This window comes from Canis aureus, chromosome 6 (genome assembly GCF_053574225.1).
Source record: "Canis aureus isolate CA01 chromosome 6, VMU_Caureus_v.1.0, whole genome shotgun sequence".
Lineage (NCBI taxonomy): Eukaryota > Metazoa > Chordata > Mammalia > Carnivora > Canidae > Canis > Canis aureus.
This window is the reverse complement of record NC_135616.1, coordinates 69,563,153-69,635,241: the sequence shown is the minus strand read 5'-3', so window position 1 is coordinate 69,635,241 and position 72,089 is coordinate 69,563,153. Positions and strand designations below refer to the sequence as shown.

General features: G+C 40.4%; 1 long non-coding RNA gene across 1 annotated transcript; it reads left to right on the top strand.

The window, feature by feature from the left end:
• Positions 1-24,244: 24,244 nt before the first annotated feature.
• Positions 24,245-69,132, top strand: LOC144315255 (uncharacterized). The gene is made up of 4 exons (XR_013381001.1): positions 24,245-24,267; positions 25,158-25,206; positions 67,748-67,927; positions 68,999-69,132. It is a non-coding gene; the product is annotated as an uncharacterized LOC144315255 (long non-coding RNA).
• The last annotated feature ends 2,957 nt before the right edge of the window (positions 69,133-72,089 follow it).

Here is a 72,089-nt window from a genome sequence, read left to right as displayed (position 1 = left end):
CAAGAAGAGTTAGTTTGTTCAGTGATGGTACAACTTTTTAAAACTGTGACCCATAGTGGAAATTACTTTTTTTATCACATTATTTCTTTCCTTCTCTGTGTCTCACACACACACACAAACACGCACACACACACACACACACTTCCACGAACCAATGTCTAGCCTTATTAAATGCAGTGCACTTGATTTCCCACCATGCCACCTGCTCCATTCCATTCTATTCACAACAAAACTTAAGAAAAATAGATGAGTTGAGAGTTCCTAATTTCATGACCTAAAAACAGGTCTCACCACAAAGTCCAAGATGCACTGGACAACATAATTTCTCACATATAATCTGTATGTGTACTATTTGCTACTTGATGGTACAATCCCTTCACAATGGGTCCCTTACAACTGCTACCCCCTGCTTCAGCCCCACCAAGCATCTGTGATCAGCAAATCCACAGCCAGTGAGACCCAAGTCTGAACATGGAATAGGTGCCCCATTCTTACCAGCACATGGTATTTGGAATTTCTGTTTTGCTCACAACTTGGCATGTAGTGAACCTCCCTGACAGGAGGTCTTCTTTTTGGCCTTCTGCCTCCCTCCCTTTGATCTGGAGGCCTGGTTCCCTCTTAGGTTGTAGAGGTTGGAATCTGCCTCCTGTGTGGCCGCTGGCTGTGTCCTGATTTATTCTGGATAAAGCTTCCAGGAAGCATAGTGATGACACCTGTTTTTGATTCTGATGTCTGGCCTGAACATATCTTCGTTCATGACCTTTCTTTAAGTATCCTGATTCCAATTCCTGGCCTCCCCAAGTAGACTCACTATTCCCTCTCCTATCTGCCACATGAAGTTGTCAGTAAGCCTCCTGGTCCAGCTGAGTGGATTGGGGTGTGCCTAAACCTATGAATTTACCGTTTTTTTGTGACTTACAGATACACAGTGAGCAATGGGTAGTTTCAATTTATCTACTAAAAATTCCTACGAAGCAGTTGCTATTCTGTGATAAAGAATCACTTAAATATACCATGATAACTCATGTTAAAGAATCATTAAATAATTCCATTTTGAAAACAACCCCTCTTTGTAACATATCTTCCCTTCTCTACTTATACCTTGTCCCACAACTTACCTGTTTTGTAACAGGTGCGTTTCTTTTTCACCCAAGGAAGTTTTTCAATATATTTTTTGGGCCTTGTTCCCCAGGGAGAATCTGGCTAGCATTCAGGGAGAATTTCCTGACAGAGGGAGGCTGTAAAATGTTTCCTTTAAAATAATAGTAATAATAAATTAAGGAGGATGAGGTGGGGAGGTTGTTCTAATCTGAGAAGTCTACAGGGGGCATTCGATGACTTCCCAAGGTCTGATCCTGCCCTAAGATTCTTTTTTTTTTTTTTTGTATACTTTTTTATTGGAGTTTGATTTGCCAACATATAGCATAACACCCAGTGCTCATCCCGTCAAGTGCCCCTCTCAGTGCCCATCACCCAGTCACCCCAACCCCCCGCCCACCTCCCTTTTTATCACCCCTTGTTCATTTCCCAGAGTTAGGAGTCTCTCATGTTCTGTGACCCTCTCTGATATTTCCCTCTTGTTTTCTCTCCTTTCTCCTATAATCCCTTTCACTATTTTTATATTCCTCGAATGAATGAGACCATATAATGTTTGTCCTTCTCCGATTGACTTACTTCACTCAGCACAATACCCTCCAGTTCCATCCACGTTGAAGCAAATGGTGGGTATTTGTCGTTTCTGATTGGCTGAGTAATATTCCATTGTTATATAGACCACATCCTCTTTATCCATTCATCTTTTGATGGACACCAAGGCTCCTTCCACAGTTTGGCTATTGTGGCCATTGCTGCTATAAACATTGGGATGCAGGTGTCCCAGCGTTTCACTGCATCTGTATCTTTGGGGTAAATCCCCAGCTGTGCAATTGCTAGGTCGTAGGGCAGTTCTATTTTTAACTCTTTGAGGAACCTCCACACAGTTTTCCAGAGTGGCTGCACCAGTTCACATTCCCACCAACAGTGCAAGAGGGCTCCCCTTTCTCCACATCCTCTCCAACATTTGTTGTTTCCTATCTTGTTAATGTTCACCATTCTCATTGGTGTGAAGTGGTATCTCATTGTGGTTTTGATTTGTATTTCCCTGATCTGCCCTAAGGTTCTTGAAGGTGGTTGCCCTGTCCTTCCCAGCTCTCTGTTCCTGATCCAAGGCATTGTCTGCTGGAGCCCTGAGCTCTGAATGAGAAATTCTGGGTTCTAGACCACCCTCAGTACCCCAGGACCTTGTGCCAGTTGGCTGACCTGTGATTTCTGGGAATTCCAGACCAAGACCGATGGGCTCCTCTGATTTGCTTTGACTGTCCACCTTCCAGGGAGGACCCACAGCGTGTGAAGTTAATGAACCCCTTCCAGGGATCTTCTGCCTCCATTAGTCAACTCATTAGGGGCTTCCTGGGCATTCTCTCACACTGAGAGTGTTCTTTTCACCTTGTTCAGTTTATACTTCACTGGTTATGCATGGTTGACTGGACAGCTCAGTTCTGCAACCAACCATCTCATCAGAGTTCAGCTAAATTACTGAGTCCCTAGGTATACTTCAGGCTACGTTGGAGCCCATTCAACACCTTTTTGAGTACAAAGTGAAACAGCAAGTGGAGCAATAGAAATAAAAGGTTTGGGGATAGGATGATTTTAATTTAATGTCTGTATGACCATTGCAAAGAACAATTGGGTCAAGAACTTATTTCCTGGGTTTGTGTATACTTTAATGCAATCAACTCTTGAATAGTCTCAGACCCACTCCAAAGCCATAAATATGAAAATATTTGGAAGACTCTTGGCTTTCTCCTGCACCACACTTCTATCTTGTGACTTTTCAACCTTTGTGGACATTTTACCTCTTACTTCTACAAATTACTTTTATTTGCATGTACATAGTCACATATCTCTATGTAGAGAACTTATTATTTTTTATAGAAATTAATTAATTAATTAATTAATTAATTTATTTATTTGAGAGAAAGAGTGATTGAAAGAAGGAGAGAGAGGGGGAGACAGAGCAGGGGGAGGAGCAGAGGGAGAGGCACAAGCAGACTCTTCGCTGAGCAGGGAGCCCAATATGGGGCTCAATTCCATGACCCTGAGACCATGACCTAAGCTGAAATCAAGAGTCGGACACTCAACCAACTGAGCCACCCAGGTGCCTGATAACTTATTCTTAGTATAGGACTGAGCCACCACGGAACTAAATTTATACTCTTTAATGCATTCCAAACTTTTCTTTTCTCCTATGATTCACAGCTTCCCTTTTAAATTTTAGTTGTTATTTAAAAATTCCTGAACAGTACATCAGTTTATTCTTGTTAAGCATTCAAATAGATCAGATAAAGCTGAAGCTCCCCTGGACTACCAGCCCAAACCCATTTTTCTGGCCAGAGGTGGCCACTGTTAAAAATTGAGATGCATCTTTTTTTAATGTTAAGTTTTTATTTTAATTCCAGTTAGTTACCCTACAGTGTCATGTTAGTTTCAGGTGTACAATATAGTAATTCAACATTTCCATCCATCACCATGTTCTCATCATGAAAAGTGAGAATGCATTTTTTGATCACTTTCCCCCAGGCTAGGGTACAGACTCTGGACTCCATCTACTTGGGTTTGAATTCTAGTGCTGTTATCAACTGAATGATTTGGGCAAATTGCTTACTTCCATCTATTTTCCTGCAAAAATGGAGACAATAATTGTAATTGTTTCATAGAGTTTTCTTGAGGATTAAAGGAGTTAATTTGTGCAAATGCCTGACATATAGTAAGCACTCAAAAGTGCTTCATATATGTATATATACTCTAGAAAATTATTTTTCTCATATGTGGTGTCATACTGTACATATATTTCTATGACTTGCTTTTAAAAAATGCTTTCCATGTTAGCACAATTAGATGTAATCCCATTTTAAAAAATTGCTACATAGTTTTTCATTCTACATACATGACATAATTTACTTAGTCATCCCCTATTTATGGATATTCATATTTCTTTCAAATTGTTGCTGCTGTTAGAGCTGCAAGGGGTGGCCTTACAAATGCATGTAAATTCATGATGAAGTCATTGCTTCCTTTTGCTTATACACATGAGTGTTTCTCCAGGGTAGATACTGAGATGTGGAATTACCTGGTTCTAGGCTATATGTATTGTGGTTGTTGTTGGTGGTAGTATCTGTGTTTACGAGTTTGGACATTATTAATGTTCTAGCTTTAAAATGCCTTTTCTGGAGCTTTCTTCCCTCTTGTCCTGCTGTGCTTCCTTTGGGATCATCTTTAGCCTGAAGAATTTCCTTTGGTGTATCTTGTAATCCAGAAGTGCTGATAATATATTTGCTCAGCTTTGGATTCTCAGAGAACATTTCTTTTTGTTTTAATTTTTTTAAATTAAATTTTTTACGTTGAGATCATTGTAGATTCACATGCAGTTGTAAGAAATGGTACAGAGGGATCCTGTGTAGCCTTTACTCAGTTTACTTCACTGTAAAATTCTATAAAGCTCTGGTACTGAATGCCCAAGATTTTCATCAGGATCCATCCACTTTGGCTGGACCTGTGCTTCAGCATTTCCCTAGGACCTCTGAAAATTCTTTTCAGCTCTGTACCTCCCAGTGGTTCTCTGAGATCCTTGAGGTCTGCCCTCAAGGGTTGGGCAAGAGCTCCAGGTGTATTTTATGCAGATTTTTTGGACCCCCTCCCCCTTTTTTTAGCTTCCTCCTCTCTTACCCTCTAGATTTTGGTCACTGTGGCAACCATTAATGCTATTCTCTGTTTCCTTTATCCAGTGAACTAGAAAAAGATGCAGTCACAGATAACAGGAGGCTAGATTGTGTTGGCCTCCATGAGCCGTTTAAACTGCTGTAGGTCGGGATCCCTGGGTGGCGCAGCGGTTTGGCGCCTGCCTTTGGCCCAGGGCGCGATCCTGGAGACCCGGGATCGAATCCCACATCGGGCTCCCTGCATGGAGCCTGCTTCTCCCTCTGCCTATGTCTCTGCCTCTCTCTCTCTCTCTGTGTGACTATCATGAATAAATAAATAAAATCTTAAAAAAAAAAAATTAAACTGCTGTAGGTCATTGTGATAGTTGATATCATAAATAATCAACATTATAAATGGGTGTTGATTTTGGGGGGCACCTATTGAGATAATTATATTGATTTTTCCCTTCAATATATTAATGAGATGGCTTATCTTAATAGATATTTAGAGTTTGAGTCATCCTACATTTGTAGGATAAAACTATCTTGATTATGATTCATCAGTATCTTCAGTATGCTATCAATAAATTGCTAGTATTGTAGTTAGGATTTTTGCACATCTGTTCACAGGGGATATTGGCTTATAGTTTTATTTGCTTATGTTATACTTGTCCAGTTTTGGTGTAGAGTTATGCTAGCTTCATAAAATGAGTGTACTAGCTTTCTATCTTTTTCTATGCTATGCAGCATTTGGTGTGATTGGGTATTCTTTGTTCTTTGAATATTTGGGAGAATTTTTCCAAAGGCTATTGTCCCAATGATATTTATGGGTTTTTTTAAAGACTGTCATCACTTAGGATTTATAATTTCCTATAAAATCATTTTAAATCTAGGGCTTAAATTGATTGACATAACATTGTACATATTATTCTTTGATAATTAAAAAATTGTATCAGTGTTTAGATACTCTTTCCGTTCATTTGTAGCTTTCTTTTTTTTTTTTTTTCTTGATTAGACTCAGCCAGTTATTTTTTTCAAAGTCTTAGTTCTTAGTTTATTGATTAATGCTTTTGGAAAAATATTATCTTTCAATGATTTTTGGGTTTAACTTTATTGATTCTTCTTTATTTGGTTTATTTATTTTTACTTTTCTAGATTTTTAATTAGTTCAATTATCTACAATCCAGTCTTCTATCAAATGTATTAGGCCATAAATTTTCTTTGGATTCATTTAGGATATATGCCATTGATTTTGGTATGCTATGTTCCATTTGTTGTTCATTTCTAAATAGTTTGTTATTTATACATTTATTTTTTCTTTTATCTTAGATTTTTTTTCCTGAAATGTATTTAAATTACTGGCTACATAGTTTTGAGGGTAAAGGGGTGCTATAGTGGATGCCATGATGTACCATCCAATTCTTTTTATAGGATCAGGACAGTCATTCTCCCCGACACAGGGAATATTGGCTGCTAATTGATCACAGCAGATTCTGTCTTTAATTATTGACCTCAGGCAGAGGAAGCTGTTTATCCAAAGTCACACTTCTTTCCAGGTCAGCTCACATCCATACTGGTCGGTGAGGGGTACAAAGGCTTGAACTTCTTGCCTCAATTTGGTACAGTCTGGAGAGGCAGTCACAGGTGCAGGGTTCTCTGTAGGGTTGGCTGAGACCTCTGTTACTACTGTGATATGCTTCAACTTCTCTCTCTGGTAGTCTGGCTTCTCTCACTTGCACAGGTGTTGCCCCCAAGAGTACTACCTAAAATCCTCCTGCACAAATACCCATCTCAAGTCTGTTTCCTGGGGAACCAGACCTCTGACAGAATTATCTTTGGTTGTTGTTTCTTTCTTTCTTTCTTTCTTTCTTTCTTTCTTTCTTTCTTTCTTTCTTTCTTTCTTTTCTTCTTTCTTCTTCTTCTTTCTCTTTTTCTTTTTCAATAGGCTCCATGCTCACCGTGGAGCTCAACACAGGGCTTGAACTCACGACACTGAGACTGAGATCTGAGCCAAGATCAAGAGTTGGAGACTTAACGAACTGAGCCACCCAGGCCCCTCTTGGTTGTTATTTCTGATGTAATTTTCATTAATTAACATTTTTTCTCATGCACGTTTTTCTATACCTAGTTTTTCTATACCTAGTTTTTCTATACCTAGTTTTTCTATCTAGTTTTTCTATACCTAGAAGTGGAATCACCAGATTAAAGGAAATATGCATCTTCAACTTTATTGGATATTGCTAACTAGTTCTCTTAAGAGTCTGCTCCAACTGCTCCTCCCCCCATCAGCCATGCATTTGACATCCTTGTTAACACTGTACTTTCCCATCACTTTTCTAGGTTACTTCTATTTGTATTGTTTATAGATAGGTTACAGGTAGGTTTTAAAAAAAACTCACTCCTTGAGTCTCCAGCTTTTAATAGATTAATTTGAAGTGGTCACTTCAATTTTTGATGTCATTTTTATTAAAGAAGTATAGTTAAATGACCTAGATAGTTCAAAATCTGGAACAAGGGATCAGAAACCTGGGCTCCATCCCCATTTTGCCCATGATCCACTCTACGTTCTAAAGAATCATTTATTCTCTCTGAACTTCATTGTTCTCATTTGTTCTGTATGGAATTGGACTAAGAGAATCTCCTAGACCCCATCTACTATAACAGCAGATGATTCCCAGGGTTTGATCCCAACCCCTCCTTTAGCTACAATCCTCACCTACCACTGCCCACCCTGAAGTCAAACCTTAGGGACAGAGGGAGATGAAAAGACAAAGATGAAGACAAAGATGAAGACAAAGACGAAGAAGAAGACGAAGAAGAAGACGAAGAAGAAGAAGAAGAAGAGGAGGAGGAGGAGGAAGAAATCTATTGCTTTTCATGGTGATCAGGGGCTTGGGGCCATCTTAGGATAGGAGAATGGACTGGAAGGGGAGCCGGATAGACTGGGATGGATTTCTTCACTTGTTTTGCTATTGTTTTCCCCACCCCCACTAATATCTGTTTAATTCAAATTCTGAGTGACTTCCGCTAACTGGTTTAGAGACAGTGTTCGCTAATTCTTATTTAATAGTTTTTATTTAGTTCTACTTAGAGATTACCTCTCATAGTAGGTAATAAAGATTTGGTTCTTTAGAAGCTAAAGTTTTAAGTGGATCAAAACGTATTGAATAAAAATTTGTTGGTACTATTTTGGTAACTGTGGGAATAAAAGCTGACTGGAACTCATTCTATCCCCTCAAAGCACACCGTCTGGTGGCGAGATCTGTTATACTAGGTGCATGCTCCAGACAGAGTGCTCCAGGTATAGCCAGAAATAAAATTACCAGTCCTGGGGTGCTCAAGGAGCCTATCTCCTGGGGAGACGGAGTTCAAGATGGCAACAGAAGAATAGCAAAGAGAAAGAAGGATGATCTGTTATTACCTATTTACTTTGGTTGTATATTTCATGTTTCTTCATGTGGAGTTACGAACAGAAGCTTCAATCACAGCTTTTCTAAATTTCAAAATCAGTCTACTGTCACTCTTATGTATCTTTATTACCCTTATGTTTTTCTGGTTCATAGTCTTAGAGTCTTTCCTCCTGAGAGTTTGGGGGAAGACAAAAGGATATAAAGAGGGTGGGCACACCTGGGTGGCTCAGTTGGTTAAGTGGCAGACTCTTGATTTTGGCTCAGGTCATGATCTTAGGGCCCTAGGACTGAACTCTGGGTTAAACTCCAGGCTCAGTGGGGCAGCTGCTTGAGATTCTCTCTCTCCCTCTCCCTCTGTCCCTTCTCATGCATGTGCCTGTGCAATTCTCTCACTCTAAAATAAGTAAATAAATCTTTAAAAAAAAGAAAAAGAAAAAGAAAGAATGTAAAGAAGGGTTTGCGGAAGGTGCTGTGATATTCCCGGACAGGCAGGTCATTGGTTTCATATGAGATGATCCCCATTCTACTATGAAAATAAATGACCTTATGACCTGTCTATAGACTAGAAGAAATCAGTCCACAAAGTAAAGAGAAAGGAGGCCCAAGACCCTTAAGGAAATGAATCAAAGTCTATCATTTCCTTTTTTAAAATTAAAAAAATTCTTTTTACTAGTCTCTTTTAGACTTTTGTTTTTACTCTTGTATATGTGAGTGTGAAACTCCGTATTGGCATCAGAATTGATCGCCTCCGGGCAAATGTCTGTGTGCCTAGAGCCTACTGATAAAGAGGCAGAAGAAGGAAGTAGAGATACTAAGAATTGATGGAGGAACATATGGGAAGAATCAATATAAATTATACCAACTGAATTGGAATTCCAGTGACCAAGCAATGTTTAAACAAAATGGCTGGTGAGTTTTCATCTCTGATGGAAATGTCATCCAATAGTTCCCCTTCTGGGAGTAATGCCACAAACAATTATAGAAAATTGACTTTATACCTGAATTCCCAAATGAAAGGGAAAAGTTCCAGGCACCTGAATTCTCAAATAAACACAAAAATACTCAGATGAAATGATCTGGAACAATGTATCAGCAAATTATGTTCTTTGAAGCAATACATCAACATGTGCAAAAGTTCGTACGTAGATGGAACCCAAGTGCAGGGACCAATCTGGATGGGGTTAATCAAGGAAGATTTTGGTAAAGATGAATTTTACATGTGTTTTAATTTTTTATTTTTATTTTAGGCAAATGAAGATATAGATTGGGGTTGAGGACAGAGAGTAAATTCCAGATGGTAGGATCTGTTCCCTTTGGAAATGGTTTCATACCACAGAGATCCCAAATAGTTGTCTTCACATCTCCATCTACCTGAGTTCCCTGCACCAAGGACCTGTAGGTCACAGCAAGAAAGAACAGACTCCAGGTTATTCTTTCCCAAAGCCCAACTCCATGTGAGTTGGTGAACAAAGCCTCTTGGTGCCCTCCCTCACATTTGTTTCCCCAAAGATTTATATTTCATTCCTAGCATTAACATATCAATGCCTCCAATATGCATACATTTTCATTAAATTGCTTTCGGTTGGAATAGCTAACATGCCCTTGTAATGCCATTAAATGTGAACAATTATGAAGAAAGAGAACACTCCATTTGTTCTCTCTTTCAAGACCTCAAACTAGATTACCTTGTTCTCCTAACAGGTGAAAGTCCTTTTGCCCAACAAATTAGACATGGACAAATTGCTCCTATTTTAGGCTATTTTGAAAGCCTTCCCCCTCTGTTACCTTTCCCATTCATTTGTATTTGAGGTGCAATGTTAATTCTTGATCATAGGCACTAAATGAAGGGAACTGTATCACGAGTAATAGAAAATGACAGATAATCTAAAAGACATTTTCATTTGGCTTTGGAATATAGATATATACTTACCTTTGAATATGGGGATGTTTGACATTCCAGAAATTTATTTCAAACCAAATTAGGAAGCCAAACTGGGAAGACTTCATGCCCCTGGAACTAAGAGGCTATGTCCAATTTCTAGTCCTGCCAACCCCAATTAATTCTACCTTGCAACTCACTTCAAGCTGTGGAAAAGCATGAAGGACTCTCAGACTCATTGACATTTTATTCTCTGCCAAACCTGTGCTGAAGCAAGAAAGGAGTTAAATAGACCAGTTTCAGTAGGTTTCTCAAAGTAAACAGAGAGACTTGAGAAGTCAACAGAACTCTGGTTAATACTGTCAAAAGATAAACTGAGGCATATTAAAATTTTTGAGTTTATATGAGTGACAATTGATTCAAATTGGGCAACATCCAATTTAGCAGATAGAAAGGAGCTCCAAGGAGCTGAAAGACTCATAGGTGGTAGAAGGAAATGAGAACAAGGAAATTACATTAAGCAAAAAAGTGAGTTAGTTATTGCAGGGTTACTTTCCTATAAGGGATGACAGGTGTCTATCAGACAGATTACCTAACCAGTGCCATCAGGTGATTCTTTATTGACTGCTCTATGATTCCAGTTTTGGGAGGAGCAAAACTATAAAAAGTTTTGGTTTGGTGATGTGGGGCTTAGCATAAGTGACTCCATTTTGGACCTGTTGTCTTGGTTTTTAAAACTACAAATTTAAGAATTAGTCTATAAAGAGCATATATGTTGGTTTGCAAACCTCTCAGGAACTTCCTGGGTGTAATCTGAAACAAAGTAATCTGAAACAAAGCTCCCTTCCTTGGAGGGAGAGATGGAAGAGAGAGGCAGGACACTCTAGGTTGGTAGGTGGTAGTTTTAAAAAGCAAAGGGAAATTTCTTGAGTGGCAGTAAGATGAATGAATCCCTGCACCTGCTTGCCAAAGTTTAAAAGTTTGTAAAGAGGCCAAATTTTAAAAGTTTGGATTTAGTCATATTTACCATGAAAGTGTTCTCAACCACATCAGTCTCTAAAGGCTCTGTCCTTGGAGGAGCCTCTGGAGTGAGATAGGCAAGGGGAACCCAGACTCCAAGGAGAAGGGAGGGGGTGATGAACCTCCGAATGTCGGGTCCAGCTCATGGGCCAATTGGTGGTCACGTCGTCTCAATGACCTTCTGAAGTTCTAATACAGCAACTTTCCAAATATGGTATAGAGGGAGTTAATCCAGATCAACAATGTTGTTGCAAGGCTACTTCATAGATAATGTTCTGTCCACCCACACAAGCACATAATGTCTGGTCATCTTGCTTTTTTCAATGTTAGTAGCCCCTGAAGATCATTGTCTAGGTTCATTACTTATTAGAGTTAGAAAATAGGGATATTCAGATTTTACTATTCTTCCTTTGTCATCTGACATACTTGTATAAGGGAGAATTTCTCCCCATCAACTATTTGTTTACTTTGAGATACTGTTCATACAGAAAAGGCAGATAAATGTATGATTCTTTCCCTGTATGTAACAGTTTTCAGAGTAATGAGTCAATTTTCCTTTATTCTCCAAAGACAACCAATGAGGTGGTGATGTTGTTTTGTATCATCAGGAAATCATGGATTTATAATGTATGTCATGTGTTTAAATAAAGTTATCCAACTTTTGGCATTTGGACCCCCTTTACATTGGCACTTGAATCCTTTTGATAAGACCTGATAGTCTTGCTGGTTGCCCAGTATGACTAGATGCTCCAGGCTCACTTTGCAAAATTAATGCCCCAGATCAGCCATTCCACCAAGGATCCCAGATTTTACAATTTGAATGTAAAAAGATTTAATTGCAGAATTTTAAATGTATACATCTGTTATTACATATTTACTTGTTATAGGAATATAGTTAATGATCGTTGACAGTCTAAGGTATGAAACCAGTAGGAGGGAAGCCAGTAAGGGCTGAGGCCAGTAGAAAGAGTGAGAAAGAACTATTCTAGGACTCTCTACTTCCTCCCATCTTCCTTACCCTTTCTACCTCAAATTTCTGAGCATCATGAAAAGTCAAATGTTACCTTTTTCTAAATGGAAAATTGTTTTTTGGTTCATCAGATATAGTTGGGGGAGGAATAAATTTGGGTGTAAAGAATTTTAAAAAATCTGTTTTTCCTTTTTAAATACAAAGCATTCTTCTTTCTTTCTATTTTTTGTTTTCATTTTTTTTGGATTATGGATATTATTCTTTTATGCTTGATATCCAAGAAAGAATGCAAAAGGAATGCAAAATTTTGGGTTCCAGTATAAGAAGTTGGAAACTGGGGATCCCTGGGTGGCGCAGCGGTTTGGCGCCTGCCTTTGGCCCAGGGCGCGATCCTGGAGACCGGAGATCGAATCCCACATCGGGCTCCCGGTGCATGGAGCCTGCTTCTCCCTCTGCCTATGTCTCTACCTCTCTCTCTCTCTCTCTCTCTCTCTCTCTCTCTCTGTGACTATCATAAATAAAAAAAAAAAAAAAGAAATTGGAAACTGTAGGTGGTGAGGGGTAGCACTGTGTTTTTTCAGGCTCCTCCCACCCCTGCCCACCAGGGCACAGGAGATGGAAGCCTGAGCAATTGGTCTCTTTGTAGACCTGGAGCTGGAGATGGGGTCTCCAATGGATCCAGAAGAACGTGGAGGCTCTCCCATTCCTTTTGCTCTGGGAGTATATCTGTAGTACCATAGCTCACTGGGATGTCCTTACCCATGGGATCAGGAGCAGTGTTTCACATGAGGGGAAAATAGACATGTCTTTAAGCTTCCTGGAATTATTTTTGTTATTGTTTCAGGGGAAAGCCATAAGAGCATTTCTGAAAGTGGAGTGATTGCTTTCTTTATTGTGACCTGCTATTGCTTCATTGATATTTTTTTTTCTAGGATGCATTTCCACAAAAGTTATTGTTCAGGGGGAGACACAATTAAAATCAATTGCTAATTAAATTTGAGTCTAAATTAATAAATCACAACTATTCAGATCATATCTGTCTGAATAATTTCTATTATGGTGAATATAATTGTTAGATTCAGCATTTAATGAACCATATTGTTAGGTAAAATTCTTATGACAATTGGGACTAATAGAACATATTAACCTTTATTCTTCCTAGCTTGACATTACATTGGACTATGTTAACATGAAAGCACCTGGAAGAGTTTCATCATTAAGTATCCATTGTGACTCTGATGGCCTTAGGTAGGAGGTTGTGAGGCTTTGGGAAATTAGTGATATTTGATGTTTGTCAGTGAGTGTCCTTATATACAACCAGTTTTTAGGGCATTTGGTTCTGTGTGTGCATGTCTTCATAAGATGGAAACTGTACCAAGCTCAAGAGCTGGAAAGTCCCCATCAAATGTCAACAACATGTTTGGAGCACCCATCTATAAGGTATTCTGCATGTTAGGCCCTAGAACAAGTATGTAGTGGAGTGCTGATAGAAATAAACTTGACTCTTCTCCAGGGGAACACACAGTCTAATGCAGACAACAGGAGACCTTTCTAAGAAGGTATAAAGAGTGCTCATTGCAAAGAAATCTAGATATATTTGACTAGAAGTAGTTTCATGGACTCTATCAAGATGTGACTCTAAAGTTCTATGATTACTTTCCTAGGAATATATCCAAATTTATAATATCCTCTTGACTGTTACCGCCTTCAAAATATCAGCATGGCAGTCTGGAAACCTCTTCCAGTGAACTCTGTTTTGGGAAATATCTTTCGAGTTTGGCATCTGCCATTTTTCAATGCCCGGGGTTGAACATCTATCTGCTCTGCCTTTGTGACTAGGAAAATCACCCTAGTTCATGGAACTAAGAAATATTGGGCAATGTTATGGTTAAATGTGAAAGTCAGCCACCCATGTCTACCTGTGACAAAAATCAACCTGGCAGTGACAATAGCCTGTGCTAACCAGCCTTTCCCTGATGCTCAAAGTCAGGCCAGTAGCTCAGGGTTAGAGCTCATCACTTCTCATTTATTACAGACCAGCATTTTGTGCAAAATCCTCTAGCACTGAATAGTAGCCAGGGCCCTTTAGATTTTACATTAACTGTAAAACTGACCCCAATAAATCCCCAATAAAGGTACACTCACTCCCCCTCACTCTGGTCTCTGGCTTCCTTTTCCTGCCTATACACGGGGGTGGGATGGAGTGAGAAGGTAGACTCCAGAGTGTCATCTACCTAAGTCACTCAGATGGACACCCACCTCCCCTTCTCTGTTGTTTGTTTTGTTAAAAGTAATAAATATCTCATAAGGGACATGTGGCTGGGAATGTTACGTTCACGTTAAGCAGATTCCCAAGAGAAACACAGAACTCCAGTGATCCTTCTAGTGAAGGAACAGGACAAACACTCATACTTTCCCATCCAACAGTTTGGAATTTGTGCACAAGTCCGTATTTCATTCACTAGTGCCACTTGGACTTATAATAATCTCTGCTCCATTGGACCATTTTGGACTATGGTCTAAAATGTGGAAATCTCCCCAAACTGATCAGGATTCACATTGGGAAATTTTCTGAGAGAATGCATAGGAGTTTCTGAATAGTTAGACAGAGTTTAGCAGAAAGTAGTGGGGAGGGCAGATCGGAGGGGATCTGCCCCGGGAGGAGGGGCAGAGAGTGAGGGCATCACTGACCCCAGGTGTAATCTGAGGTTTTCGGACAGCTGTCACCAGGTCCCAACCCAGAATCTTGTACCTCTCTCCCTGTCCTTAGGGTGGTTAGGAGAGACCCATGTTGCTTCTCCAAAGTTGGTCTTCCAGAATCTTCTCTCCCCTCCCTCTTCTATCCCCTATTCTCCTTCCAAGCAGTCTGCCCCTAGGTCTCTAATTTCAGTGCAACTGTTGCTAGGCTTGGGGTGGATGGAGCGCCCGCTCCTGTCCGTCTGCCTGTGGGTGCTCAGTGGATGGCAGCCCTTAGCGGGACTCTCCTTGGCCCAGAGCCCAGTCCCAGTAGAGCAGAGCTTGGAGATGGCCAGCAGAAGGGACCTGGGGTTTGTGAACAGGTGCTGTAATCCCTTGGTGAAGGTGGCTTCTGAGAGTGGACACAAGGCTGGTTCATGTGGCTGACAGTGGGAGCGAGAGAGGGGACAGGGAAAGATCTGTTCCTGAAAATAGTACTGATGGTCTTCCAGCTGCTTTTTCAAAACCATCAGAGATGGCATGTGGAAGGCAGTGAAATGAGGTATAATTTATCAAGGAGGCTAAAGGGGACCTTTCCAGGACGTGGTTGGTATTTCTGTTTGGGTGCAAAAATATTTAGTTTTGAAATTATTAAGCAACATCATCATCTTCTTGGTGATTTTGTCCTTTCGGTAATCTGAGCAGAGCGCATATGTATTTGTGTCTGCAAATTACTTTGGAAAATGCATATTATTTACTTGTTCTGAAGAGGCTCTTAGGCTCTGTTGTCTAAATAGGAAATTTGGATCTAATAAAATGGGAGTATTATGGACTCCCAGACAAATAATAACAGAGGTTAATACCTTTAAAAATTCAAAAAAAAATTTTTGTTTATAAAAAGATTATTTTGATTAGATAGCGGAACAAAATTCAGTACAAACCTCTACAACTCATTTCTTTCTTCCTCTATTCTCTCTGCTTTAACACACAGTCAAGGCAAATCCCTGGATGCAAGGGAGAATTTCTTCCTGCTTTCTGAGAAACAGCTGAGGCTACAAGTCTCAGCACCAAGAATGCCTCCTGCAGTTGGGGCCCCCAGGAAGCTGTGCAAAGGAGCAACTGGATGCATTCTAAGCAGATTCTAGATGCATAAGTGCTGGTGGAGGAAGGGAGAAGGGGCAACATATCTGACTGGACATTTTACTGGATGAGGACCTCAGGGAGGGTTAGGTCCCTGTCATCTGAGGTGAAGTGCTTACCTCTGCCCCGTAGGGGTCCTTGGGCAGGCATGTCATGCCTTTGAGTTGTGCAGGATTGTGGCCTTGGGGCCCATTTCACCAATCACAAACTTGGGCGCAATTTCTCAGATAGTCACCAATTTACCTGTGGGAATCCAGAATCTTGACTTTTCTTTGTTCATCTCCCCTTTCAAAGGCATCTTAGCTAGGGTGGGCTTTAGGACTGTCTTGGCAGGTAATCTTTTCTCTTCCTTTGAACTCCTACGGTAATGACATGCCCACAGCTTGGCTTTGTACTGTGCCCTGCTCTTCTTTTCTCTGAGCCTCACATTTGTCATCTGGAAAATAAGCAGAGGGAGACTTTTCTTTCCTCCAAGAGATCTAATGCAAAATTTCAATGGATAGAATATATCCTAATAAGAGCCGCTTTGCTAGAATCAGGGAGAAGCCCCACTGGGCCTGCTTCACCTGCCTGTCCCTCACTTCCATGATGGTACTCAAGGCACACAGTGACATGAAGGTCTGGGGTTCCACTGGTCCCTGTTTGAGTCCCAGGACAGACTGATTGCTAAGTCGTTCCAGCTCTGCCATGAGCTGGAGGTTCCTGGTTCCTTGGAGGTTCTAGGCATTTCATAGGTAAATGGCCATCTTTGACCTCCAGTGTTGGCTTTGGCATGTATGAAGGAGAAAAAGAGGGTAGGCCATTGGTGTTTGCCCTCCTCCTCATGTGCACTCTTCAGATGGAAAGGTTTGATGCGTTAGGGTGTCTAGGTCAATCTCCTGGACCTGCACATTTTGGGGGATCTTCTCTCACATGGCATATCCCAGTTGATTTGGGATGCCCTGGGGCAATACTCATCTGTTTCCCTGAAGAGGAACAAATGTCTTAATGTATGCCTTATATTTGTGATGCACAGTGGCTGGTGCTGGAGGGTCTAAAGATCTGCTTCGTGGGGTGTCAAGAGTTATAAGAGAGGCCCTCAGGAAATACCTAGCAAAGGGACAGGCCTCACTTTCTGGAAACTTCCAAATCTCAGGCATCCTTCTTGGAGGATCAGAAAGATCAGTATTTACTGTGAGGCTCCTGGCTAGGGCTTGGCTTCTTCCATAGTCTCTTTGAAATCCCCTCACCCTCACCCTCCCCACTCAACTCCCCCACCCCTCAGGGTCACATGACATGCAGGCTGCTTTCTTCCGGAGCCCTTGGTTTCCTGAGTGATAATGGATGAAAAATCAAATCTGTCCCACACAGGTAATCTTCGCCATCTTAATATTTGTTAAGCTTTTTGATTTACTGAAGAGTTAAAGTCACGTCAGGTCACAAAATTGCACATTAGATCTGCTCCATGAAACACTCTGAGCGAACGGTTTAACTCATTTATTTCACTATCTTTAAACCAATGTAGCAGAAGAATTGCACCTCCCCTTTATAAATCTTCCCATTTATTTCTGACTCAGGTTTATGGGAGGGTGCAGACCTAGTTCTGTTCTGGGGTTTTCCGTATGGCTGTGGAAACCTGACATGTACTGCTCATAATGGTGAACAAGCGCAACTCAGAGCTGTGAAATCAGCCGGAGAAGAATCCCATCCGGGAAGCCCGAGGCATGTGCTCTGCAGAGAGGACTTCCCAGTGTGGTGTCTGAGATTCTCCAGTCCCTCACCTTCTTCTCTCCTCTGCCACCCCTCATTGTCCCCCCACATTTGCCTCTTTTGCTCCAGGAGTTCAACTGATGTGAAGAGAAATTTAACCAGCAAAGGATTTACAGCGAGTCATTGCAGGTGACTCTAAAAGAGAGAGCTGAGAGACTGTGGAAATGTGACTTACATAAATTAGCTCAAGATGAATCCAGTTGTGGCTTTCCCCCCTCAATTCCATTCAGTGCCTTACTCCTCAGAAAGGGAATTTCTAAAGAGGGATACAATGCCTCTTAGGCATCTTCAGCAACCCTATGGGAGAGTTGTCCCTGAGGTAAGATCTGACAGTTGTGCTGAGTGAATTCTTCAAGGCCTTGAGGTTGACAACTGGGCATCCTTCCCTGGAAGGCTGCCTCCTTCCTAACGTGATCTGCCGAGGGCCAGGACACTAGGCTTCTCATATTTCTTTTTTTTTTTTTATTTTATTTATTCATGAGAGAGACACACACACAGAAAGAGAGAGAGAGAGAGAGAGAGAGACAGAGACAGAGACAGAGACAGAGACAGAGACAGAGGGAGAAGCAGGCTCCATGCCGGGAGTCCGATGCAAGACTTGATCCCGGGTGTCCAGGATTAGGCCTGGGCGCAAGGCAGACGCCAAACCGCTGAGCCACCCAGGGATCCCCACTTCTCATATTTCTATTTTCTAGATATTTCATGTTTTATTTGTGGTCTCATATAGAATCAATTCTTAAAAAAATGTTCCAAGGATGGTTGAAAAGAATTTCCAATACATAATTCAAAATACGCAATATGTTTTATATTACAAAGTTCAAAGTGTATTTATTAAGTCAGGCTTGCAGTGGTTTCTTCATATCTGTTATATCCTTATTTATTTTTTATCTATTTCACCTATTGATTTTTTGAAAGGCCAGTGAAGATCTCCATCATGATTGAGGTTTTCCCAGTGTTTCCTTGTGTTTCTAATAGGTTTTGCTTGATAAATTGCTCTGATTTTTTTGAAGTGTAAATATTTATGATGGTTTGATCTTCTTTGTGAATTGTACTTTTATCACTATAAAATATTCATCTTTATTTTCTTTAATTTACAGTTGGATACATAGTTCCAATTACTATTTTCTTTAGAATGTCTTATTGGAAAATTAAAAATAAACAAACCAAAAGTATAAATAATAGTAGGGTAAAACCCTCTACCCAAATGAACAAATGTTAAGTTTTTTCATGTGTACTTCATACTAAAAAAAATTGATAGACTTCATTTTTTTTTTTAAAGCAGTTTTAGGCTCAAAGCAAAATTGAGCAGAAAGTAAAGAGAGTTTCTAAATTACTCACCCCAGGACACATATAGCCTCCCTTACCACCAACATCCTGCACCAGAGTGGTACTTTTATTACCACCAGTGAACTAACATTGACATGCCCATTATCACCCGAAATCCGTAACTTACATTAGGGTTCATTTTTGGTGTTGTACATTCTATGGGTTTGGACAAATGAATGATGACATGTATCCAACATTAGAGTATCACACAAAGTTTCACTGCCTTGAAAACTCCTCTGTGTTCTGTTCATTACTCCCACCTCTCTAATCCTTGGGAAACACCCATTTTTTTTTTTTTTTTTTTTTTTTACTATCTCCATGATTTGGCCTTTTGTAGAACATCACATAGCTGGAATCAGACAGCATTGTCACCTTTTCAGATTTCTTCTTTCACTCAATAACAGCACCTAATGCTGTTAGCACCTTCATGTCTTTTTATGGATTGAGTAATATTCCATTTTCTGATGTACCACTTTACTTATGCATTCATCTGCTGAAGTGCATCTTGATTACTTCCAAATTTTGGCAATCTTGGATAAAGGTGCTATAAATATGTGTGTACACAATTTTGTGTAAACATAGTTCTCAATTCATTTAGGTAAATACCAAGGAGTATGATTGCTGGATAATATAGTAAGAGTATGTTTAGTTTGGTAAGAAGCTGTGAACTGTAACCATTTATGTTCCCTCCATTAATGAATTAGAGTTCCAGTTGCTGCACATCATTGTCAGCATTTGGTGTGTCCAGTGATTTGGATTTTGACTGTTGTAATAGGTGCGTAGCAGCATCTCATTGTTGTCTTAATTCACAAATTCCTAATGATGTATGGAATTGAGCATCCTTTCTTATGTTTATTTGCCACCAATGTGTCTTCTTTGGTGAGGTGTCAGGTTAGGTTTTAGGCCCAGTTTTTAGTTGGGTTGTGTGTTTTCTTATTATTGAGTTGTAAGTGTTCATCTGTGTTTTTGGATAACAGTTCTTTATCAGATATGTCCTTTGCAAATATTGTCTCCTAGTTTGTGACAGATTTGTATTTAAAGAAATAAAACATCATAGAAAAAGTTTAAATCTCCTGTATTTCTCCCTCTAGTCCAATTACCTTCTATCCCTCCTTAAAAGGGAAAGCTCATACTGTACAAGAGTTCCCTTCCCCATTCAGTCTATGTTTTTTAAATATCTATTCACATTAATACATACAGATATACGTATTCAGTTAACTAGTATAGAGTATCCTACTGCATGAACATACTACATGTTTTATATTCATTTCCCTATGTCAGTCATTTGAATGATTTCTAATTTTTTGTTCTTATGAGCAAAGCTTCAATGTCTCATTGCGTTTGTAAGAAAGAATTCCTCTGGTTTATAAACTGGAAGTGAAATTTCTGAATTACAGGATGGGCAGGATTTTTTTAGTTGTACTAGATATTGCCAAATTGCTTTTCATGTCAATATAGACAAGGAGTGTGGGAAGTTTCTATTTTTCCATATTTTTGTCAATGATTGGTGTGGTCAGAATTTTAAATTCTTTTCACTTTAAAGAATTGGAACTAGCATCTCACTGGTTTTTAAAATATTTGTTGGTTTTTAAAAATTTCATCTACTTGATTACTATTGAGGGGAACATTTTTTATCCTTATTGGCCATTTTCTCATTTGCTTGGTGCCTGTTCATACCCTTTGCTCATTTTTATGGGATTGTTTATTTCTTATGCATTTATAGGAATCATTCACACATTCTGGATATGAGGTCTTCATTGGCAAAGAAGAGGTTTAAAATGTTAAACAACAAACAAAAACAGCAAGAGCAATTACCTATCAAAATAAGTGCCATATTTAATTAGGACAAACCAAATTCATAAAGACATTTTAAAATTTTATTTGAAAATTATAGAAATTTGTTCCTTTATATATAGGTATTTAACTAATTAGAATTCTTTTTTAAAGATTTATTTATTTATTCATGAGCGACAGAGAGAGAGAGAGAGAGACAGAGACCACAGGCAGAGGGAGAAGCAGGCTCCATGCAAGGAGCCTGACGTGGGATTCGATCCTGGGTCTCCAGGATCATGCCCTGGGCTGAAGGCAGTGCTAAACTGCTGAGCCACCCAGGCTGCCTCACTAATTAGAATTTTTAATGAATATGATAGAGGATCAATTCTTTTGTAAATAAGAAGAGGCCATTATTTAACAGTGAATTGTTTCTCTACTGATTTTTATGCCTCTTCCATGTTATACAAAGGTACATTATATGTCAGGTCTGTTTTTGGTATTTCTCATTTGTTTAATGATTTATTTCTTTACCTTTCTGTCAGTATCACATCTTTTAAAACCATAACTTTATTTTATAAAAAAGATTTTATGTATTTATTCACGAGAGACACAGAGAGAGGTAGAGACATAGACAGAGGGAGAAGCAGGTTGCCTGCGGGGAGCCTGATGTGGGACTCGATCCCAGGACCCCAGCATCACAACTTGAGCCAAAGGTAGATGTTCAACCACTGAGCCACCCAGTTTGCCCCTAAACCACAACTTTATAAAGTCTTTTGATTTTTCATAGAGCAAATCTTTCTTATTGCTTTCCTGAAGTAACTTGGATACTTTTAGACATTTACTCTTCCAAGTAAATTTCAGATTTGGTATTTAAATACCCAGGAAACATTTTGTTGGGATTTTGATTAGAATTACAGTGAACTTACAGAATAATTAGGGGAAGAACTTTTTTATGGCATTGAGGTTTTTTTTTTATTTATTTATTTTTTATTGTTGTTTTAATCCACCATCATGGTCTATCTAACCATTTATCCAGGTTTTCTTTTTCATATTCTTTAAAGCATTTTTCATAAAATTTCACATGAAGTTTATAGTTTGATAGTAATCTATCAAAGCGGTTTCTTAAGGTCCCTTATATTTTTATAGGTGTCATGAATTCTGTTTGTTTTTTTGTTATATTTTCTAATTGGTTATCAACTAGGTATTTGAATGCTACAGATTTTTGTGTGCTTATCACATGTCTAGCAATCTTGATGCAGTTCTTATTAGTTTGAATAGTTTATGTGCAATTATTTGCACATTGACAATATGTCATTCTTGTCTTATTGCTTTGGCTAAGACTTGGTATCAGGATAAACAGTCTTATAAATTAGGAATAGAGAGAACGTCCTTGATCTGATGAAGAGTATATACTCCAAATTATAGAACATATCACATTTAATGGTAAAACATTAAATGGCAAAATTTCAGATGTTTCCCATTGAAATTGGAAAAAAAGAGGTCCTCAGTTTTCTCCTACTAATAACTTCTTTGCAGCTATCTTATTAGTTTAAGGAAATTTCCTTCTATGCCTAGATAGCTAAGAATCTTTCATGAATGGAGTTTAACATTATTAAGTTTATATTATATTGTATGTATTGAGATAATATATGTATTTTTGTCATTTAAGCTGTTAGTACAAGGTATTACTTTAAACGGGTTTGATGTTATATCATCCTTTCATTTCTGGGATGAATCCTTCTTTAAAATTAACATATTTTTATATACTAATGGCTTCAACTTGTTACATTTTATGCTTGGTTTGTTTTCTATGCTCATTAGTGAGATAGGTCTGTATTTTTCTTTTTTGTTCTGTCAATTTCTTGCTTGTGGATCAAGACTGTACTAGTCTCATGTAATACAATGATAGGAACCTCTCTCTCTCTGATTGTATTTTTCTTTAAATAAATTTCATAAAATGTTCTGTCCCTGAGATTTAATAAAGCTTACCCAAAAAACTAGCTTTTCTTAATATCCATTTTTTTTTGGAGGAATGGAGGCAGGAATGAAAAAGTAGTTTAACTATCAATTCAATTTTTTTAAAGAAAGACTTTTGGCTTACTTAGGGCTTCTATTTTAACTTGAATTTTGACAATTTGTATTATATATTTGATAATTTATATTCTTCTAAAAATTACGCATTTCATCTGCTGCACAATGTTCTTTGTAGTTGAGTTCCCCCTTTCATTCTGAATATTGTTGGTTTATACCTTCGTATTTTATTCTTACTACTTTTCTCAATAAATGCTTAACTCACTTATTTTTAATCCGGTTAATTTTTGATAAATGCATTTAAGGTATATATTTTCTACTAAGTAATACATTAGCAGTATCTTTGAAGTTCTGAAGAATAGAACTTCTCTAATGAGAAAGCTTTTAAATTTCTCTTTAACTCAGGAGTTATTTGGAGGCGTGATTTTTTTAGTTTCCAAATGTTTGGTTTCTAAGGGAAAATGTTTCTCTACTGTTGAATTCTTATTAATTGAACATTGGTCAGAAGACATGGGTTTTATGATGTCAGTTCTTTAGAATTATTATCTAGAATGCAGTCAACTGTTGTAAATATTCCATGTAAAATTGAGAAGAAAATTTAGGTGGAAACAAGGTTCTTGAATTGTAATTATATACTTATATTGAAATTTCAATTGATGCAGTATTATAAAATGGATACTATATACTAGAGTGAACTGTCATTCCCAAATGCAAATTTTAAAAGTAGATGAACCAGAACCAGTTTAATGAGTTTTGGGCCCTTTACTTGGAAATCATAACTGTTATATCTAATTGATGTATTTTTTCAATATGTCGGTGTTCCTCATTAGTCCTAGTGAGGCTTTTCACCTGAAAACCTTTGTCTTTTTTTTTTTTTTTTTCCTCCTCTCTTTGATACTCTTCTTGACTTGGTAAATTCTGTTTTATTCTGGTTTTACTTTTCTATGCCTTTGAGATGGGTTTTATTCTACTTTTTAAATTCTATTCTGTCTTTTAAAAATTCAATTAAAAATCTATTATTTCTGTGTGAGACATAGAGAAAGAAAATATAAATGTAAGATCATAGACCTATTCTTCATTTTCAACATTTTGTTTTTGTATCATTTTGGGTAAATCTCTTATAAAGAGCTCAATTTGGGTTCTATTCTTTCAATCTAACTTGAGAATCTTTGTCTTTCACTAAGGGAATTTAACCCACTGACTTCTGTTCTTTAGGATAAGTATTGTGTTTGGTATTACTCTCTCTTTTTTGGCTTCTGTTCTGTTTATTGTGTACCTTAGTGTCTTTTTCTTTTTCCTAGCTTTTGCTTGAATGACAGCTCCTTGTCACTGTTCTTTTCCACCTCCTCACAAAGTTACTTGGAATGTTAACATCTTAATTGCATTCTACTAGTGAGGATCTTTACATTTTTAATGAACATTTAAAAATATTTTTTTCTTTCTTAATTTTATGAATTAAAATTATCCTCTTACACAAAAAGTTAAGTTTAACTATGCCTTTCTTTCTTTCTTTCCATCTCCTCTTGAATCTCAGAAAATGTCAGTTCTTATTTCCAGGTCAGTACTTATGTTATACTATATCTTCTTTTTAAATTAATTTTATTAATTAAATTAATTAATTATTTTTTTAAAATTAATTTTATTGATGTATTTTTACCATATCCTCTTTTTAAACCATACTTTTTCATAGTTATGTCATCAACACTTATTTAGGAGTAATTGTATATATTACTGGTTTCATTGATCACAATTAAGTCATGTGTGTATTATGTCTTCCTTTTTCATGAGATCTTTGAATGAATTCATGTTCACTTTGTGGAATTTTCTATCAGTACTTTTTAAAAAGAGGTTTATTTATTTTAGAGAGAGAACAGGGGAAGGAACAAAAGGAGAGAGAGAGAGAGACCTTGTTTGAGCATCAAGCCTTACACAAGGCTCAATCCCACAACCTTGAGATCAGGACGTGAGATGATATCAAGAGTCAGTTGCTTAAGCAACTGAGCCACCCAGGTGCCCCCATGAGTGCTTTCTTTATAGGAAGGCATAAAGGTAGACTTTCTGAATACGTGCATGTCAAAAAATGTCATGATTTCACTCATATGTGGGTTCTAAAAAACAAAACAATCAAAAAGCAGAATCAAGCCTATAAATATACAGAAAACAAACTGGTGGTTGCCTGAGGGAAGGGAGTAGGGGATGGGCAAAATAAGCAAAAAGGAGTGGGAAGTACAGGCTTCCAGTTATGGAATGAAGTCACAGGGATGAAAGGTGCAGCCTAGGGAATATAGCCAATCATATCATAATCAAATCATAGCTGTACTTGTGGGGAGCATAGCATAATGGACAGAGAAGTTGAATCACTTTGTACACCTGAAACTGATGTAAAATTGTGCGTCAACTATATTAAATAAAAAAAAAAGTTTTGAATTCCTTTTCTTTGTGTTCAGGAGAAATAATTGCTACAATGGATAGAGAATTCTGTGGAAAACCTTTGTGGTAAGAATTATATATAAAACATCTTTCTGCTATCTTTGTTTGTTTTTTGGTGTGACTTATGAGAATTCAATGACAGTCTGAGTAGTGTTGTTGTTTTGAATTGTTGCTAACCTTGTCCATCTGGAAATGTATATGATATGTATGAAACAGTTTCAGACATTTGGTAAGACATGATCACTTCTGATTTTTTCTTACTCTTTCTGATACTTGGCAAACCTGTTCAATGTGAAAAATTAGGTTTTCCTCCTTATGGAGACCTTCTCTTCTATTGCTTAGAAGAACCAATTACTTCGTTATTTGTTTTTTCTCATCCACTACTTTCTTTTCTTTTGAATATGTTTTTGTATTGATGTTGGCTTTCTTGGCTCTATCCTCCATGACTCCTATGATTTCTCTTCTTAAATTTCAAATTTTTGTCTTTTTGCCAGTATTTTGGGAGAATTTCTCAAGGCAATTTTCTAAATTCCAAGTCAGGTTTCATTAAAGTGAATTCTGCTGTTCACTTCCTCCACTGAGTTATTATGTTTGTGAATTAAAAACAATTCCAGGGATGCCTGGATGGCTCGGCAGTTGAGTTTCTGCCTTTGGCTGAGGTCCTGATCCTGGGATCCAGGATCGAGTCCCCCACATCAGGCTCCTTTCGGGGAGCCTGCTTCTCCCTTTGCCTATGTCTCTGCCTCTCTCTCTGTGTCTGTCATGAATAAAAAAATAAAATCTTTAAAAAAACATTTGAATAACTCTCTTGTTCTCAGATTGTACTAATTCTTAAAAAAAACAGAAACCTGCTGCTATTTAAAAAATCAGTTTCATTGAGGCAAAATTTCATATAATCAAATTCACCATTTTAAAGTACACAATTTAAAATTTTACAACTGTATACAGTTGCGTAATCATTATCACAATCATAATATAGAATATTTCTATCACTGCAGAAATTCCCTTCTGCCAATTTATAGTTAATCCCTTTCTTTATCTTTTTTTTTAAATTTATTTGTTATTGGTGTTCAATTTACTAACATACAGAATAACCCCCAGTGCCCGTCACCCATTCACTCCCACCCCCCCGCCCTCCTCCCCTTCTACTACCCCTAGTTCGTTTCCCAGAGTTAGCAGTCTTTACGTTCTGTCTCCCTTTCTGATATTTCCCACACATTTCTTCTCCCTTCCCTTATATTCCCTTTCACTATTATTTATATTCCCCAAAAGAATGAGAACATATAATGTTTGTCCTTCTCCGATTGACTTACTTCACTCAGCATGTGGAAGGAGCCTCAGTGTCCATCGAAAGATAAGTGGATAAAGAAGATGTGGTTTATGTATACAATGGAATATTACTCAGCTATTAGAAATGACAAATACCCACCATTTGCTCTCTTTCTTTATCCTAACCCATGGCAATCACTGGCCTGTTTTCTGTCACTTTAACTTTGGTTTTTCTAGAATTTCATGTAATGGAATTATTTATTCTGTATTCTTTGGTGTGTGACATCTTTCATTTGGCATAATGCTTTTGAGATTTGTCCATATTTTTGCATGTATCAATAGTTTGTTCTTTTATAGATGAGTAGTATTCCTTTTCATGTATATAGCATGATTTGTTTACCTATTCCTCAGTTGATGAATATCGCTTCCTCCAATCCATATTTTGGACATAATGAATACAATGTGAAAATATTCATGTACAAGTCATTGTATGTACAAGTTTTGTATTTGATTGATCAAATAGCAAGTGCATATTTAGTATTATAAGAAACTGCTAAAACATTTTTTCTTTTTCTTTTTTTAAAGATATATTTATTAGAGAGAGAGTGTGTGTGAGCAGAGGGAAGGGTAGAGGGAGAGAGAATCCTCAATCCTCCCTGCTAAGCATGAAGCCCTACACAGGGCTTGATCCAGGGTCCTGGGATGATGACTTGAGCTGAAATCAAGAGCTGGCTGCTTAACTGATTGAGCCACCAGGTGCCCCACTAAAATGTGTATCAAGGAAGTTGTACATTTTGCATTCCCATCAGCAATGTACAGAGCTCCATTTCTTCTTGAGTGAGTTTTGATAGTTTATGTCTTTCAAAAAATCTTTCAATCTAAGTTGGAAGCTAATGGAAAGGCCTCAGGCCCAGGAAGGACCCAATTAAGGGCAATTATGGCAGCTCCTTCCAGCCCCTATCAGCAGCATGTCTGACACAATTGTGTTCAGAGTGGATATCAGTTGTAACATGAAGAGTGACTCCTGATGAGCAAGAAGACAGCTGTGGGTTATTAGGTGCAAAGAAAGCCCATAGAAAAGGTGAGTGGCTTCGGGAACTTCTTGTTTGCACTGTGTAATCCCTTTTTTTGTGGCAGAGTCTATGGTTTTATTCAGGTGGGATAAGAGCACGGGCAGGACCTCTAAAAAGCTGACATGGAAGCTGGGTCTCTTCCAGGTATAGACAAGATAGGCAGGTGAGATCACCCCCCCCTTATTTTCAGCAATGTGACAAGATTTCCTTTTTCACGAACTAAATTGCCTCAGAGAGACAATTAATAAAAGGAGAAAGACAGCCCCTGATATTATATCACCATCTTCTTAGAATACCATCATATCACTCATATTGGTTATCAATTTCTACAGAACAAATTACCCAAAGCTTAGCGAATGAAAACAACAAACATTTAATAGCCCCCATAGGTAAGGAATCCAGGAGCTGCCTATCCAGGTGGTTCTGGCTCAGCATCTTTCACAAGGTTGCAATCAAGGTGTTGGCTAGCACTGGAGTCATCTCAAGGCTCAAATGGGGAAGGATTTGTGTCCAAGCTCACTCACTTGGTGGTTGGCAGGCCTCAGAATATCTGCTTCCAAGCTCATTTAGGTGGCTTCTGGCAAGCCTCAGTTCTATGCTACGTGGACCTCTCCCCAGGGCTGCTTCAGAACATGGCAGCCATCTTTCCCTAGGGAACTTGAGAGAGAGCACTCAGATGGAAGTCACTATCTTTTTGTAGCCTAATCTTGGAAGTGACATCCCATCACATGTACCATATTCTATCCTCTACAAACAAATCAGTAAGTCCAGCTCACAAGCCTATATTAAAGGGATGAGGATTATACAGAGTGTGGATACCAGGAGGCAGGGATCAGATGACTCCTTGTTTGTTCTTCTGTGTCTTGGTTGGAGTTTCACTAGAAGCAGACCTGAAGAAAGGATTCAATTGTCAATAGTTTATTTGGGAGATGATCCCAGGGAAATCTGGTAGCAAATGGGATGTGAGATAGGAAAGGAAAGGAAGTCAGCCCATGAAGGGACTGGACATAGACAAGACTCTCACTACCCTAGACAGCTGGAGCTCAATCCTGCTGGGGAACACTGGGAAACAGTATAGAACATGCCCCAGTGTTATCCCAACCAAGGATAGAGAAGCTAAGGTATTTATCTACAGACTCCCCATCCATTATTGCTTGAGGATTTCTTGTGGAGAAATTAAATCTCTGGTATTCCTGCTTGCCCTGTGTATGCTGAGAGTGCTTCCTCGTCCTCCTAACACCACCCCCCACACGCCCCCACCAAATCCTACCATCTATGAAGGTAAATGCTGAAAAGATATGAGTGAAACACCAACAGCATCTGCCATACCCAGCTGGACTGTAAGTTTCATGAAGGCAAAGACCATCTGCCTATCATTTTCTTTCCATCGCATTGTCATTTTCTAGCATACCACCCAGCACATACTGTTTCTCAGCAAATTTCATTGAAAGAATGCAGGTCTCTGTTGATGACACCATGAAGGAACTCACAGTGCAGTGAGGGAGACGGACTTGCACACTGCTAACTACAACAGGATAAGTGCTGTCCTATCAATATTTATGGGATGCTTTCAGACTCCAGGGCAGCAAGTACGAATTCTGCTTGGAAGTGAAGATGAGGCTAAGGAAAGTTTCACACAAGAGTGGAAGTCTGAGTTAAGTTGTGAAGAAAGATGGATAGTATTTTCTGATAAGATTTTGTTGCTTGGACAAAAGTAGAAGAGTGAAGGGAGAAAGAATGAGTGGCAAAGGCATTTACTATTTATAAAAATGGAATATAGGTACTCTAGGTCCAGTCTCTCCCTTGCTCTTACTCTACCCTAGAAGATATATGTCGCTAGTGCTTTTGGTGCTTTCTCTGGCATGCTATCTTGTCCACAAAGTCATCATTGGCTAAATAGTTTTAACATGTGTTTAGTGCCCTCTCCCCTCTTCTTCCCAACAAACATGCACACAAAACAGTGGTCTAAAAGTCCTTATGGCAAAGATAATCTTTTCTTGATCTTTGAAAAGGCAGGTACAGTACATATACACACATAACAAATATTTTCTTTATGTATTTACTGTTTGTAGGAAGTCTAACCCTAATCCAGCATTTATTAAAACAGGACAGGATTTATTAAATTGGTTCAAGTTTATCAAATATGTACAGATTTTTACATAAATTAATTTGCTTGTTAAATATTTGTGAAATTTACTAAGACTTTGGAGGAACTTAAATAACACCTGAGCTGTCCAGCTTAATTTAGCTTAAGTTTTTCTTTTTCTTTTTTTTTTTTTTAACTGAAGGGATAGATGAGACTCTGAGGTGCAGACACAGGACTCTAGATGGTCAGCTGAGAGAGGGCCAAGGGGCAGGTGTCACCAGGTGTAGTCTGACAGGCAAAGAAAAATGACATCTGGGTACTTTTGGGTGAACCAGCAGGCCTGGAAGATTTTGATAGTGCAGCTTGGGGATAGCAGGACGTGTTACTCTCTGATGATGCCCAAAGAGCCAATGTCAGCCAGAACCCATGGATGCCTTTCCTCCTGCTCATTAATTCAAAAACATATTGAGCTCTTGCCATGTGCCAAGCATGTGTCCCATGGGTTTGGAATACAAAATGACCAAGACATGAGTCTTGGAAGGATAGACCTATCTACATAAGTTTCAAAATTTAAGTTCAAATCCTGTGTTCACCATTTACAGCCTCTCTGACATTAAAAGTACCTATTTCTTTAGATCTTCATTTCCCAATACAGAAAATTAAGACACATATATAGAATTACTAGAAATACTAAGTTAAGGCAAATGAAACCATCTAACTGAGTGGCAATTTCTGCCTTCCTGTTAAGCCAATCAACAGGTCAGTCTAGACCTTACCACTTGAAGCTCTTTTGGGTTCCATCAATTTTGCTCTACCACTGCTTCCACCTGGTCCCAGCCACCAGTGTCTCTTGCTCAGTGGTCTCCCTGAACTCATCTTTGTCTTATTCCAATCCATTCTCAAGATGGCAGCCAAAGTGGTCTATTGAAAGTCTAAGAAGGATCTTGCCATTTCCTGACTTAACAACTCTTCAGTATCTTCTCATTTCTTTTTTTTTTTTTCTCATTTCTTTTAGGAAAGAAATCCTATAAAGCCCTGCCTGACATGCCTACCTCCTAACCCCCAGGACATAGTGGTTACTGCATCTGCATTCAGGTTGCATTCAATCCTGGCTCTGCCACTTTGTGTTGTACGGTTGTGCGTTCTAAGTCTTCCTCTCTCCAGGCCTTTCCTACTTTACCTTGCCCCTCCTTTGAGTATGTTTTATTAATCCTTAGGTCTCATTTTAAAAGTCACACACTCCAGGAGGCATTTCCTGAATCCCACCCCAGACTAGTTTCTCTCTGTATTATATGTGCCCATAACACCTTGTATCTTTCCTCTGTAATGCTCATCACACATATGGCCTAAACAATTTCTGCCTTTTCAGAAATATCCAAGCTTCTTGAGTCAGAGATGCCACACACCTTATTCACCATGGTATCCTCAGCTCATGCACAGTGCCTGGAGATGGCTGGTACTGAATGACTGTATTAGCAATAAAACATAGCCAAACTACCTGTAACAGTGTAACATACTATAATAGAACTTTTTATAAGCTATTATGGGTGCATAGATATCTATTTCACATCCAGAAAAATAAAGTGCCCTGCTGAGAGTTGCTGAGAGATATCTGACCCTTCCAGCAAGCTTCCCAGTGGTGGAGAGATGGCAACGGGGGTTTTATTTGGTGGTGGTGGGAGCTGTCTGTTGCAATGTCTGTTTCTTCACACACAGCAGATTCCAGCAACTTCTCAGATTAAAGAGTGAAATTTCCTAAGAAAATGAAGGCCTTCCGCAGTAGAAGGACTCTACCTCAGGGAACTGGAGCAGGACATATGCAAATTGCATTAGGTACCTAGACATCATGATTGGAGTCCAGGCACTAAGAATATTTTATTTTCTGCAACATTGTATGTAAAAAATAATTCTGGAACAAGGAATCTTATTTGTTCCAAATTCACATATAATTTCTTCAAAAATTGAGATTTTTATTTGGAATAGCTTTAAGTTGAGCTTTTAACATTTTAGTTACCTTAAAGCTCTCTGCCTTGTGAACTGTCAAAAAAAGAAAAAAAGAAAGAAAATAAAATTAAAGTACTTTATAAAAGTACAATACTATAAGTATATCCTTTGATGATTCATATGATTGTCTTCACATTATATCTGAAGTTAAGAGCAGATGGTTTTGTGTTCTCCCCCACTTTCCCCTTGATATGATCACACCTGTGGTAATGCAGTGGGCAGGAAGCTTTGGGAGGATCCAGAAGTTTATACTTTTAGGGAAACTGAGCTCTCATCAGGGAGTTGGGACATACATACCCAAGACAGAAAAAAAGAATCTTAAGAATCCAAGGGTAGAATAATATAGTATGAAATGTATATCTCTTCATCTGCTGGGACACGGCAAAAAGAAGAACCAGACCTGAGTGCAACTGTTTAAGGTAGGCTGACAGAAGAAGGTGAATTGAATTTTGAGCATCTTTCTTGGTATGGTGTGGTGGTATTCCAGATATCAGTAAGAGTCCCAGGGAGGACATAAGTGGGTTGTGTGGGAAGTGAAAGGCAGGGAAGCCAACAGAAAAGAGAATCCAATGGGAATGGGTGGTTTGTGGGGTCACTGTCATAATATTTAGGAATCACCCTCTCTAGCAAGCTGGATATGTGGGTGATGTCAGAGACTGAAGAGTGGAGAAGCTTATTTTCCTCCAGGCTTCTTTATTCAGTAAATACTTATGGAGCATCTACTTGACTTCAGACTGTAAGGTAGATGATGAGGATTCAAAGATTATAAGACACCATCCCCACTTTAGAGGAGCCTGGATTTGAGTGGGGGAGACACAGACATGCAAAATTAAAGTACAATATGTTGCAGACTAGAATAGAGGTGGGCAGTGGCAGCCCACAGACTCCCTAAAATGCCTTCATAGAAGAGGTGAGGAGTGGCTGTGGGATATAAAAGGCAAAAAGTATCGTATTCCAATTGGTTAGAATTGTGGATGAGCCTATGTTGTTCAAGGGGAAAAACACGAAGTTCAGAGTGGCTGGAGCTTTTGGGGGAAAATAATGGGTATTTTCTGGTTAGAAAATGGGAGGAGTTTACAGCCAGATGGAGGACACTCAGCCCCTCTTCAGCAGGCAGAGGAACTGGCTGGGGATCTGAACAAGGAAGCAACATGATGGCACTAATTTCCAGGATAGGAGCTCTGGAAAGAGCGTGATGGACAGAGTGGAGTCAGACAAAAGCCAGGGCAGAATCTGCAGTTAGTAAGAAGAGTTTTGGGATAATCTTGGTGACACCTGGGTGACAGTGGGGCCTGGGCAGGAGAGATGGAGAAGGGGTTATTTTTGAAGCTCTATGGGTATGGTTTCTACTTTTCCAGAAGAATTACTTACACTTCCATTTCCATTAATATCCTATTGAATGCAAATCCAGATTCCTTTCCTTCCACCTTCGCCTCTCTTCCCCTATAGAGACTCTCTAGGAGAGGCTCTAGGAGGCCGATCTTGTCTTGCTTCTCTCTTGACTCCCTTGCGAAATGAACACAGACTCTATTTCCTCAGCCCAGACATCCATTCATTCACAGGCTCGTGCTGGTGCCTGAGATGATGGTTCTGCTTCCAGGGCAAGAGATGGCCCTTTCAGGAAGGCCTGGAATTCTCTGTGGTCTTCAGAGGAGGGGAGATGCACTGCAGTTTGGCTGCCGGGACCAAGCCAAGGCTCTGCCTCTCTAGCTGGGATGGGAGGCTCAAGATAGCAGGACTCTGAGTGCTACAGAAGTGCAGGGAGAGAATTAATTGCTCTCAAGGACATCTGAGAAGCAGCTTGTTTTAAACACGTTCTGAAAAGGTGGCAGCGGGTTGTCTCTGTCTTCGCAGTTGGGAAGGGGAGTGTCCCCCCGGAGAGGGCGGGGCTGCAGAACACCTCAGGTCATGGCTGGCTGGCATGGGACCTAACCTTCACAGACTTTCCAGAACTTGCTAATCAGGAACAAAGGAGCCAGGAGATGACAGTGTGCCAAAACTCAATGCAATGAGCCCAGGGCTTGTTCTGGGGTGGTCAGAAGCTGCACCACTTGAGGAGGAAGTGCGCTGTCCCTCATCACCCACCCCATGCTCACCTCCCAGCCTAGGGATTAGGAGGCATTGAAGGTAGCTGCTAAAATGCTACTTTTAACTAGAACAAAACCCATCTGTAATCTGGCAAGGAGATGAATTCATTTATCAGCAGCCAGCACTGTCTCAGCCTTGAGTAGACTGTTAGACTGGCAGGACCAGGCTCTGGAGGGAAGGTGTTCAAGGAGGCCCAGAGTCAGGGGCAGGGGCTTGACTGGGAGCAGGCCGGGTAGCCACCACGTGCACAGAGGGAGTGTGCGAAGCAGAACAATCAGACCTCCAAGCAGAACTTCATCTACTTCTGAATTTTGCTGAGACCCAACCCAGATGGCTCAAGGCCTGGATTCCTATGCTGGGGCCCACCCTTCTTTCCCACGATGGCTGCCCCTTCAGGGTTGTGAGCCGGGGCCAGCATCTTTGAGGTTGCCCACTGGGAAAGCTCAAACTAAAACGAGAAAAGCCAGTGTGGATTTTTGTGTGAGGGAGTCTTCACCTCCTTCTCCCTTTCTACGGAGCAGATAAATGTTGTCACCCACCTTTGTGACTCTCAAGCTGCTGAGAAGCTCTCGCAGTGTTCGAATGCTCTGTAATAGGCATTGTCCAAAAGAGAAATGCCCCCCCCTTTTTTGCATTTCTGAGCTTACTATCTTTTGCATGTACCCTCTCTCTCCCTCTTTATAAAACAGCAGCAGACAATTCCTGAAAATGTTTGTCCCCATTGACTCAAGCATCTATGTCTTTGAAATGCTGTAGGGGAAACTGGGAAACCATCTGTGGCCAGCAGAGACCCAGGTGGAATGCAGAGGCATGTGTGGGTGGGCATCTAGCTGCTCTGAGCCAGCTGACATGGTGTAAGTGTCCTCACGTGCAGGAGGACTTCCTGTGTCCAAACACTGGTGGCACCATCCACTAGCCATGTCACCTTGGGGCAGTTACTTGCCTTCTCTGCCCCTTGGCTCCCCATCAGTACCATGTATTCATAGTCTGCACTTTGTAGTGTGACGTTCGTCTGCTAATGTGAACAAGGATGTTAGAAGAGCCCTGGCATCAGTAAGCACGGTGTGTGTTTGCTGATACTATTATATTATTCTTGGATTTTAATGTTGCGCTCTCTTTCTCTCTCTAAGGACTCTCTCAGCAAAGCATCTTTGAGTGATTTTTCAAGACAGGCACATGTGATATATTTTCTAAACCTAGGTTAGCCAAGGCTGTCTTTCTCCTGCTGTCTTACATTAAAGACAATAGGCCAGGGCTTTAAAATCTTGGATCACGACTATTCCCCCTCAAAATCCTATAGATAATTCTCTGTTGCTTTCTGGAATTTAGTGTAGCTAAGAAGTCTAAAGCCAATCTTATTTTTGTTTCTTTGCAGATAATCTGTTTTTTTCTAATGTGAGTTTTTGTAGGATTTTTCATCATCATTGTAATTCAAAAGTTTTGGCAGAAGGTCTAGATGTGATTTTCTCTTCATTAGTTTTGTCTGGAAAAGTCTTTAAGATCTACTTAAAAATCTCTCTTTAGCTCAAAAAATGGGTCTTTTGTCACAGATTTATATATTTGGGTTTTGCTCTTTTCCATTTATTCTGTGTTCTGCTTCAGAGGCACTAACTTATTCATGTGCTAGCTCCCCATTATCTCCAGTTCTATCATTCTCTGTCTCATCCTTTTTATCCATTTTCCTTTCATGCCTTTAAAGTTTGTCCTTCAAAACAATACGATTTTCCCAGCATATCATTTTCTGTTCTTTATTGACTTCTTTCTTTCTTTCTTTCTTTCTTTCTTTCTTTCTTTCTTTCTTTCTCTTTCTTTCTTTCTTCTTTCTTTCTTTCTTTCTTTCTTTCTTTCTTTCTTTCTTTCTTCTTTCTTTCTTTCCTTTCTTCTTTCTTTCTTTCTTTCTTTCTTTCTTTCTTTCTTTCTTTCTTTCTTTCTTTTCTTTCTTCTTTCCTCTTTCGACATAGAGAGTCAGAGACATAGGCTGAGGGAGAATCAGACTCCCTGTGGGGAGCTTGATGCAGGACTTGATCCCAGGACCCATGGATCATGACCTCGGCTGAAGGCAGATGCTCAACTACTGAGCCACCTAGGTGCCCCATTGACTCTATTTTGTAATCTAAGTATTGCTATTGAAATTTTAGGTTTTTTTCCTATCATTTCATCTGTCTTTATTTTTTTGACATCTACAGGAAGAAGATGACTTATTTTATATCAATATGTAGCCTCATAAAAATTATTACAACACTTGAGGAAGGCCCATTAAAGATCATGATGCTTGTTCCCATCTTGGTTTTTCTCTAATTATACCAAAGCATAAGACAAGAAAAAGAACTAGAAGTATAGAACTAGAATGAACTTGACAAAATTATAGTTATTTTCAGATAATATGATGATATAGTTAAAAATATAAAGTATTAAAGTACTTTTAAATGAATTATGGAGTTTGGGAGGGAACCTAGTTGTAAGGCAAACAAGATTATTTACTTTTTTGTCTACCATAGAATCTACTAGAAGATAAAGAAATGTGTCAACAATAGCAACAAAATCTATACACTACCTAGGGAAAAACTTATCAAAAGAAAACTATAAAGTATTATTGAAAGACATAAGAGAAATCCAAATGAATAGATAAAAATAATATTTAAGGAGAAAAATAATCTGTAGATTTAATTCCATTTCAATAAAAATTTCCAATGGTTACAGTTGGAACATAAGAAAATTACTCTAAACCTGATGATTAAACATGAAATAATGGTTTAGAGTCTGAGGAAAAAGAGTAAGACTAGGTTTACTGTACAAGATATAAAATGTATTTTCAAGGTTGAATAACCAAAGTGGTAAGGTGACATTTTAAGTACCTTTGAGAAAACAAATGAGTATTCAACACATGGTATTTTAAAAGCTGGATTGTCATTTAGAGAAAAAAAGATTCTTCTCAGTCATTCCATAATACAAATTCCTGCATGGAAGAAATACTGTCCTCAACCAAAAATAAAATACATGCTAATATCAGAAGCAAATATAGATGACATCTTTGGTGTAAGGAAAATATTTCTTCATAGGTCAAAAGGCATTCAGCATTCATCTATTTATTTTTCTAGTAGACTTAAAAAAAGTGGGCATACTTTATTATGTTAAAAAATCATATTCCCATAAATGTATTTTAATTAGGGATATCCATCACTAGTAAAAACCGGACTTCATTCTATATTAAATAGATAATGACTTATTTACCTCATGAAATAGGCAATCTGGATTGGTAGTCCAGCTCGGCTAGAAACCTGGGGTGTGTTCATTCTTCCATTATCTATCCTTAAAGTATAGAGTTTTGTTATCATGGAAGTTACTTAATGGTTGCATGATGATTGTTGATGTACCTCTAGGCTCACATTCATTTTCCACACAGAAAAAAAGGCAAGTAGGCAAGATCCCTAAAAGGAATGCCAGCAATCTATTTCTTATAAAAACTATTTTTTTCCCCAGAGCCTCACTCAGCAACTTTCATAAGTCTCTCATTGGCTGTAATTGGTCATATGGCCACTCCTGCCTGCAAAGGAGTCTGGGAAAGTGCCAGCCTCTATTATGAAGGATAGCTAGGGAGATAAAGATTATAAATGGCTGTTGAATGTCCCAAACACAATAAACAAAATTCAAAGAAAAATAAATTGGGGAAAATATTTGCACTATATAAAATAAAGGTTAATATTATTAATAAATGAAGAGCTTCTAGAAATCACTGAAAACAATCCCTTAAAAATGATATAAACAGGACATTAACAGAAGAAGTTATAAAATGACCAATTGACACATTAAATGTTTAGTCTCTCTAGTAATCCACTACATACAAATTAAAACAAGGTATCACTTTTTATGCATCAAACTTGCAAAGATTATAGGAAAACATATCACTACAAGGATATTTATCCTCCATGCAGTGACAATTAAATCACCATAAAAGTCCAAAATGAGAGAATTGGTCAACTTAATCATGGTTCATCTATAGATCAGATTACCATGTAGTCATAAAAATACATTTTATAATATATTGTTAGCACTATTAGTATTTTCAGGTTGTTAAATCACTGCCCTCACTCCTACACTCAGCTGGAGTTGGGAGACTGTGACTGTGACTGGAGCACATGCTCTTAGAAGGAGATCTGAGGGCAAGATGGCCCCATGACTGGCTTGCAGAGTGCACTGCAGTAAAATCTCTGGGCCCTGCTGTCCTTTCTTCTGAAAATGCATCTCCTGGTTTTGGAACTGTTTTTGAATAGATGAGTAACAAGATGAGATGGATTTCATCTTCTTATTCCAATCCTTAAGAAATGTATTTTGTACATGAAAAGATGCTGGTAATGTGTCTGTAAAATTTCAAGTATGATTGTGATGGGAACTAAATTTTAATAAGCTACTCATACCAGATGGAATTTGATATTTGAGGAAACAACACTATTTCTTAATGGATTGGAGATACAATGATTATCCAAATTCTCTTACCACATGCCAGGCCATATTACCAGAAAGACATGTCTAGCTTTAAGCAACAATCATGTAAGGTGCATTTAACCTTTCACTCAATCACTCATTCAATATTAGTGGGGCATCCACCAGCTCTAAGGGGTGTAAGGCCCTGTGACTGGTGCAGGGGATTCACTGAAAGAAGAGTCAGACAATAAACACCTGTTCATTTTTATTCAGCCCAATGAGGGAGAGAGAGGGAGAGAGAAAAGGAGTGAGAAAGGAAGAGAGGGAAAAAGAGAGAGAATGAGAAAATGAAAGGGAGGGAGAGAAAGAGGGAGGAATAGAGAGAGAGAGGAAAAGAGAAGAGGAGAGAGAATGAGAGAAAGGAAGAAGGATAGAATGAGAGAAAAAGAAAGAGGGAGGGAGAGGGAAAGAATGAGGTCTGAATATTAATGTCTAGTAATTATTGGTCATCAATATGATGATTAGTAATTAGTTAGCAATAGTGTGGTTTGGATGCTATAACTCAGCAATGATGTGGCCTTCGATCAGTCCCTTATATTTAAAAGGGAATAATAATTCCTGGGGGATTTTAGAAGAATTAGAGATAATAGGTGTCTGGCTTGGTGCCTGGGTGCTATTACTTTCACTAGCATTTTCCCTGGAGTGGAAAGTGGCAATTCATCCCATTCCTTCTGCTTTTACTTTATGTTCATTAAGCAACTTTCTGACATATAATTTGCTCCTCCGAGGCCATCACTCCAGGAGAGAGTATCCTGAATGACCAGGGTGAGTTATCTTCTGAGATATATTTCCCATACTAAATTGATAAATCGATGAAAATATTAGAATTCTGGTTGGCAAATTAGACTCCTGCTAATTTGGTTACAGAAGTAACTTCCCCGGGCATGACTTATTTCAAATGAACAGGTTCAATCATGTTTCAGAATCATCGAATTTGAAAACTTGAGTGGTAGCTAACACCTGCCAGTTACTGCCTACCTGTGAGGACAAACCCAAGCGGGCAGTTGGTCTTAACTCCAGATTGGCGATTGTGTCTGGGCTGTTTGGGAACAGGTACCAGGTTAGGCCTAATGCAGTTGACCAGCTAAAAGGTAAAACTGGCCTGAATTAAGGTGGTAGCAATGGGCATGTGAAGAAGGAAAAAGAATGTGAAAACACTGAGGAAGATTTGATAGGGTTTAGAATCATCACTTTTTAAAATTTTACAATTTGAGATCATCCAGGTCAACCCCGTTGTTTTTTGCCTGTGAATCACAGGACCTAGGTTACATGCTCTTGTTCTGTGTCAGGTACCACCGTTCAGGGCTCTGGTGGACACCTCGCATTGCAGGGCCTCCTGAATGGTTCTATTATAGCCTCAAGTGTTTTGCTAAAACACATTGCACAATAGCTATCTCAAGTACACCCAGGCATGGCTTGGGCTATGGATACATATGCTGTGTGCATTAATCAAGTTTAATAGACCCCAATGTTTGAAACAATGCCTTAAATTTTTTTTTTCAGAGACTGCACAGAAGTGTGGCATTGTACAGCAAATAAAAGTGTTGCTACAATGCCTGTAAATCAGAGCTTTAAACTATGTTTCAATTATCCTTCTATTATCCAGCTGGTATTTAAGCATGTTTATTATTCAAATCAGCAGCGAATGTGCTGCTGTTGTGTAAACAACTGTCACTTGCTGAAACAATGATTAGGAGGCACCATCCCTTTCAGGTGTACTTAGGGGTACTTATACCCCAGCCACTTGTATTTAAATATCATGTAAACACAATGCTTGAGTGACTACTTTCACTCCTGTTCCCAATGCCTCATGCCAATTCTATTACATTAAGAGGGAAATCTATTAAATTTTTCATTTATACACATCCGTACACTGTTTTTACCCATTGTATCATTAAAGCTTAGATTAATATAATAGATGTGCTGAGAGATACAGTGTGCATTGAAAAAGCCTGCTCCAAATAAAAGCCAATTTCTCTGCATTATTTGGGGGTGTTGGAAAGCTTTTGTGAAAACAATGCAAAGAAAATTATTTTCTGAATAAAAAGCATGACATGGAGAAAAGAAAAATTTGGCCCCCAGAAAGAGCAATCTTGAACCTTTATTAGCTCCATTACCAATTCAGCATATAAAAAATAGAGAGCCAGAAAATAGGACATTTGTTGAATGAATCTGTGTCTCTTTTGTAGGTACTCTGCTATCACTGGGAAGGGGAATGTGTGTGTGTGTCAGGGCAGGGGTTTTGGGAGTGGTTGTTGGGCAGAGTTTGGAATTGCTCCTAGGCTATGTTGTTCCCCATGAGGTGATCCATTTCTTCTTAAGTCTCAGCTCCCACAAATGGACCAGGAAGACAAATTTTTTAGTACAAGGAGTTCTGGAGTGGTGAGGAATCATGGTCTGATCAAATGGTTGATACTACCAGGGATTTTGCATTATCTAACATATGTCTTGGGGGCTCAATAAATTCTTGTTGATGGATTTCATTTGGGTACCTGCAAATACTATCTACTGGTTTAGGGAAAGGGGTGGTTGCTAATGAGAAGGGGATGATGACAGGATTTTCATTTGAGTTTGGAAATGCACACACAGAAAATTCATGGATGGGGGCTTTTGTACTTAGCAAAACCTCCCAAGTGGGTTGTAACAGAGCTTTGACTTTATCTGTGCAGGTAATGCGAAGAATGTCCAAAATATTGCCTTCTTCATTGACTTCAAAATACACAGTAGATTTCAAGTTACTTAGATCTGTATTATACAGGGTAACCATGTAATTTATCAGATAGCCTGGGACATTTTTGAAAGTGAGATGTGTTAAATAATGATGCCAGGACATCAAGTGTAAACCAGCACTGTCCTGAGCAAATCTGTACGTATGATCACCTTAAAATCACATGGCTAAAAAACAAATCGGCTAAGACTTAAAACAAGGAAGGAGAATGAAAAAATAGTGACTCAAGGATCTGACTGTAATCTCCTTTTGAGGTTGTTTAGTGTTTTATTTTAAAAGAAAAACAATTGATTTTTTTGTTTAGTAATTAAATCCCTCAAGGCAGTAAACTCAACTTTCAAAGCACATATAAGCACAAATCCATTTTTATGCATTAGGTATATTTGTGAATGGTTTACTTTTCAAAATACTTATTCCATAATGAAAAAAACTAACCAGATTCCTAGCCAGTAACCTATTTTTGTATATGATTTAGTTCTTCAAGTCTTGCCTAGAGAATCTTTTGCACAAATGTAAAGTCTTTACATTTCATGCAATTTTAATTTCTTAGCAGGGACTTGGGCTCAGTCAACAGGGTAAAATGATGATCTGTGGAATCCACACATATGGTGTCAAACCACTAAACACCACTTCTTGGGTATAGAGAGTATGCAGCTTGACTAAAAAATTTTATACTTTTCTCCCCTGCAACAGAGAGCATCTAGAGATAACAAACCTTTGTATGGCAGCACACAAATATAATTTTTATCTCTTAGATAACCAACTTTTATGCTGACGTTTCACGATTCCTATGGCCATTTTTAATGCTTTTGTTATATAGATATAAACTATCTATATTTTATTATAGATGTATTTGTTTTACTGAAGCATGTGTTCTACATTTTTTTCATTGGTGAAAGAGGAATGCCAATTAGTTAGTTGTTTCGTATATTTATCAAACAGCAGAATATCTGGTCTCTTTCCCATCTGGGCATCCTGATTCCCACAACTCTGCCTCCAGTGTCTTGGATGGCCTATTTCCCAACAACTTCTTGGGTTTCTGCTTACAGGAGGAGGCTAATTGCCATCATGACATCGAATAGCATTATTATGCCTCTTGGTGTAATGCTCAGCAGCCAAGGTAGTTTCCCCTTCAATTACGAGCTGTGTCTCCTAAGCCCCATACATTACCTGCACCTGTCCGTAAACAAGTCTCCTCCATTATGTACTTGTGCTAATTCCTGGTGCCAATCACCAGATCCTGAATACCTACAACAAATACTTCAGTGTCCCCAACTGCCTGACTTCTTTTATCCCAAAGCTAGACACACTTTTATCTTTGTTATTTAAGCTCATTTGATAGAAGTAAGTACAGTGTAGTTTGTTATTGTTGCTGATGGAACATTAACAGGATTTCTGCTGACGTCTATTCTACATTCCCTAACTTGATGTTGTAAAACTCCACACAGGGTTTACAGGCCAGATCATAGGCATTAACAAGGCTGGTTGTAAAAATAGCCTAAGCAACACAAATGTGGCTTCCCGTTTTTCTACACCTCCCTCTTTAATGGAGTGTTGGTGACTCTGTAAGTTTTGTTTGGTTCTGTTCATCCTTTTTTTTTTTTTTAATTTTTTTTTTTATTTATGATAGTCACACAGATTGAGAGAGAGAGAGGCAGAGACACAGGCAGAGGGAGAAGCAGGCTCCATGCTCTGGGAGCCCGACGTGGGATTCGATCCCGGGTCTCCAGGTTCGCGCCCTGGGCCAAAGGCAGGCACCAAACCGCTGTGCCACCCAGGGATCCCGGTTCTGTTCATCCTTAAATGGTTTCAGTTCAAGTCCTATTTTCTCTGGGAAACCATTCTCCATGTTCTGATCCCACCCAGTTATTCCTTGAATTCATAGAGCCAGGGTTTGTAATGTCTGGTTCTTGTGCTTAACCACATTCTACCATTATTTGACGTTATTTGCCAGATTTTTCTTCTATTATTAGCTTGTTTGGAGGGGAGGGAGGAGGATTCCTTTCACTTCTGTGATTGCTTTGGTGTCTAGCACAGGGTCAAGGTCATGGGGAACTAATAAACACTAATTTAGCAAATATTGATTACCTACTTATGCAAGGCTTGGTGGTCAGTATTGGGGAAAATACAATAAAAATATATTCTCTGCCATCAGAGGGGTTTTCAAAATTAGGTAAATCCAAAGGAGAGGAGAGAAAAGAAGCTGGACTTTATTTTTTTTTTTAAGATTTTATTTATTTATTCATGGGAGACACAGAGAGGGAGAGAGAGAGGCAGAGACACAGGAAGAGGGAGAAGCAGGCTCCATGCAGGGAGCCTGATGTGGGACTCGATCCCAGGACTCCAGGATCATGCCCTGGGCCAAAGGAAGGTGCTAAACTGCTGAGCCACCCAGGGATCCCTGAAGCTGGACTTTAGATTCATATGGCTAGTCTTCAAAGGAATAATACACTCAAGAAAATGGAGCTATAAGATAACATAATTCAAGACAAATCTTCAATTAAAAGAGAAGTATATTTGTTAGGAATTGAAAAATGTTCATAAATGTCTTTTTTTTTTTTTTAAGAAATAGAAATGGCTTACTAGTTTGGTATAAAGGCCAAACACTAGAGGAGCTATTCTCTTGAAAGGTTCTGAGCATCTGTGTCAAAGGTGTATGGTTTTGGGAGTTGACTCCCTGAGGGCAGGATGGGGTGGGGAAAGTCACACTTGCAGTGCTCTGGCGTGCCAGGGCTAGCTGCTCAGGAGTACCAGGGAGCAGCAGTCTGGCCAGACATGGGCATTTTGCAGAGCACATTGGTGGAGGAGGTGAGGGGAGGTATTTTGGTGAGGAGAGAACCATGTGAGAACAAGCCAACTTGTAGGCATTGTTTTGGGGCTCCCCAGAAGCAGCTAGGAAGGTTTGATATAGGAATGGGATTCCTTCACTCCTCTCCTCTCAATTGTCCAGTTGCTCTTTATTTCTTTTGGAAGAAATGCCAAAGTCCTTAAAACATCCTATAAGGCCCAGACCCGGTTATTCTAAAGCTGCATCTACTCTCTCTTCTCCAGCTACACCAACATCCTTACTTGTCCTCAAATAAGCTAGATCCCATCTTGCCTCAAGGACTTTGCATTAGCTGTTGCCCATGCCAGGATTTCCTCCTGGCTTACCACTCTCACCTCCTTCGAGCCTTTATTTAAATGTCACCTGCTCAAGGAGATGCCCCTTCACTACTGCCTGCCCCCTGCCCCAGCACTCCTGGTTCCCCTCTGCTCTTTTGCTATGTGTTTGTTAACCTTCTGATATACTTTATAATTCACTCACTTTTTGTTTATTTTCAGTCTTTCCATTTATAGAATGCAAACTCTATAAGGGCACAGGGTTTGGCTGAAATTCTTAGCCTAGATCACTCCCCACTGTGTGCTCAGTAAGTCTTTACTGAATGAGTGAATGAGCAGGAGGGTCTTAATTAGTGATAGTGAGAGCCAGCTTTAATGTGACCCTGACTTCATTTGCACTCTTAACTGGGGACATTCATATTACAATTGTAATGGTGCTCTATCTTCATTTCTGATCGATTGAATAGTATGTCTTAAAGCTTTATTTAAAAGTTTCTCTATGCCTTAGTGTCTCTGGAAGTAATTCATAGTCTGTAAACCAACAGTTGAATGCCCAAAGGAAGAGCCTGGCAAGGACTTTCAGAGTGAATATCTTTATTAAGGGAGACATTTTTTTGGTAACTTAAACAACTGCTGTCTCCATATTTGGAGCCAAATAAGTCAACCTTTAGGGAAAACAATTCTTGCCCCAATTTAGGATCTTTTATAAACTGAGAAGATGGCTTGCTCTCAGTGGCTATAACTATGTCGCAGAGCTCCCTCAGCCTGCTACTTAAGAAGCTGCTAATGGCCAACTTATTAGCCCAGTAGCAACTGCTTTGCCCCATTAGCAGACATTTAAGTGGTACAAACTGCTGGGAGTTCCAGCAGGGTGAGAGTTGGTTGACATCAGTGCTGTGATTCCTTGATTGAGCAAGTGGGTTTCCTTATGTGGTATTTATGTATAATGAAGTACACCTGTAATTCATTTCCCATCTGGGGTGGAAGTTTTAGGACAATTGTTTGGAAAGGGGTAGTTTTGTACTTCTGAACTGCAGACACTCAGCTCCTTATGACTTGACCATTAGCTACCTGTATCTAATTGCCCTCTCCTCCCCCTGCCAGCTACTTCCACCTACATAGGATTTAATGAGAATCCCTGGTAATGAGAGGAGATGTGCCCAAACCAGGAGGAGTAGCCTGCCTTGATCTTGATCTGTACTGTTGCTGTGTAGGCAGAATAATGCCCCCTACCAAGGATGACCATGTCTGAATCCCTGGAGCCTGAAAATATGTTACTTTGCATGGCCAATGAGAATTTTTGGATGTGATTACATTAAGGACCTTGAAATGAGAGATTAGCCTGCATTATCCAGGTGGCCCCAGTATAATTACAAGGGTCCTTAAATGTGGAAGAGGCAGGCAGAAGAGGAGGGTAGTGTGATACTGTGTAATAAGATCTCCCTGTGTTGTTGCTCCAAGGTGCAGAAGGATGGCCAAGAGCCATGGAATGTGGGCAGCCTCTAAAAGCTGGAAAGGACAAAGAAATGGATTCTCCTTAGAGAGTCTCCAGAATGGATTGATAGCCTGATCTTGGCCCAGTGAGACACAATTCTTCTGCCTTCTGACCTCCAGAACTATAAGATAATAATTTCTGTTGCTTTAAGCCATCATGGTTATGGAAACTTGTCACAGCAGCGATATGAAACTAATGAATTACTCAAGGTGGTCAGTGGATTTAGTGACAGGGCAATTGAAGAGACAGAGAATCCCTTTTCTAAAGGTATTGGGTGACAGAAAGTGGGCACAGAAAGCAAGTTCTCTACAACAGTATATGAAGAGTACAAACCTTAATTTGCACCCCATTTATAATGTGTTGCTTTAGTAGGAGCTTAAAAAACAAAACAAATAAGAAACCCTCAAACTTTCCACTCCAGACTCTGTGGCATGTGCGAGGAGGAATGCATTTACGCTTGAAATAGCTTGAAACATGAAGCTACACGGTCAAAAGCAAGCATTACAAGAACGAAATAACCTACAAGTGCATGCATGGCAAAGGCACAATGACGCAAAGTAATGCCGATGAGTAGCTTCATGAATACAACACGCACAGTCCAACCATCCTCACAGCTATCAACAAAACAGCTTCTGTGGATTCAAAGGAGATTGCTTGTTTTAAACAGTCTACACTAGGGTACCTGGGTGGCTTAGCGGTTGAGCGTCTGCCTTTGGCTCAGGTTGGGATCTTGGGGTCCTGAGATCAAGTCCCACATCAGGCTCCCCGCAGAGAGCCCTCTTCCCCCTCTGTCTATGTCTCTGCCTCTCTCTGTGTGTCTCTCATGAATAAATAAAAAACAATAACAAAACAGAACAGCTTCTGTGATGGCCCCTGCTCCTGATCTCTTGCCCTGAAGTGCTCACAGATATTGCCAGTGCCATATCTTCCATGTTGCTCATGGCTTGTTGATAATTTTCACCTATTTTATTAGTTCTCCCCTACCTGGTCATTTTTGACCTGTTTCAATGGTCTTATATACTCCAGTCCTTCTTCTGTCTCTTTACCATCCTCAGAATGCCTTTGGTGTTTGGAGTTTATTTTGATATTAGAACCATTTTGAAAAATCCTAAGATTAGGATTTAAAAAAATATTTTATTTATTTATTCATGAGAGACAGAGAGAGAGAGGCAGAGACATAGGCAGAGGGAGAAGCAGACTCCATGCAGGGAGCCCAATGTGGGACTCGATCCCAGAACTCTGAGATCACACCCTGTGCCAAAGCAGACACTTAACCGTTGAGCCACCAGGCGCCCCTCATTAGGATTTTATAAGACTTCTCAGTGTTCTTATACCCAAATCACCAATTTAAACTCAAACTTCTAACCTTTGATTAATAAATACTGAGGGAAGTATATATTCTTGTAAATAGTCTTTGGCATTGTATCAAGTTCCAAATTAGTGACAAGGATCTGACATTACACATATAAAAATTCTAAGCTCAATTTCATATAACCTTCAGGAAAGCATGTCATTATAGTGAGTTGCATCATGGCGCCCCAAAAGATGTGTCCACATCTTAATTCCCAGAACCTGTGAATGTGACTTTATTTGGGAAAAGAGTCTTTGCCGTTGTAATTAAGGTTCTAAAGATGAAGTGATCCTGGATGATCTAGTGAGCTCTAAATCCAATAACAAGTATTTTCATAAGAGACAGAGGAGGCAAAGACACAGACACAGACCAGGAGACTGAGTTAAGATGGAGACTGTGTTAAGAGCTCTACTGCAGTCATACAACTGCAAACCAAGACATGGCTGAGCCACCAGAAGCTAGAAGATACAGGGAAGGATTCTCCCCTAGAGACTTTGGAGGGAGCACTAACCTGCTGGCAGCTTGCTTTCAGACTTTTGACCTCCAGGCTATGAGAAAATTAATTTCTGTTGTTTTAAGTCACCAAGTTTGTGTTAATTTGTTATGGCAGCCACTGGAAACTGATACACTCATAAAACATTCAGTACCTACATATTACCTGTTAATGTCAACATTTATAAATTATCAGGCATGGTTTTTGTGAGGTTGTTGAATCACTGGACCACACTTGTTGGCTGGAATGATTATATGAAGAATGTCACCTAGCTGAACCTTTCAAAAATACACTTAAGTGTTTTGCATCTATAGGATGGCTGATAATCAGTACAGGGTGTGGTGTATTTTCATATACATGTTCCTGTGTGAGACCATGGAGTGGGGGTGAAGTTATTTTAGGGAAAGATGGTTATAGCTAAGTTCTGAGTAGGACCTACATTGATATATCCCAGAAAGAGAAGAGGGGACTGGGAGTCCCAGCTGATCCATCTATTTTATAAGAAAATTTAATTACTGGCCCCAGGAAGCATTTTCTTTGAATTTTATATAACAACTGCATTCTCAGCAGATAGAGGGAGGCAGACCTTGGGGCAAGCAAATGGGAAAAATAATCTATAAAGTGTGTTCACAAAATATGACTGTTATTCTGCCCTGGAACTTAATAGAAATCCTTTGACTGTTGTTCTGCAGTCAACAAGACTCATCTAATTGGTGACCATGGTAACAAAATCAGGTCATACGGAGGTTCATGCTGAGATCAAGCATATGTAGATCTCCTAGTTCAAATATACATAAAGATAAGAACCTGTTGGTAAGTGTCCGAAATGTTAGGTTGAAGATAGGCTCTCCTACACCAATCTTATAGCACTGAAAAAAAAAAAGATCATTTGTTTGCAATAGCCATACGTTTTACAGAGAAGGAGGAAATTTTTCAAATTCACTGGGGGGGAAGAGATAATTCAGAAATGTGAGACCAGAATGAGTGCATAGATGTTGTTTCATAGATCTGTGTAATTTACTCCCTGGGGTTTGTAGTGTGTCTGACTTATATTTTAGACATAATTAAGTAATCAGCAGTGTACATTGTAAAATGAATGTTTAGGCTGCTTGAGGTTAAATTTTCACAGCCATAGCAGCTGCGTGGTATTAGCGACCACCCCTCCCCATGGCCAAATCCTCTCCCCAGCATACAGTCAGTCATTTAAAAATCTGTGAATGGGACTAAAATTATTTCCACATTCACCATTTTTTTTCAGCAGATCTAAAGAGCAACCACATGGTAACCACTGGATACCAGGATTATTGCACTTCATGCTAGTGAGCATTCTCTGTTCTGGCTCAGTAGCTGGAGTGACAATAATATCAATTATAGAACAAATAATACTTTTATTTATGTGGGGTCTCACTTGATCCTCAAAGAGCCCTGCAAGCTAGCAAGCTTTCCTCATGATACAGATGAGAAAACAGATGCTGAGAGAAGTTACTGGTTTTTAAATGCAGAATTAAGGTGCTAATGTACGTAAAATCCTTACCTTGAGATAAGGTAGTGAGGATCCGACCAAAGAGTCTGCACCTGATGGTGGGGATGATCATTGCTGTGGTTCTTGCCATTCTGTGTCCCAACCCTGTGCTGTTTTGCCAGTCTCATTGGAATATGTACCCTTACACCTGGTGGCATTTCTTCTTTCTCATTCCTAATGACTCTTGCTCTGTGACTCTTGGAGAGACATGTGGTGAGGAGAGGGATAGAAGAGCTCCTTTTCTCTTTCCTTTCTTCCTTTCCACCCACTCTCCTTTCCTTTCTTTAGTTTCTTCCTTCTTTTTAATCAAATGTGACCCAACTCACTTTTCTTCTCCACTAAACCCAAGAGAAGATAAAACAAGAGGGAAGACAGGTAGGAGGTGAGGGATGATTTAGAATGGTGATTTAGTTGCTCCAAGGTCACACAAACCTCAGATTAATTTAGGCCATGGGTTTACTGGGGGATTTCAAGGAGATGGGTGGGTATGCTCTCTTGTTAAAAAACACAATATGGCATTTTTTGGTCCAAGAAATAGTTACTGATTATAAAATATTCTGATTATAAAAAAAAAACTCAAGCAAGACAAACACGTAACAAGACAAAATAAAATCCTTCTGCATTCCTATTCCTTAGAGGTAATCATTGTTAACAATTTGATGTATATAATCTTGGGTTCATTTCTTGCTTAGTGAATTGTGTATTATATACGCATGATATAATATGAATATACATTTTAAGAAGTAAATTATCTTTGTATATTCTGCAGTTTACTGTTTTCATTTAGTACTTTATCTTCCCATATTAGTACATGTAAATCTAACTCTTTTTCCTTTAACAGCTCAATGGTACTCATTGTTGTACCAAGATTATGTACCAAGATTAATTATGTGTGTGTATGTGTGTGTGTATAACATCTTTGTGGGCTTGGGCAAGGATTTTTAGGACCAATTCTTAGAGCTGCAATTCCTAGGTCAAAAAAGGCACACATTAAACATTTTCTAGTCCCACCGTGCATCATGTTCTCCCTGGCTGTCAGTAATTCCTTTTGACCGGCCTCTCTTAGACCATGAATTTGTCATGCTTCTTCCCTTCATGGAGACCGCACATTCCATTCTTCTCATTTAAAACACTCTTTCTTTTGCCTTGCTATCTCCTTTGCATAGCAGACAGTTGTCACTTCCTCAGAGAAGTCAGCCCTGATCTCCCCAAATAGATTACCCCCCCCACTATATACTCCCAAAGCACTGTGTGCTTCCCATTTATTACACTTACTATAGTTGTCACTTTACACATATTTCTGTAGTTGACTGACTGATTAATGCCGGTCTTTTAGTAGACCACAAGCTCTGGAAAAGCAAAAACTGTGCCTGGTTTCACTCATTGATGTGGTTCTAATGCTTACTTCCAGTGCCTGACCCATAGTCAAGTGTTCCTGTACATAATAATTTGAATGAATGAGTGCTTTGCTTTAATTATCCCTAACACCAGTGTATTTTCCAGAGATCTTCTAAAGGACTAACGGGCAATCAGTACCCAAAGTTATTTCCTTCATCACTTTGGTAAACCAGAGCTACTGTAGTTTCTCTGTTGTTCATGCTTCTCAGTTATGAGGCTGTTGAGAGCACCCAGGGCAGAAGTCTGTGGGATCCTGGGGGAGCAGGCACAGATGACCCACGGAGTCAAGGCAGGAGGGGTTTGGGGATGGCATCAAGTGTCAAGCCAACCTCCTTATACTGCAAATGAAGCTCCTGAGACATAGAAGGAGGAAAACACTACAGTGAGTGATAGAAGCAGAATGAGGATTCAAGTTTCTCAACTTGGGTACAGTGCTCTTGCTAGTCTTTCCCCAGAGGTCAAGAGGACATCAGAGGGGAGTGAGGCTAAGCCATAAGGCATGATTTGCAGAAAGGGAGTGTTCTGAGAATCATGCTCTGTTTCTATGGAGCACTCTCCACCTCCTCCTATAAAGCATGTGGCTCCCTTAGTGCTGTGCTACTACTCTTTGAGTGTGTCATCTCTACCCACTGCTTGTGCGCCTGAAGTCTGGGTTCTGGTTCCAGGTGGCCATGAGTCTCTTGAATTACTGGGAAGTCAGTAGGTCTGGGAAGAAAACTTTGTCACTTACTGGCTCTGGGTGCCTGGACAAGCCTCAGTCTCCCTGTTCTGTAAAGTAGGACAGGCATCATCACTCTGTGCCTTTGTAGCTTATTGCAAAATAAACAAGACCACAATGTGATGTGATTCATAAGTTGTAAAACACTGCTGTTTGGAAGGATCAGCAGGAGCAGCCTGACCTTTCTATGAGGTATTTATCTCTTCTGCATTGTGGAGTGGTAGTCACCAGGCAAAGCAAGTTAAAGAGACATTGCTCCAGACCTCTAGGAGCTTTACCATTGTGGACTTCCAAGATATTCAGAAGATTTTGAGCTTCTTACATTTTGGGACCAAGTCTTATTCATCTTTAGAGCATCCTCCCCCCTCCCTGATGGCTTGCCTATAAGTATTTCTTTTTGGTGAGTGGGCATCAGTTAAATGATCAAATGAGGTAGGTAGGTACCAGAAAACCTCACTGTGTCATTCAGAAGGACTACTGGTATAAATTAAGGAAACATTTTTAATGCTAAAGTTCAGTTTTAAAAGAAATGGAATTTTTATTGTTTTCAGGAACAATTAGTAACTCAAACTGGGCTTGGTTTGGAGGAGAGTTTGGCTTATAAATTATGCCTTATTTCAATTTCATAAATTACCTTCATTTCCATCCTATCACTGTTATTAACTGTCCTATGAAGTGGGTTATAATCCCCATTTTATTAGTGAGAAATCGAGGCACAGGGAGCAGAGGTGACTAGGTTAGGTTCTCATGGTTTAGTGTTTGAATTAGGATTTTGGACTGCTGTGTCAGGACTGTTCTCAGGCTTTCATTCTTTCTCATAGGTTTCATTCTTGGACACATCTTCCTCATCCCTGTCTCTCCCCAGCCCCCATCATGCTTGCCTGGCAAAATCCCAGCCCCAGGATTAATTCAACTGTCCTCCCCTCCTATGCATCACATAGACAGCCAAACCTTACTGGAGGGAGACAGGACCATACTGACTGCCTTACCTGAAGTTCACAACTGACCAAGCTCCAGCAGGCTCTCAGTGCTCCCAGCAATCCTATAGTCCTACATGTCCCTCATCCCTGACGTTTCCTGTCTCCTAGAGGACAAGGTCACCCATGCTCTTATCTCCCCACCTTCCAACATCCTCTCTGGACTCTCTGGTGATGAGTCATATGTCACCGAGAAAATCATGCAAGCAGAAGATTATATACACTTGGACTATCACACCTTTCAATTCCTCTGCTTTTGCCCCAGGTCATCTGCACCCTCCTCTCTTGGTTGCTTTAGGCCATCACTCCTAGAGACATCCTTTCTGTCTCTTGCAATTTCCCTTCTCAACTAGACTACTTTATCCAGCAATCAAACATGCCATAATACCTTCCATTTAAAAAGAAAAAAAAAAAAGCAGCACACTATAATATTCCCTGGACGCCACATCTCCCTCTGGGATGACCCCATCCCTTTCCTCTCCACTACCAGCAGCATTCCCTAAAGAAGTTGCTCATATTCCATATGCAATGGAATATTAGCCACAAAGGAGAAGGAAATCTTGCCATTTGCGACGTAGTCGGACATAGAGGGTATTATGCTAAGTGAAATCAGTCAGACAGAGAAAGACTCATACCGTATGACTTCACTTACATGTGGAATCTAAACAGCAAAACAAACAGAGAAACAGAAGTAGAAACAGACTCATAAATACAGAGAACGAACTGGGGGTTGCCAGAGGGGAGGGTAGTGGGGGTTGGGCAAAAATAGGGGAAGAGGAGCGGGAGGTAGAGGCTTCCAGTTATGGAATGAGTAAGTCATGGGAATAAAAGGCACAGCATGGGGAATATAGTCAATGGCATTGTAATAGCGCTGTATGGTGACAGATGGTAGCTACATCTGCGGTGAGCATATAGTTGTCCAAACACTATGTTGTACACCTGAAACTAATGTAACAGTGTGTCAGCTATACTTGAGTTAAAAAAAAAAAAGTCTTCCATACTTGCAGTTTCCATTTCATGTGCTCTTGTTTTTTCTTGGCTTAACCTTTTCTATCTAGGCTTACACCCACCACTCCACCGAAGAAGACCCTTTCTAGGTAACCGGTGGCCCCACATTGCCAAACAAAACGTCCATCCCCAGCTCCATCTTACCCCACCAGGATCCCTGTATTTAGCACAGCTGATCAACTGCTCCCTTTCCCAGGAAACCCTTGCTTTACTTGTAGCCTGAGACATTTTCTCTCTTTCTCCTCCTGCCATCTAGGCTGCTCCTGTTTGGTTTTCTTTCTTTCTTTCTTTCTTTCTTTCTTTCTTTCTTTCTTTCTTTCTTTCTTTCTTTCTTCTTTCTTTCTTCTTTTTTTTTAAAGATTTTATTTATTTATTCATGATAGTCACAGAGAGAGAGAGAGAGAGAGAGAGAGGCAGAGACACAGGCAGAGGGAGAAGCAGGCTCCATGCAGGGACCCCGACGTGGGATTCGATCCCAGGTCTCCAGGATCGCGCCCTGGGCCACAGGCAGGCGCCAAACCATTGTGCCACCCAGGGATCCCCTGTTTGGTTTTCTTGATGAGTTTCTGTTCACCTCTGACCTCTAAGCTTTGGGAGAGTCCCAGGGCTCAGTCTTTGATCTTTTCTCTTTATCTAGTCTCCAATAATTTCAGCAAGGTCTCCTGGCTTTAAATATGAGTTTCTATCCCCAGCCTGTATACTCCTCTCTCAACTCCAGACTTCCCCAGCTAGCTGCCTGTTTGACATCTCCAGCTGGATGACTAGTTGCACCTGTAGTTAGGGTCTCCTCATTTCTTCCTTATACCTGCTTTACTTTTAGTAAATAACCCCATTCTTCCAGTTGCTAAGCCTTGCACTTCGTCCTTGACTACTTTCTTGCACAACCCCACAGCGATCTTCCAGTAAATACTGTACCTCTACCTTCAAACTATGTCCAGAACCCAAGCACTTCTCTCCACTCCTCTTGCCACTTTGGTCCAAGCCACTACCCCTTGCCTGGTTTATCCCAATACACATCTCATTGGTCTCTCTGTTTTTACTTTGCCCCCGTAACAGCCAGAAGAATATTTTTATAGCCCAAGTTACAATAATAATCATTCTCCTGGTAAATATTTACCAAGTGCCAGGCATTTTATAGATATTAATCTCTATAATCCTCATAATCTTACAAGGTAGGACTTATTATTATACACGTTTTGCGGATGAAGAAATTTAGGTAGAAAACAGCTAAATAATCTGCCTGAGGCCACCTAGTAAGCAATGTAGGAGCAGATTTGGCAGGTGGTAATTGTAAGAGGCTCAATGGAGGTGGTTAGCTCTGTCACCCCAAAGTGATTGATTCTCTTTGTCCAGTGTAGATCAGTTTCACAATAGTAGTCATGCTATTGACTCTTTATTGGTGGTCAACAGGGTTTATTGACCTTCATCTTCTTGTGATAGTCCTGTCTGTGACATTAGTCCCATTTGACAGATGAGGAGACCGAAGCTGCCTCACAGGAAGCTGTAGAGATGGGATTTATACTTCAGTCTTTGAGATTCTAAGTCCAGACCTTCTCACTGGATCATGGATACAAAGAGTGTATCTATTCTCAGAAGGGAGGTTAGTGGATCTACTGAGTCAGACTGGTACCGTCGGGCTGGGGCTGAGGTCAGCTTTCCGGGAGGCAAGTGGTGGACCAGGGGGATGAGGCCTGTGTGACCCTGGCAGACAGAAGTGGGAGCACTGTGGAGCCAACTGGCCTGGGGCAGGAGGGGGTTCTGCTCCCCGGGTGATGAGGCAGAGCAGGGAGGGTAAGGGACAGTTAGTTCTCCTTTCTCCCAGGCCTGGCAGTGTGCCTGGGGTCTGCTGGCATGGAGGTGGCTGGAGACCTGCAGACCTGGGCCGAGCTGTGCTGGGGGCTAGTCTTTTCTCAACCTTGCCCCTGTCGTCTTATGGTCTGCAGTTCAGCCTTTTCTAACCTCCTTCTGTTTTCATCTTATGCTCTTTGGGAGCTACAATTGTGTGGGAGATTAGCTGCTAGTAAAATTTTGTGTTTTATGGTTTTTAGAAGCACTACTATTTTTAAAAAAGATTTTATTAATTTTTATTTGAGAGAGAGAGAGAATGAGTAAGGGGAGGGGCAGAGGGAGAAGCAGACTCCTGGAGGTACAGGGAGTCCCACAGCGACTGGATCCCAGGACTCTGGGATCATGACCTGAGCCAAAGGCAGAGTCTTAATCCTCTGAGTCACCAAGGTGCCCCTAGCCCTGACTTTGGATTTGTCACAGGGACTTTACATAAGTGGTCTCCACTGCCTGGAACCCTAGCCTCAGCCCCACGCACATTCCCTTGCTCCTTTTGCCACACTTAAGGCCCAAGTGGCTCTCCATTTTCAGCCTTCAGGCCATCCTCATGGAGGCTCTTGCTGATCCGAATGGCTAGTTCAGGGCCCCCGGGTTCAATCTCAAGACACTGTAAGCGGTCTCTGTACTTACTACTTACTTATCACAGTTCAAAATGACATTTTCTGTGCTTGCATTTGATTAATCTCTGTCTCCCCAGCTAAACTTTGAAACTAATGATAATCAAGATCATGATAAGCAAAACAGTGACAACAATAATGTCAGCCAATATTCATCCAGCCTGTGTTCCAGCCATACTGCTGAGTTTTTCACAGGCAACATGATTTAATTCTCACAATACCACTTTGAATTCGGCATTACTTTTGACTCCCATTGTACAGATGGAAAAACTGAGCTGACGTAACATGTTCAGGCTCACCCAGCTCCTCCATGGAGTTGGTAGGCTCTTAATGCAGATCTCCTTTTTTTTTTTTAATTGAAGTATGGCTGATAAAGAATATTATATTGGTTTCAGGTGTACAACACAATGATTTGACAATGATATACATCATGAAATGCTTATCACAATAAGTGTAGTTACCATCTGTCACCATACCAAGTTACTACAATATCATTGACTATATTCCCTATGCTATATTTTATATCCCTGTGACTTATTTATTTTATAACTGGAAATTTGTACGTCTTTATCTCCTTCACTTATTTTGTTCATTCCCTGCCTCCCCAATCTCCCTCCCCTCAAGGGATCAGTTCGTTCTCTATATTTTTGAATCTATTTCTCTTTTGTTTTATTTTGTTTTGTTTTTTCAGATTCCACATAGAAGCAAACTTGTATGGTATTTGTCTTTCTCTGACTTATTTCACTTAGCATAATACCCTCTAGGTCTGTCTGTGTTGCTTCAAATGGCAAGGATTTAATTCTTTTTTATGGGTGAGTAATATTCCATTGCATATGTATACCACATCATCTATGGATGGACACTTAAGGTGCTTCCATATCTTGGCTATCATAAATAATGCTGCAATAAGCCTAGGGGTGCATATAGCCTTTTGAATTAGTGTTTTCATTTTCTTCAGATAAATACCCAGGAATGAAATTACTGGATCACATGGCATTTCCATTTCTAATATTTTGAGGAAACTCCATACTGTTTTCCACAGTGGCTGAAAGTTTGAATTCATGCTAACAGAGCAGGAGGGTTCCCTCTCCTCTACATCTTTGCGGGCACTTGTTATTTCTTGTCTTGTGGGTACTAGCCTGAATGCAAGTTTCTTGACTCCAGTGCTTGCTTTAAGCTCTCTGAGGGTGGGGACTCTGTTTTAGCTCACTATTGATCCCTGGAAAGATACTCACAGGAGGAATATATTGAATTCGTGAATTGAATTGATTTGGTTTCTGATGGGTCAATTCTCCTCTGAGTCTCCTGGGGACATGGAAGCTAGATTTTGCTCAGGACTGGACAGTCCATCTGGTCTTCTTTGTTCAAGCACCCTTTGTCTTCCTTGGAGCTTTAGGGGCCTACACTCTACTGAAAGCCCCAAGGTACCCCAGATCAGCTCCTCTAGGAATTTTCTTTCACTTCTAAGACTTACTCTTCCATTCTCATGCTTTGGCCGATCCCATCTCCCCTTTTTACCCAATTCCCCTGCCTTGGAAAGCAGGTGGCATTTTGCCTCTGTATTCTCTTCCAATAATTTGCTTTTCTTCCTTTTCACCTTTATTTCTGTCATCCAAAACTTAGGGTGGTTCCTTGAGAAATCCATTGGAGATCTCTGGCAGATCTGAACAGCCTCTCAGCTACAGATTCAAGATCCTGTTCCTACCCATGATGTTCCAGCATCCAGGTCTATCCCTGAGTATGTCACTCAACTTTAAATCCAATGGGCCACCCTTAAAGTAGAGCCATGAAACTAGTGGGGTCATACCAGCCACCAAAATAAACTCCTCATGGCTTCTCATATTTTCTGATGCAAACAGTAAGTAAGGGTCAGTAAGACTTTCTGTGATGGCCCCATACTGGAGTACATGTGGGTTCTACTCTCAAAGGCCTTATGGCAGGTGGGTAGCACAATACCACCAGCCAAACATGGAGAACAGAGAGAAATTAAATCCATATTTTCCCAGAGCTATTTGCATACATCTTGGTTAGGTTCTTTAGTCTAAAGTTATTTGAGCTCTTTCTGTCTCCTGCACTGTGAACCAGGAGGGCAGGACTCGTGCCCATGTCACCCTCATTCTGCTCCACACTGCCATGGGCACATTGCAGGCACCACAGAAGAGGGAACAAGAGAATTTCAAGGTCTTGGTGGAAAAACATCTTGTATATAAGGGCCTTTAGATAATGTGATTTCACGATGTACTTTCCTTCCTGGTTTTTGTTTGTCTGAGCAGGCATTGTGGAGGAGTTGGAATGAAAGAGTGGGAAGATATTGATAAGTGGAGGTGGGGATGGAGCCCAGATCTTGTGCTGTTAATTGGAATGGAGTGTTGACATGAGAGCTCAGAGATGGAAGGGACCTTTGTGAAAAGAACCCTGTTTCCTCCTCTCCTATCTCCATCCTTTCCCTTTCCCTTTTCTCTCCCATTGTGTTTATCCTGGAACGTCTTCTGCTACTCTGTCCCAGTGACTTGTTCCTAGATGGACATCTGTGATACCATTTAGCTCCTGAAGCACCTTTCTTTTTTGGAATAAAGAATGAAGGAAGACAGGGAACAGCAGGGCAAAAGAAGGACACTGTAATTTCATGGGAGCCTACTGTGTGTTAGATACCACAGTGGGCACTTTACTTATGTTGTCCTATATTTCGTTCTCATATCAATCCAAGGAGGTAGATGTGGTTACACCCATTGTGGAGATGAGAAACCTGAGGCTCAGGCAAAGGCAGTGACTTGCTCAAGATCACCGGTCAGTTAGTAGAGCTGTGCTACAGAGCCAGACCTCTCTGACTCTAGAGCTGGGCTCATGTCCTAGCTAGAACACAGTAATTCTCCAGGACCAGAGGAGGAGCGAGGAAGTGGAGGTCTCCAGGTGGATTAGGCATATTTTATAAGGGTTCAAAGCATATTAAGGCTAAACTTATCCTGGCCTTCTCTTCGTCTCTCATCTCTGGCTTAGAACTCAGACTTGTATCCATGTTGGACTATGTGCTACAGTCTCCCAGCTGGGTACTTTTCTCCTTCATGAGCACAAACCAGTGTTAGAGGACAAATTACAGTGCCAGATACATGTGTGGTTCTGACTTCTCTAGGTCCTTTCTGGCTTCACAAGGAAACCCAAAGAGCCTGGTGTTCTGAGGATGTCCTCTCTCCCTACCCTGTTCCTAGCTCAAGTATGCTTTTCTTGGCACTAGTGAGTCAACAGGTGTGAACAAGTGTACAGAGACCTGGCATGCCAGGGCTGGCACTGCTTATGGCCTTCACTCACAAGAGATGGCAATTGCCACCTTCTGCAGGCTGCCCATCAAAACACATTGTTGCCTGGCACCTCCGTAGGCTCCAACCAACTTGTGAGTGGGCACCATGCCATCCCAGCAGATGGGCAGAAGGGGTGCAGAGCAGCCAAAGCAGTCCCATCCTGGAGGTGCATAAAGTGGAGGTGGTGAGGGTTTGATTTCCAACTGAGGATGTGTCAGAATGACCCTCTCTACCTTAGATTTATAGGATAGGAGTTAAAAGGAGATGAGGTCTATGGTTTAGCCTACATCTAGTTGTCTGGAATTTGTTTGGAGGAAAACAAGTGACTTGGAACCCTTCAGAATATTGTGGCTTTGACTTCAAAGGCCTTAAGTGGAATATTGGAAAACACTAAAGATAGGAGATAAAGAAAGATGAGAGGATTCTAAAGAGATTTTTGCCTATGACCCCTTTGCTAGTCCCTTCTCCATCACACTCCAGCTCTCCCAACAGCACTGGCTAACAGAATTGCCATGGCTACCAAGTCAAGATCAGAGTTGGGGTCAAGGCTGGAGGAGCTCTTGCCACGAGTGATTGGTAGCTCAGGCTAGGGGTTACTAGGAGGCAGGAGGCTTGCAGTCTTTCAGAGGGGATGCACAGTGCTCCCATTGCCCAAGGAACAGTGTCATGTTTTGGATCTCAAGGGAGTGCTAATCAGAACATTTAAACATCTCAAAGGAGTCACCCTGGCCTGGCCTGAAGACTCTATGAGAAAGGCCATTAAGGTGGGGGGACAGCCACGCAAAGCCTTTAAGAGGAGAGAGGGTGTCACAGGGACACCATGTAGACTGCTTGTGGAGGGGCCTGAAAGTGAGTGGACCTGCATTCTATAACTTAAATGCCAAGCTTCATTTGACAAGGGGAGTCATGAAGGTTTTGAGTGGAGAAGTGCTTTGATTAGCACTTTTCTTGAAAAACCTAGAAAATGGGGCCATGTGCTGGAAGACTCAGAGCCAGGAAGTCAGAGCCCTGGGGCTGCCATGATGATTCAAATCCAAATGAGGGCAGTGGCAATGAGATGGAAAGAAAAGGAGGGTGGGAAGGCCTTCACTAGGATACGTTGATGGGATAAAAACTCAGAGGGAGAGGAAAGAGCCAAAGAAGACTTTAGGGTAACAGAACCCTGGGGCCATTAATGGAGAAAGGGAAGTCAGCATGGGGCTCTGGCCTGATGGCAAGGCCTTTCAGCTGGGTTGTGTAATCCACATGGTACATATTATTTTGTATTATCCTGGATTTTCTTGGCTAACTAAGAATTAACTTTGTGTAGCAGTTTATTATACTCACACGCAAATTGAGGATCCCAGTGAATGAGAACCGAAAGCCTGTCTCCCAGGTATGAGCTTTAGCTACCCTTTTGTATCTTGGCCCAAAGTATGTTCTTCATTTTTACACACGTATTTGACTAGCCTGGTTTCAAAGCTAGCCTCTTGTCTCCCTGAAACTTCTATACATCACTATAATCTTTTGGTTATCATGTTAAATAATTTACAGCCTCTGGCAGTCTGAAATCACATGCAGGGCTGCTCTGTTTGTGGCCTACCCACCAATTAGCCACACACCATTTTATCACTGCAGTGACACTGCACAGGGAGAAAACAGTTGTCATTGTCCCAGGGGAAGCTGAGGAATAGCAAGGTCTCAAAGCTGTGTGTCTGGTAGGGTTGGTTGATCAAGGGTGGTGCCTGGAATGGTACTAAAGTTCTCATACAGACTCCTTCCCCCCCCCCCCCCCCATGACCTCCTCACCCGTTTCTCACATCTGTTCATTAAGAATCATAGAATCTGTGAGATAACCTCTTACTGGGATAGCAAATACATTTCATTTCTTGTGTTAACTCTGAAACACTAGAGGTGGCTGCCTGGAGGATTGCCCTGGGAAAAATTTTAAGGCTCTAACTGGACCCAGTAGGAGAGTGCTGTGATCAATTAGTGATGTCTGTCATGGGTAGGGAATGAGAAAGGGTGGCATATTTGACATCTATTATCCAGTTCAAACCTGACTCTGGAGAGAGATAAAAATTAAGGCCTAGAGACATTGTGACTATTAAAGATAATAAAAGCTATGGCAAATGTTTAGTATGTGCTAGGGAATATTCTAAATATTTCATTTAAGGAAATTCATTTAATCCTCACAACATCTTCTAGGTGTTCACCCTCCTTTTACAGAAGAAGAGATAGGAGACACAGAGAGGTTAAATGACTACCTGAAGACACCGCAAGAAGAGGAGCCAATGTTCAAATACAGACAGTCTGACTTAAGCTGCACCCACCAACCACTACTCTTTTGCTTGATGCCATCACACAACTCCTCAGTGGTGGGGCCCAGAATCAGGTCTCCTGATTCCCAGCCCACAGTTCTTTCCTCCCATGGGAACAAACTGGATATCATCCCCAGTGTTCCTAGCTCTATGCCTCAGAATTGGAAGGGAAACAAAGAATAGTGTTAAGAGAGAAGAAATACTTTACTGAGTGTTTAGGCTGTGCCAGGCACTGTGCTAGGAGATGAGAAGTCAGAAATAAATAAGTAGTACCCAGTTAATGTCCTTAAGAAGCTCCTACCTCAAAACAGAACAGGCCCATCTGAAATCCCACTTCATGAAGTTTTTGCCTGCAGGAACCTACCATTATTTCAGGCTGGTCGATATTCCCAGGCCTGCTGATAACCTTCTCCTCTTCTATACTCAGTATCATTGCCACCCCCACCCCCAGTCATGGTTAATCCTTTGATTACGTTTACACTGAGAGCACACCATGTCAACACTGAGTAGAGTTCTTTGCTGTGTCCTCTTGACTCTGAACACTGGGTAAGGACTTGACTTCGTGAGGATTTGTATACTTTGCTTTGGGAAAGTTCATCAGCTTAAGTCAGCAGGCTCCATCTGGAGGTTCATTTTATTAATTCCTCTTTAGACAATGGTCTTATGGCTAAGTTATCAGTTTATTTATATCACTTCTCTTTTCAGGGAGAATATAAGGTGACCATGTATACTAAGATTATGGGAATAGAATAAAAAGAGAAAATCATGATTGAGACAAGAGGGAGCAAATATTGCCAATCATATAGGTTAACACAATTGTGTGATGAAGTGACAGGTTTTATGTGGTGCTTCCTGGTAGCCAGGGCAAGATGGAAAAGAGAGTGATATAGCTGTCATTATTGGAAAAGAAAAAGCACGATAATTCTTTAGAGGGCTCCCCAACTTATCTAAGTCAAGACATCTACCTTTATCACATTTGGCTATGGTAGTGTAATGCAAATATATTTGGTCTTCATTCCTGGTTCCTGACACAGAGCTCCTAAAGCCTTGGAATTTCCCGAATGACAGGAGGGGTGTTTTTGTTATTTGTAATGAGCATCTTTGATCAGACCTGAGTTTAAGCTAATGAGATGACTTAAGGCTGGTCTGGTTACTAGAAAGACCAAGTGGAACGTTCACCCCCGCCCACTGACCTACAGGAAGGTGGGGAAGCTGGAGATTAAAAATCTATAAAAGCTCTTGAACAATGCTATTTGATAAGCTTCTGGGCTGGTGGACACAGAGAGGTGCTGGGAGAGGGGTGTGCCTATATGGAAGCTCCATGCTCCACCTCCCAGCATACCTTGCCCTATGCATCTCTTTTAATGGGCCATCCTTGAGTTGGATCCTTTATAATAAACTGGTGAATATAAGTGAAGTGACTTCCTGAGTTCTGTGAGCTCAGTTCTGTTCTAGCAAGTTATATACTTGAAGATAGGTGGGAACTCTTGATTTATAGCCAAACTGGAGAGAAGTGCGAGTAATCTGGAAATCCACACTTTTTTTTTTAATGCAAAAAACAAATTTGTATTTTACAAAACACCCTAGGAAGTTAACAGCATTTCTTTATTGTTTGCATATATAAAATTTCTTTGTTATAATTATTTGGATTGTTTTTGGTTTCTTTTCTTCCAAATTTTTATTTAAAATCTAGTTAGTTTACATACAGTATAATCTTGGTTTCAGGAGTAAAATTCAGTGATTCATTAAAATAAGTACCCTGGTTGGTACCTATCACCCATCTAGCCCATCCTCTGCCTACCTCTCTCCATCAACCCTCAGTTTGTTCTCTATCATTAAGAATCTCTTATGGCTTGCTTCCTTCTTTTTTCTTTCCCGTTCCCCTATATTCATCTGTTTTTTTTCCTAAATTGCACATATGAGTGAAATGATATATTTGTCTTGCTTTGACTGACTTATTTCGCTTAGCATGATATACCCTAGCTCCATCAATGTCATCGCAAATGGCAAGATTTCATTCTTTTTGATGGCTGAGTAATGGAATATATATATATATATAATATATATAGTGGAATGCTTATATAATGGAATATTATGTGATATATATCATATCAGATATATGATATGATATATATCATATCAGATGTGATATATAATCATATATTAAATAATATATAAATATATTTATATTTTTATATATATTTATGTTTTAAATATATTTACAAATATATTTATATTTTATATATATTTATATATATATCACATCTTCTTTATGGGAATCCACACGTGATTGGTGTCTAAAGTAGGGGAGGGCAGTTTTATGGGATTGGGTCCTTAATCTGTGGGTCTGTTCTAATCCTTGGTAGTTAGTGTCAGAATTGAATTGACTTGTAGAATACCTACTTACTATCTGCAGAGAATTGGTTGTTGAGATGGCTGAAGCTCTGATATAGAGACAAGGGAATCCAAGGAGATGGGGGGATGGCCACATCAGGGGAGATTCTAATTCCCAGGAGACTCTTCCTGCAGGACATCTGACTATTAAGAGTGGCACTTAGCTCCCTCCCAAGTTCTTAGAAAGAATGAATTAGTTCCTTTGGGGGATTCTTTGTTTCCCATATCCCGTGGCTAATAAATGTGTGTGTGGTGAGATAACCAAGAAGGAAGTAAATGTCAGCAAATGACAAAGTTGCAGAGTAAGTCTTGGGCCTAGCATCTCCTTTCACCCTGGGTATTTTAGGGTTTTAAAATTATGATTCTTCTATTCTAGGACATATTCTCCTATTCTTTGCACAAGTCTCTCATTAGGGAATGCTCACAGAATACTGGACTGAGGACTAACTACATGGGGTTTAGGAGGACAGTGGAAACCTACCAAACCATCCTCCCCCTCTATGCTGACTGAGGATGTGAGAGAGTGTGGCCATGGGCTGCAGACAGTTTGTTTCATAGTGAAGAACTGCCTGGCAAAAGGGCGATTTTAAAAAAGGTTAAGAAAATAATTTCATAGAAGCAGTGAGGCTTGAGGTGGCCCTTCAAGGAAGATTTTGGATTGCCATAAAGATGAGAGGTGGTGGATTTTGAAGTGAAGGAGCAGCTTGAGCAGAGATGTAGAGGTAGGAATGAGTATGTCTTGCGGTGGGATAGCAGGAAGATGATAATTACTAACCAACTAGGAGTTTATTGTGTGGATCACATACTGCTCTGGATTCCTGCCTGTAGAGAGCTTGTGTTCTACTGGAGGAGACAGACATCAAACAAGGCAGCAACAAAACACATACTTAGAGATTATGATAAAGACCATGAAGGAAATGAACATGGTGCTGTTATAGAGAGTGATGGGGTTTGGGTTTAGAAGTTGTTCTCTTATCTACTACTCTATGCACAGCACGACTCTCAGATGGAGGCAAGGCAGATTTATTATCACCATTTTGCAGATAAGGGGACTCTGAAAGTTGAGGTGACACACCAAAGGACACAGCCCCCGGCTCTTTCCCCTTCAACATGTTCTGCCTACCACAGTGTTAGGTAATTGGAGATGTTCACTGAGTGCTTGACTACCCATCAAGCCTCCTCTTTCAGCATGTGATCTGCATGAGTGCAGGCCTGTTTCTCTTTGTTCCCTTCTTGTGAGAACCGTCAGCCTTGGAATCCCCATCTCAGGTCCTGACATCCATCCAGCTTCCTGGTGATGGGCCAGCAAACATTGGCAATCAGCATTTTGTCACACTGAGCCCAGAGGAAACTTCCATCTCACAAACACATGGTAGCATTGTAAATGGTTAAATAAATTGGTTTGGTTTTCTTGCAGAGAAACCACCATATTCTGAAATGATAGATGTTCCTCATCAATAAGAGGGATTTCCGTCCCTTTCTGTGGTTGGTACTGTTGCCGCCATCTGTTTGCTTGACCTAAAGCACAGCAGTTTTGTTTCGTTTTTTCATAAGCCATTCCAGTTGGAGAGTAAGCGGGATCTTGAGGATCTTCTTCCTGTGGGGCCCTGCTCCAGATTGGGCTCTCAGTTCTGCCCGTGGCATCCCCAGAGTGAGATGGGAACAGATGAGGACTGGGACAGGTAGCAGTTGTGCTATTTGGAGCAAGCTATAACAGAGGTGGTAAAGTATGAACCGAGCATTATTCTTGCATAACATGCCCAACTGCCTCTAGTGAAGGACATCAGGAGAGGGATGGTTATTGGTCATAGAGCACTGAAGCCACTGGATTGATCCATTGGCTCCATAAGCCCCACTGGACCAAATAATCAATGGAAACATGATGAAGAGATCTGGGTCTCAGTTTACACCATAATGCTAGCTGATATTTTATATCAGTAATGCCTTGAGACTGTCCTTTGAGGAAGCATACAATTTTATAACAACAAAATCCACTCAAAGCCCTGGACAAAGCATTGAGAATATACATTTGAATGGGGCAAGGGCACATGTTTGAGGAGTGCTGTGTCCAGTGGGAGAGACAGTTCTGTAGAAACTAAAACTGGTGTGTGTCAGTTGTACAAGTAGTATGGCAGTGACCTAAGCCAGGGCCATGTGGATAGATGGCATAAACTGGAGGACCTGGGGAAGATTTCACCAGTAGGTTTACATTTGAACATGTCCTGAAGACTGAGCAGAAGTTTCCCAAGTAGAGCAGGGGACCTCAGGTTCTGAAGGTGAAGCTTCATGGAGGCATTTTTGAGTCCAGAGTAGGTGGTATTCCGGCTCAGCTCTCAACTTTGGAACTTTGTTTTCTTGCCCTGCCACTTTGTCCCCTTTCCCCCATGAATGGGGAGAAGTAATTTGATATATGTGCAGTCAGAGTGTTGAAGGATTAGGAGGAATGATTTCTCCATTTGCAGAAGTCTCTAGATCTGGAAGGCAAACCTCTGGCACATGGGCCACCATCTTCTTTTGGATCTATTGCTGATTGAATCACCACGTTTTTTGCTGAAATCTGACCTGGTTTCTGAACCTTCCTCAGTACAGCACTGCAGAGAGCTGCCACCAACCCGAGTGGGCAGGCCGGGAAACTGTTTTCCATTCCTGCTCAGCCCATCTTCTTTGATTCCAATGGACATGCTGGTCCTGTAGGTAGCAGAGTCCTCTCTCACTTAGAAAAACCAGAAAGTACAGAGCCAGTGTCCCTATCTTCAGACAGATGGGATGGCCCATTGTGGTGAGTAGATATAGCAGATTTGGGGTCCCCGAAAATAAAAATTCCTCATCTCCAGTTTTGGCTACATTGTTTCTCTCTCTGTGGTAAGCCCATTCCCACCAAGTTTCTGACTTTGAGTCCTCTTCATCTTCCCTGTATGAGGCATCGGGAGCTACAGAGAAGATAGAAGAAATAAAACACATGCTTCTCAGTCTCAAGAGTCCTATATTTGGAGCAATGGGGACAAGCATTCATGATATAGTTAAGAACTTGTACTATTTTAACAATGTATGTTAACAGGTATAGATTCTATAATAATGTATTACATAAAATAATAGCTATTATTTTGGATATTACTTACTAGGAAGTGTATGATTATACATGCCAGCATAAGCAGGCAGTTACATTCCACAGGAATTCAACAGCAAGGAATACCCTGGGCTCCCAAGTGTCAGGGAAGCAACAGGGACCAGTAAACCAGCCTTTACACCATAGTGTGATGGGGCTGTGTTAATGCTGTCTCAGAAGGAGAACAGGAGAGCAGGGACAGCTGAACTGGGGCAATAGCCACCTGATGAGGGTTTAAATGACATTCTAGAGGAAAGGGATAGTAAGTGCAAAACCAGGGAGAAAGAGAGAATGGCCCATTCAGGAACTGCAAGTAATTCACGTGGGTACAGCCAGGGGAACTGGAAAGTGATGGAGATGAGTCTGGGGAGATTCACAAAAGATCTCAAAGGCTCTTTGAAGTATTTGGGCTTGGCCATGAGGCTGGTGCTGAGCTGGGGAGGCATGAGGAGGTACACTGAGCAGGAAGGCAGGATGGCATCACTGAGGCAGCGGTGAGGATGGGATTGGAGAGGGACGATGCTAGGGACATGGAGGAGGCCAGTATGACCCAGGCAAAGAGTGACCCAGGTGCTAAACAGAGGAGGGCTACCAAGGAGGAAAAGGAGGAATTCAAAACACAGTAAAGGCAACAGGCGAGGCAGAATCTGCTGATCGACTGTTCTGAGGTTATGTGGGAGGGAGAACTCCCTGATGGCTTCCAGATTGCCAGCTTGGGATGGGATTTAGATAGGGAGAGAATATTCAGTTTGAGGTGATGGCTGATAATTGGAGTTCAGAGGGTCCTTTGAAGGCTACAGCCCAATTTTCTGTCTCTAATACCTATGTCAATTTAAAGCATCTGAGGTAAACAAGGGTCTATCCAACCCCCAAAGGGTAGCAGAGAAGACCACATTTTCTCTTCAGAATGGGAATCTTTTCAGAATAGAGGGAAACCATTTGTTTTGGAACAATTCTTCCAACAGAGGATTGATCTATCCCTGATTCTACTTAATTCAGCTAGATTTTTTTGTTTGTTTTTGTTTTGTGATTATTACATGCAAGTTACTGGAGGACTCAGCCTTTCCTGTTCTGTTTCCTTTACCTCTTAGACCTTGCAGATACAGGGTATAGACTCTGCTCAGGGATGGCCAAGACAGGAATCTCCAAGGACACATTTTACAGAGGATCTCACTTAGCTGATAAACTTTCAGGTAGTACCGGAATGATTAATGAATGGCGGAGCAATCCATCTGCATGTGTTCTTGTCTGGCAGAAACCGGTTCATGGTCTGCAGCATATCCACCAGTGCACACACTCTTGGAGAGAAGGAGGAGGAGGTGGAGAAAGAAAGAAGAAAAGATGCAAAGAGAAGAGGAGGGAAAAAAGGAGAAGGAAAAGAAAAAAGTAGGAAATGGATTGAAGTGGAGTAAGAACACACATCATATAAAGTCAGGTGTGTGAGGGGGAATGGACTGACAAGAGAGGAGCGAATGGAAGGGAATCCTTCCACTGCAGGAGGTAGGGAGGAGGACAGGGATGGACCCAGATGGCAGAGCAAGGTCGGGGATGGACACGGGACAGCCTCCAGGAGACACTTGAGCTAGGATACAGCACAAGCAATAATGTTTGCTCACAGATTACTAGGGGTGACCGCCAATATAATATTCTCTTTTTAAGAGGAACTCAAAGACACAACTTTTATTTTTAAGCCTTTTTGGTAGACAGAGGATGTCAGGGAAGAAAGAATGCTTCTAGCGACACCCCTCCTCCATCCTCTCGGTCTCAGCAGCAGCAGAAGTGTGACCTTGGGTCAGTTACCTACTCTCCAAACCTCAGGTTTCTTGCCTGAATAGCAACAGCACTGCTGGGGCCTGGGGCGAGCACCACGAAAAACCAGTGGCTCTTTTCATTGCTATCCAGCAGAGCACTTGAATATGCCTCAAGCCATTATCAGCTTCACAGAAGCAGGAACCATACCCACATTTGCTTCTACTTAAGCTGCTGGGGTGTTCAGGCCTGAACAGAGAGGTTGCTGGGAAAGGGACAGCGGGGGACAAAGGGGAGGGGAACGGCGGTGCACAAGAGCCAGAAGTCATGGTTGTTTTTCCACGGAAAGAATTATGATTGTGTATTGAGTCATCATTTAAACAAACCCGTCTCCTGTATGGAAGTTCCATTTTGAGACTAAAGGCACCAAAGCCCCAGTGTTGTTTGGTTTCAGGGTCTTGGCCAGAGCAATGGGGGGTGCCGGTGTAGGTGCTAGGAAGTGCAATGCATGAGTAGCATTGTGGGATCAGCCCCACAGGGAAAGGGACACTAGACATATTTTTTTTGTGTCTTACAAAAATCCACTCACATGAGATCTTTCTTTCCACAAGCAGGTGAATATATTATCCCCCTAATAAGAATTTTTCCTCTTGATAGTAGGCCATTCACTTTGGAGAGGTCCTCCTTTTCGAAGACCACTAAAGGACATTAATTGACTTTATTTTAATATGTTAATACATCGTTTCCTTTCCCCAAGTGCATCCCCAGCGGGAGATGGAAGCTCGCCTCCGCCACTCTGTATGCACCAGACCTCCACACCCGAGGCTTATCACAAGCAATTATCTTACCCAAATAAAAAATGAAAATGGAAAAGTTAAATAAATAACAGGACATCTTGATGGAATCGCAGTAATGCTCATCTTGGTTAACATTAGCCCTGACTTTTGGACAGCTAGATTTGTTAATACGCTTGTCCTTTGTTTAGGCATCTATCTGTAAATCTCGTGACTTTCCAAAATGATGGATGGCAGCCATCTCACTCTCTCCTAAAAAAATAAAAACTAAAAAATAAATAAATAAATAAATAAATAAAATAAATAGAGCAACACTCTCCAGGAAACTGGAAGAAGCAAAATGGACAGTGTAGTCCTGACCTAAGTATTGCTTAGATTGGAGTAAACTCTCAAAACTGAGTTCACCTAAAAATTACTGCAGTTTTGTCCACAGCATGTTCAGTGTTCCAGTCAGGCCTCCATGAACCTGAACCGGAAACTGTGACTTAGGGTAGCAGATCGAGTGGACCAGCTTGGGTTCTGGCAACAAACCCTCCTAAACCTCAGGGGCTCAGCTCAGCAGATGTTTTTATTCCTTCTTCATGCAAAACCCTGTAGGTACTGCTTGTTTGTCACAACAATTGCCCTGCAGCTCTCCAGCCTGGCATCTCAGGCTGCTTTGACCTGTCAGCATCTCCATCCCAGTGTGCGTCTCCTACGGTGGCCGCAGCAGAGAAGGAGAAGCCTGAGATGCAGGGACTGATGATGACATGCCTGGGCAAGGTGGTGACACAGGCTGGGTTCCTTCACATTTGCTTGGCTGGAACTGGTCCCATGGTCAGCCCAACCACCAGAGGGTAGGAAAGCACAATGGGAAGAAAATAGAGGTTCCACATCGCTGAACGTGAGCCAAGTCTAATTTCTCAGGAACTTTGCCCACGGACAGTGTTTTGCTTTATTTACTGTAAGTGTTGGCAACTGAACCCAGGGGTCAGCCATCTGGGATTTCCTGTGTCCTAAAGACTTTTGAAGTCACCCTTCTTTTATAAAAATATATATATATAAATTTTCTATCATTTTAAAATAGACTTTTTAAGAGCAGTTTTAGGTTCACAGCCAAATTGAGTGAAAAGTAGGGAGCTTTCCCATAGACCCCCTGCTCTCCCTATGCCTCACAGGCTCCCCAACTCTCAGCAGCCCCCACCCGAGTTGTGCATTTGTTATTACTGGTGAACCTCCATTGACACATCATTATCACCCAAAGTCCATAGTTTGTATGAGGGTTCACTCATGTATTATACATGTTTTGGGTTTGGACAAAGGCATAATGACACGTATCCCTCATTATGGTGACATACAGAATAACTTCCCTGCCCTGAAAATCCTCTTTGCTCAGCCTATTCATTCCTCCTTCTCTTTTAACCCTTGGCAACCATTGATCTTTTTACTGTCTCCATAGTTTTGCCTTTTCCAGAATGCTGTATGGTTGGAGTCATACAGTATGTAGCCTTTCAGATTAGCATCCTCCATGTCTTTTCATGGCTTGATTGCTCACTTCTTTTTTAGCGCTGGATAAAATTTCATTGTTTGGTTGGACCACAGTTTATTTGTCCATTCACCTACTGAAAGACATCTTGATTGGTTCCAAGTTTTGGCAATTATAAATAAAGCTTCTATAAACACTTGCGTGAAGGTTTTTGTGTGGACATAAATTTTCAGCTCATTTGGGTAGATAACCAAAGAGCATGATTGCTGGATCATACGGTAAGAGTATATTTAGTTCTATAAGAAACTGCCAAAGTGTTTCCTGAAATGGCTGCACCATTTTGCATTTCCACCTGCAAGGACTGAGAGTCCCTGTTGCTCCACATTCTTGCCAGCATTTGGTAGTGTCAGTGTTTTGGATTTGGGCCATTCTACTAGGTATGGGGTGGTATCTCATTGTTTTAGTTTGAAATTCCCTTGTGATGTAGTATGTTGAGCATCTTCTCTTGTGTTTATTTTCCATCTGTGTATCTTTTTTAGTGAGATATCTGTGCAGGTCTTTTCCCCATTTTTTTTGTCATGTTATTTGCTCTCTTACTGTTGACATGTAAATGTTTCTTGTATATTTTTGGTAACAGTCCTTTATCAGATATGTCTTTTGCAAATATTTTTTCCACATCTGTAACTTGTCTTTAACAAGTCTTTAATTTTTACAGAACAAATTGAGTATCAATCTCCATATAAAGCCCCATATTCTCATCAATGCCTCTATAGATTCTTGAAGGTGGAGGGGCTTATATTTTTCTTAGTTACCTCTGAGATTTCTGTGTCCAGAGAGGTTTTTATTTTATCTTTCCTCTGAGTAAATGCAAACATGAAATATAGCCTTCTTTTTCTTGCAGTTCCCTCCATCTCTAGTGTCCCTCCCTCCATCTTACCTCCTAGCACTATGGGTCCACTGAAGTTTTGGGGCAGTGAAAGGAGGTTACAGCATGATTCTGCGTAACAACTTAAAATGCAATATTAGATATAGCCATCCTTCAGTTTCTCAGCATATGCAGGACCTGGACTAGCTGAGTGGCCACCTTTTCTTTTCCTTGAATGATACGTGTTGCTTTTTCCTATCTTGTTCTTTTCCCTTACACTTCCTTATATCTCCTGAATGGCCCCCCAGTCTCTGAACCTGTTGTCTTCCCCCCTTTATACTTATAGGTACAAAAACATTTCCTCTCATTTCCTGATGCAGAAATATTTGTTCAATCCCTTCTTTGTTTTTGGTTTCTCATTCTAGAACATACTCTAAGATATGTCTTTTCATACCCAAATGATCCATTAGGCATTTCATCCAAACATAATAAATTTTCTCTCAGAATTTCTACTGCTGCCATTTAAAATATCCTTTCACTCACCTTTGTAGGATAATCTTACCAAGTATGATATGGGGATAGAGTTTTTTTAAAAAAGTGTAGAAATAATCCACACTTGGGTTATTGAGCAAGGCTGAGTGAGCCCTGTATCCAGCTTTGGGAATTAAAAGGCTATAATGGCGACACACACAAGCATATCTGTTCATGGAAGAAATCTTATCAT